Below are 70,225 nucleotides of genomic sequence, written 5' to 3'. Positions count from 1 at the left end.
AAATATATACTAATGGATTGTAAAACTCAATAGTGTGTCTACTTCTCCCAGATTTGTCAAAAGATTAAATGCAATCCCAATGAAATCCCCAGTAGATGTTTCAATGGAAATTGATAGGCTGACTCTAAAATTTATATGAAAATCAAAGAGCCAAAAGAGTAAAGACAGTATTGAAGAAAAAGAAGTTGGAAGGTTTATTTACCCAATAACCAGATATCCAAACTTATTATAAATCTATAATATCTAAAACAGCATGATATTGGATAGACAAACGGAGCAAACTCCATGAACAGACCCCTAAATTTATGGTTACTTGATTTATGATAAAGTTCTAATACCCAGGGGAAAGGATGATTTTTTTTCCCAATAAAAGGTGCCAGACAATTAATCTCTACCTCACACTATACACAAAAATCAATTCTATAAACAAAAATAAATTTTATACACAAAAATAAATTCTATACACAAAAATCAATTCTAAATGGACCATAGACTGAATACAGCTTCTTGATGATAACATAACAAAATATTTCCATGACTTGGAGTACACAAAGATTTTGTAAACAGGACATAAAATTTAAAATAACTAACCAAATGAAAAAAATTGATAAACTGGACTACACTAAAATTGAGAACTTATATTTATCAAAAGTCATCATTGAGAGAATAAAAAAGGAAACCCAGAAAATGGAAGAAGAAATACTGAGTTAGCCAAAAAGTTTGTTTGGGTTTTCCATAATGTCCATAATATCTATCGGAAACCCAAACAAACTTTTTGGCTAAACCAATATATATCTGCCAAAGGACTGGTTATAGAATATAAGATGAATCTCAGAATCATAAAAATGAATAAATCAATAAGGAAAAGAGAGACAACTCAATTTTTTAAATGGGTAAAAGACTTGAACAGGTGTTTTATAAATGGGAACTCTAAATGGCCATTAAGCTTTTGAAAAAGTGCCAAACCTCATTAGACACCAGGAAAAATGTAAATTAAAACCACAGTGAGATTTCACTATAGTCCATCAAAATAGCTAAAATGAAAACAGACAGAAAAGAGCAAGTGTGGGTAAGAATATGAGCAACAAGAACTCTTGCACACTGGTAATGAGTATACATTGATAGGCTGTTGTTGCTTAGTTGCTAAGTCATGTCTGACTCTACGACTCCATGGATTGTAGCCCACCAGGTTCCTCTGTCCACGGGAATTCCCAGGCAAGAATACTGGAGTGGTTGCCATTTCCTTCTCCAGGGGATATTCCCAACCCAAGGATTGAATCCATGTCTCCTGCTTAGCAGGTGAATTGGTTATCACTGAACCACCAGGGAAGCCCCCAGATTGATAGAAGCACTGTCGAAAACACTTTACAGTACAATATATATATATTCACCATAAGGCCTATACTAGGATGTGTGTGTGTGTGTGAGCTCAGCTGTATCCGACTCCAGTCAGAGTGCATCTCCTAAGTTCAGAGTTCCCTTTTCTGCTATTCTCATGTAGTAATAAAAAATGTGGCAGCATGCTTTCTAAGGTTTCTTGGCTCTGCTCCCCTCCCCATTCTTGTCTGAGCCTTGTCTTGTCTTTATCTTTGTTGTACCTATCCTGCCCAGTTTTGATTCTTCTCCAAGTACTTTCTTCTTAGCGTGGGCTCCTGTCCTGGCAGAGAGCCCTGATGGCTGGCCCATCTTGAGAGTTCACTAGGGCTAGAGTGCTCATTTATATCAAACCTTCCTGGAGACTGCTTGCTGCTGCTGCAGCACTCACTGCTGGATTAGGTAAAACCCCTTCCAGTTTCTGCTATAAACTGACCCACCAGCACCTATCAGTTATCTTTATGTCCCTCCTATTCTTAGGTTCATCAGAAGCTCACTGCTTCCTCTGCTTGCTTCTGCACATGTGCCAATTCTGGGTCTTGGTGCCTTGTCCTCACCCACTTATATTTTGGGTTTCGTGGGGGATATCTTGCCATCTAATTTTGTTGTAAATGTTATCCATGGGATTGTAGTTTTGCTGATTGTTATATCTGTTTTTATGTAGGGATTTAGAGTGAAACACTATGCCTTTGACACAGCTACCTTCATGGAATTCCAATGTTTTATATCTTCTTGTGGATAGTGGTTGAGTGTGTTCACTCTGTACAAAATCAGCGATCTGTGCCCTTCATAATTGTGCACTCACTGTTATGTATATTATAAATTGATAGAAACTTTACCCTTTATTAGTCAGAGTTCTTCAGAGAAACAAAACTAATATGGTGTGTAGATAGACAGTTTAGAGGGGGGATTTATCTTAAAGGATTGGCACATTCATCTTAAGGAAAGATTTATTATGGAGGCTGGCAAGTCCAAAGTCTCTGGGGGGTAAGACAGCAGGCTGCTGACCCAGGGAAGAGCTGATGTTGCAATTCAAGCAACCTTAAAATTAACCTGAAAGCCACCTTAAAATTAACCATATAGCCCCTACCCTACAGAGAACCTCAATTTGTATTTATAGATGAGACTCAGAGATGCTAAGTAACTTGCCCAACGTCATAGCGACAAAGGAGTGGATCCAGGAGCAGAACCCTGCTCCCTGAGAGCAGGGTCTATGCTCTTTCCACTACACCAGGTGAAAGGTGTTCTAATAGACTCCAGTACAATCTTCATAGCTATTCTGCAGGTCCAAGACGCCATCCTCCTTGACAGGGGCTCCAGTAGTTCTGCTTTTGCCTTCCACTCAGCAGCCAGAGTGATCACTTCAAGACAGAAATCTGATTCTGTCACAAAGAACACTTCAGTGGTGTGTCACTGTCTTAGTCCTTCCAGGCTCCCATAACAAAAGTCCCATAGGCTGGTGGCTTGAATAACAAAAATTTATTTCTCACAGTTCTGGAGGTTGGGCAGTCCAAGACCAAAGTGCTAGCAGGTTCAGTGTCTGGTGAGAGCTCCCCTCCTGGCTCACAGATGTGTTCTCACTGTGTCCTCACATGGCAGGAGGGGCAAGAGAGCTCTCTGGAGCCTCTTTCATAAAGACACTAATCCCATTCATGGGAGCTCCACCCTCATGACCTAATCACCTCTCAAAGGCCCTGCCTTCTAATACCATTGGGGTTAGGATTTCACCATATGAACTTTGAGGGGACACAAATATTCAGTCTGTAACAGTAACTAAGAATACAGGTGTAACTTTCATGATAAAGACTATATATATATATAGTTTAAATAGGTTAGAAATTTATCAGTAAGTAAGTAAAGTCACCCAGTCGTGTCTCTTTGTGCCCCATGGACTGTAGCCTACCAGGCTCCTCTGTCCATGGGATTTTCCATGCAAGAGTACTGGAGTGGGTTGCCATTTCCTTCTCCAGGGGATCTTCCTGACCCAGGGATGGAACCTGGGTCTCCAGCATTGCAGACAGATGCTTGACCATCTGAGCCACGAGGGAAGCACCAGAAATTTATCAACATGTCACATATAGTCTGAGTTTAACAGCCTGGGGCTGCAATGGATGCTTCATGATGATGGGGATCTAGTTTCTCTCTGTTTTCCTGCTTTGCCATCCTCAGCATATGGCTTCCATCTCAAGGTCTAGAATGACTCCTCCAGCCCAGCGAGAAGATTTCAGCCGATGAGAAAGAAATAGGAGGAAATGGAAGCCTGTCCTTTGCTCACAACCTGCTGATCAGAACTTGGTCACATGGACAAATCCATATGCAAGTGAGTATGGAAAGTTATCTTTTAAATGGGTAGCCAAAACTCTAGGATTTAAACACTGAAAGAATAGAGGGGGAAAAGGATATTGAAGAACAACCAATACTCTATACCACAAATGGCTCTTACAAAAGCTCTTGGCTCTTACAAAAATATGTCTCTTGGTTTTGCCTTTCCAGTCTTTAGTCTCGCCTCCCAGCAACCCCCACCCCACCTCTGCCCTCTAACCACACTAGCCTTCTTCCAATTCTTTGAGTGTTCTATTCTACCCCCAATCCCAGGGACTTTGCAGGAACTATTTGTTCTGCTGGAACACTTTTCTCCCACATCACCTAATTTTCTCACTCATTCTTCAGATATCAGCTCAAGTATCATTTCCTCAGGTAGGCCTTCCCTGATCCTATTCAATACAAGTATCTTTCTTAACCACTCTTATCCACCATGAACACTTCCTTTACCATACTTTGCTCAGTTACCATTGTATACCTATTGGATAATATTCAACTAATGGCCATCTCCTCCTCCAGACAGGAAGTCAATAAAGGCAAGGCCAGTTCAGTTCTGCTCACTGTTGTATCTCTAGCACCTAATAGAGTGCAGGGGACAAATAATTTTCTTGAAAGAATAGATGAGTGAGTGACAGTGAGTCCTTGAAACTGTCTGAATGACACTGACAGGACACTTTCAGCTATGTGGACAAGTTCTCAGATCACATGGCTTGGTCCAGAGACTTCTCAGCTCTACAGTCACTGTGGCAAGGCAGGATTATCTGGATCCTTTGGCAGGCAAAATGGTTGGATGGCACCACCGACTCAATGGGCATGAGTTTGGGTAAACTCCAGGAGTTGGTGATGGACAGCGAGGCCTGGCGTGCTGTAGTCCATGGGGTTGCAAAGAGCCGAACATGACTGAGCAACTGAACTGAACTGAACTCTGCAGGCAGAGAATGGCTTGTCTAAATTCCACATTATAAGGCTTGATTTTAGCATCCAGTGCACTACCCTCTTGCCCCTGACTGCACACACATTCTTTCAGGCATTCAGCATTTTTGTTTTGATGAGGTTGTCTTTTAAAAGAAGGCAGGTTGAATTCTGCCAGATTGCATCTCTACACAGAAGCCCCACATCTGCATCATGTGAGGGACTGGCTGCCCAGAGATCCAGAGCTCAGCATACCCAGAGGGAGAAAGCACTTGGGGACGCCCATTGGAGTTAAAATTGAGTCAACTGGAGAGTTTCTGCAAATCAAAGATTTCACTCTTCTGCATTATTCCTGGTCCAAACATAAAGATCTCTACAGACCTCAGAGTTGTAACTGGATGCTTTTGGCTACAAGTCACAGAAGACTCCTTCTCAGCTGACCTTTCTTATTACATATCACAAGGAGCCTGGAGACAGGGCAGCCCAGGGTTCTTTGTTGGAACATTCCACGGAAGACTTGAATTCTCTCCATCCCCAATTTATACAAATGGCCTGCTTTTTGCTTTTTCCTTCAACAGTGTATCATTCCAAACAATACTATAAAGAACTACCTTATGCTTTGTTTTCTTTTTAAACTGACTAGTAACCCATCTTCAAGAGATACCATACTTTATTTAACCAATCCCCTATTGATGAACATTTAATTTGTATCCAGTCTTTTGCTTTCAGATCAGATCAGTAGCTCAGTCGTGTCCGACTTTGCGACCCCATGAATCGCAGCACGCCAGGCCTCCCTGTCCATCACCAACTCCCAGAGTTCACTCAAACTCATGTCCATCGAGTCAGTGATGCCATCCAGCCATCTCATCCTCTGTCGTCCCCTTCTCCTCTTGTCCCCAGTCCCTCCCAGCATCAGAGTCTTTTCCAATGAGTCAGCTCTTCGCATGAGGTGGCCAAAGTACTGGAGTTTCAGCTTTAACATCATTCCTTCCAAAGAAATCCCAAGGCTGATCTCCTTCAGAATGGACTGGTTGGATCTCCTTGCAGCCCAAGGGACTCTCAAGAGTCTTCTCCAACACCACAGTTCAAAAGCATCAATTTTCCAGCGCTCAGCCTTCTTCCCAGTCCAACTCTCACATCCATACATGACCACAGGAAAGACCATAGCCTTGACTAGACGGAACTTTGTTGGCAAAGTAATATCTCTGCTTTTGAATATGCTATCTAGGTTGGTCATAACTTTCCTTCCAAGGAGTAAGCGTCTTTTAATTTCATGGCTGCAGTCACCATCTGCAGTGATTTTGGAGCCCAGAAAAATAAAGTCTGACACTGTTTCCACTGTTTCCCCATCTATTTCCCATGAAGTGATGGGACCGGATGCCATGATCTTCGTTTTCTGAATGTTAACAGTAATACTTATTTAACTTATATGCAGAGTACATCATCAGAAACATTGGGCTGGATGAAGCACAAGCTGGAATCAAGATTGCTGGGAGAAATATCAATAACCTTAGATATGCAGATGACACTACCCTTATGCGAAAAGTGAAGAAGAACTAAAGAGCCTTTTGATGAAAGTGAAAGAGGAGAGTGAAAAAGTGGGCTTAAAACTCAACATTCAGAAAACTGAGGCCGTGGCATCTGGTCCCATCACTTCATGGCAAATAGATGGAGAAACAATGGAAACAGTGATAGACTTTTTTGGGGGGCTCCAAAATCACTGCAGATGGTGACTGAAGTCATGAAATTAAAAGACACTTGCTCCTTGGAAGAAAAGTTATGACCAACCTACACAGCATATTAAAAAGCAGAGACATTACTTTGTTAACAAAGGTCCATCTAGTCAAAGCTATGGTTTTTCCAGTCGTCATGTATGGATGTGAGAGTTGGACTATAAAGAAATCTGAGCGCAGAAGAATTGATGCTTTTGAACTGTGGTGTTGGAGAAGACTCTTGAGAGTCCCTTGGACAGCAAGGAGATCCAACCTTGGATCCTAAAGGAAATCAGTTCTGAATATTCATTGGAAGGACTGATGCTGAAGCTGAAACTCCCAATACTTTGGCCACTTGCTGAGAGGAACTGACTCATTTAAAAGACCCTGATGCTGGGAAAGATTGAAGGCAGGAGGAGAAGGGGACAACAAAGGATGAGATGGTTGGATGGCATCACTGACTCAATGGACATGAGTTTGAGTAAGCTCCAGGAGTTGGTGATGGACAAGGAAGCCTGGCGTGCTGCAGTTCATGGGGTTGCAAAGAGTTGGACACGACTGAGTGAATGAATTGAACTGAACTGAAACAGTAATGTGATGCATAAGTTATTCCATGTGTGAGTGAGTGCATCTGAAGATAATAGTCCTAGAAAGGAAACTGCTTGGTCATAAGACATATATACCATTTGTAATTTTACAGATAGTGCAAATCTGCTTTTCATGTGGGCCATACCAATTTATACTGCCCTCCCCAAATATGAACGGTAGTGCTTTAAGTGTTTTTGATACTTCAGCTTAAACACAAAGTGGAGAAACTATGATGGATGCCTGAATGGTTTCTGCATAGAGAAACAGTCAGTGGGTTGTTTATCAACTCAGTCATTTAACAAGCCTCAATCCTCTTTTCAATAAATCATTAACCCTGTGGACTAACCCATCCCACCATTGTCTAAGGGATCCAGACTGTCCATGTGCAGGCCATGTTTCAGAACTCAGCACTAGTCCCTCTGTCACTCTATCCACAAACAACTCCTCCCTAGATGTCTTTTCTCTCCATCTCCATCTGGCCATCTCCTATCCTCCCTTAGACCCAGTTAACATGTCCTCTCTTCGGTTAAACATTAGCTGACACCCTCAGGCAGGATCAGTCACTCTTATCTGCTCCTACGGAATTCTGTTCATACCCCAATCATAGCACAAATCATCAATAATATAATTATCCAATTACCTGTCTGTCTCCCACACTCCGCTTCTCAAGGAGAGAAACCTCATCTTCATCTTTGGGCCAGTGCCTCCACACATGGTACCTGGCACATTAGTGGTTCACAGTAAAGCCTTGCTGAAATCAAATTAGGCAAAGACACAATTTAGTAGCACCAGTAGCAAATGTAACAGTCTTTTTCTTTTTTCCTTTTCTGGTGGCATTGATCAGAGGGTCAAAAATACAGACGCTTCTGAATATTTCTTTATATGTTTCTGAACTTCCCTTTTCTCCTTGAGCCTGTTCTGTTCTCTGCTATGTTCTCAGTGCCTAAAACAATACCTGGGAGACAAGAGGCACTTCATAAATAAATTTTGAATAAATAGATATCTCTGATCAGAAGAAACATCTACAGTATAACTAGAATTTTATTTATTTATTTTTTTGCCCGTTTGATGTGGCTAGAGGGGTACTTCTAACTCTTTCAAAAGCCTCAAGCTTGGTCCCTCATGTGCCAGTTCTGTGTATTTGGGTTTTATTTCACCTCAAATTAATGCATGTAAAGTGCTTAGCCAGAGAAGGCAATGGCATCCCACTCCAGTACTCTTGCCTGGAAAATCCCATGGGCAGAGGAGCCTGGTGGGCTGCAGTCTAAGGGGTCGCTAAGAGTTGGGCACGACTGAGCGACTTCCCTTTCACTTTTCACTTTCATGCATTGGAGGAGGAAATGGCAACCCACTCCAGTGTTGTTGCCTGGAGAATCCCAGGGACAGAGGAGCCTAGTGGGCTGCCGTCTATGGGGTCGCACAGAGTCGGACACGACTGAAGCGACTTAGCAGCAGCAACAGCAGCAGCAGCAAAGCGCTTAGCACTGGGTCAGGTACTTAGTGCACATGCAGTAAATGCTGCCTTTTTTTCCTTTGGCAGTGTGGTTTGTAGGATCTTAGTTCCCTGACCAGGGATTGAACCCAGGCCCTTCGCAGTGAAAGCACAGAGTCTAAATTCTGGGCCACCAGGAAATTCCCTTAATTTTATTATTATTGCCACAAGCCCAAGCATGCTCCCATCAGCTCACCACCTGTGCTAGTCTCTTCATCCCTCTCCCAGCAGATAATGTGGCCCTGATCCCTGGAAAACCTGTGAAGCAATTTACCAGCTGTGTGATGCTGGGCCAGTTTTTTAATTAAAAAACTCTCAGAGGCTCAATCTCTTCATTTGGACAACAAGAATTATATTAATATCTACCTCTCTTGATTGTTATGAAGATTAAATGAGACAATTGTGGACACTGCTTAGCTCCATGTGGGTCTCACAGTAAGCATTCAGTTACCATCATTACCATCAACATCATCTCTTCTTTTTGAGGGGCTCATTCCCACAGCCCTTCTGGTTGACCATAAATCTTTAGCTGGTTCTGGTGTTTGAAGCATCACCAGAAAGCTTGTCTTGACCATGGTGAATGAAGTTCCTGCTCTTCCCTTGATGCCCTCCTGTCTGCATTATGTGAAGATATTTATTTCACTCTCACAGAAATGTTTTGCTCTGAACCATTCCCAGGAGTTGGAAGTAGGCCACGGGAACTTCACATCACAAAATACTCAGCCACCCACTCTTCCTGATCACATCCCTGCCTGATGTCCTGTATTTGGCTGACACTTCACTCTGCCATGGAGGCCAGTTTTGATGAGTCCTATTTCCCATAGACTCACTTGTGCTTTTGCCTTGTAAATTTTCAGGGAACGTGAGGTTACCTCTAATCCAGAGACCATCATTTCACCTTCTCCTGGGGGCCTGCATCTAAAGAGGAACTGTACACTGACCTACTAAACTAGTTTTGTGCATGTTACTGTTTTATGAAGCAAAACAATGTATGGTAGAGGAATATTAGGTATTAGGAATTGTAAGGATAATTCTAGAGACTTGAAGATAACTCACATAGAAGTCAGGCAGAGGTTATCTCTGTGGAGGAGGGTGGGGGATATAATTGTGGAAGGGCCTCCAGGGAGCATTATGGAATCCTCATAAAATATTGTTTCTTAACCTAAATAGTGTGCTTATGAAAATTCATTGGATGATTAATCTTTAAACTATACATATTCATGTAATATATTTAAGTGATTGATATATTTCTTAATTTCTTAATAATATGATGTACTTTTTAATTCCTTGAAAAACAAAAAACATTTTGAAAGAGGAAGGGAGGGAGGAAGGGAGGAACAGAGTGGGGAGTAAGGCAGCAAGCTGAATCTGTTGATAGGAAAGAAGATGCCAATGTCAAATTCCCATTTTTGGCTGATATTATTCCAGGAGGATCAATTCAACAGTTACTATGTGGATCAGTTTATTAAAATTTTTGAACTATGTAGTTAATCCATGTTCAAAATCAAACATTCTAAGCTTCTTTCCTCAGACGGTCTTCCAGATCAAGACGTCTCTAATGGTTGTAGGGCACAGAATTTCTTAGGGAATCTTAACCTTAAAAGCGCTCCTGCAGCAAAGATGGGACAACTATTCATCAGGCCAGAATATGAATCAACTCTTCAGTTTCACATTAAATGACCTCTGCTTCCCATCCCCCAAATTAACTCTGTCACCTTCAGTACTTATATCTCAAAAGACACTTTTATTCACCGTTAGGTAAAATACCACTCTCTCAGCATGAGGGTTCTGAACTTGGGCTGGTCACCCCTCCTTAGGCAACCTGTTGATCCTGCACTCCCGGGAGGTCACCATATTGATGCCAAACTTAGTGCAGACACCTGATCAGCATAGCGCACTACAGCCCAGAACTCCTGGGCTTAAACGATCCTCCAGCCTCAGCCTCCAGAGTAGCTGGGACTATAGGCAAATGCCACCACACCTGGAACCAGGGGTCTTAATTTTGAATTACTTTCAATGATTTCTGCCAAAAGTCTTGCTGGAATTTGTTTCCTGAACTGGTCAAGGCTTAGACCAGTTAGAATGCTCAGAATGCTTGGTGTGACCACAACCCCCTCCTAAGACAGTTTCTTAAATATATTGGTAGATATCCATGCTGTTACCGCTTTATGACCTCATCCTCCACTCTACTCCAACCACAGCTATTAGCCCAGGATTGGGCGCCTACCTTATGATAGATTACCTGAATGTGAGCCAATGCCCTTTGCATATTTGTTAAATAGGCAAATAAATGAATGATGACCATGATGTGACCTGGCACAAGAGCGTTGCCAAGAGAACTGACCATGCCTAAATGAATCAATCAGATTCACTCTCTTGTACAGCTGAAACTGAGATGAAGAAGGTGATAATAGGTTGTGAAATTGAGTGAACACAAAAAAGAGGGGGCAAGTTGCAGAGGTTTTGAGGCCACAAAGAAGCAGAAGCCATGAGTAAGCAAAATCAATGAACAAACAAATGATATTCAGAGAAGAGACTGAAGGGGTTGACTGCTAGCAGGAAGAGTAGGAAAATCAAGGAAAGAAAGAAGCTGAGTCCCCATGATGGCAGGGAACTGAAGCACTTCTGATGTTGTGGGCATGATAACATGACCCAGTCACAATTTTACTTAAGGTCCTAAATCACCTAGTTCTTAAGTTATGTCCCAGGTTACCTAAGAATTAGCTATAACTCTTGGTTTCTTATAAAATACTGACCTTCTTGCCACATGTAGATGGTGATATTACAGTTTGTAGTATACATCTTAAAAGAAGGCAAGAAAAAGATAAAAAGAAACAAAAAACAGTCTGTGATTCATTTTGAATTAATTGTTGTGAAGGTGGAAGGTCTGGGACTAGATTCACTACACTACTAATATTTTACAGCTATAGAAGTCAAAGATAAAGAAAAAATACTGAAAGAAACCAGACGGGAAAACACCTTACTTATAGAGGAGCAAAGACAAGAATTACATCCAACTTCTCAGAAACCATGCAAGCAAGAGGAAAGTGGACTGAAATATTTAAAGTGTTGAGAGAAAAAACTACCAACCTAGAATTCTGTAGCCTGCAAAATTATTCTTCAAAAGTGGAGGAGAAACAGACTCTCTCAGACAAACAAAAAACTGAAGGAATTTGTTGCCAATAGATCTGCCTTGCAAGAAATGTTAGAAGTTCTTTAGAGAAAAGGAAATGGATCTACATAAAGAAAGGAAGAACACTGGAGAAGGAATAAGGATAAGTGAAATAAATACACTTTAGGAGCTTCCCTGGTGGTCCAGCAGCTAAGACTCTGTGCTCCCAAAGCAGGGGGCCCAGGCTTGATCAGGGAACCAGATCTCGCATGCCATCTGCAACTAAGAACTTGCCTGTCAAAACTAAAAGATCCCACATGCCGCAATGAAGATTGAAGATGCTGCGTACCACAACTAAGATATGGCTCAGTCAGACAAATGATTTCTTTTAAATATACTTTAAATATAAAGACATAACTAGGTAAAAGCAAAAGGATAGAAAAAGACATACCATGCTGGTACCTTTTAAAAGAAAGCCAGAGTGACTATAATAATATCAAAGTAGATTTCAGAGAAAAAATATAACCAACAATAAAGAGGATAATTTATAATGATAAAAAGGTCAATTCATCAAAGGAGCATAACAATCCGAAGTGTTTATGCTCCTAAAAACAGAGCTCCAAGATTCACAATGCAAAAACTGATAGAACTGCAAGGAGTAATCAACAATTATATTCAGATTTCAATATTCCTTTGTCAATAATTTATAGAATGTGCTGACAGAAAATCATAAGAACACAGAAGGCAAGAACAACACTATCAACCAACTTGACCTAATTGCCATTTATAGAACGTTCCACTTAACAAAAAACATACAGTTTTTTCAGTGGTCTGCAGTTGAGGAGAACCATCTAGGTAGGAAACAGTTGAGTGTCATTAGCTTTAAGTATCGGAGAAGGCAATGGCACCCCACTCCAGTACTCTTGCCTGGAAAATCCCATGGATGGAGGAGCCTGGTAGGCTGCAGTCCATGGGGTCACTAGGAGTCAGACACAACTGAGCAACTTCACTTTCACTTTTCACTTTCATGCACTGGAGAAGGAAATGGCAACCCACTCCAGTGTTCGTGCCTGGAGAATCCCAGGGACGGGGGAGCCTGGTGGGCTGCCATCTCTGGGGTCGCACAGAGTCGGACACGACTGAGGCGACTTAGCAGCAGCTTTAAGTATGCAATTAAAGTCCTGGCAAGAGGCAAAGAGAGTACAGAGAGTGAGAAGAGAAAAGGGCCTATGACCACAGGAAAAGTAAAGGAAGAGGAACCAGCGGAACAGCCCGAGGAGCAGCTGGGAAGTAGGAGAAGCAGAAGAGTGAACGTTATCAAGACCACACAAAGAGTGTTTCACACAGGGAATGGTCCATTGAGTCAAGTCCACATTTATTCATTCAACAACTCTGAGCACCTGCTATATAGCAGGCACTCTGCTGGGGACACAATGGATAAACTCTTCTGGAGTTTATCATCTGGAGGGAAAGACAATTGAATAAATCTCTCCAATAAATCTGTAATTACAAAAATGGTTTTGTGAGAGCATGCATCAGAGGAATGCTGTCTTCCTTGTGCGAGGAACATTTGAACCAGGTCAAGATAGAAGGGCACTAGATAAAACACCAAAAACACTGCAACAAAAGAAAAAATAGATAAATTGGATAAGTAAAACTTTCATGCTTCAAAGAATACTATCAAGAAAGGGAAAAGACCACCTGAGCAGAGGAGAAAATGTTTGCAAAATGTATGAAGGATAAAAGGGCTTCCCCAGTGGCTCAGACAGTAAAGAATATGCCTGTAATGCAGGAGACCCAGGTTCGATCCTTGGGTCAGGAAGATTCCCTGGAGAAGGGAATGGCAACCCACTCCAGTATTCTTGCCTGGAAAATCTCATAGATAGAAGAGACTGTCGAGTTACAGTCCATGGGGTTGCAAAGAGTTGGACACAACTGAGCAACTAACACACACACATAAAGGATAAAGGACTTCTTTCTAGATTTATAAAAAAAACTTCTAAAACTTAATAATAAAAGACCAATTGAAAAATGAACAGAGGATCCAAGGAAGATATAAAAATGGCTAATAAGCATGTGAAAGTTCAAAATCACCTGTATTAAAGAAATGCAATCCAAAACTATGAGATACCACTTCACACCCAAAAGGATGGCTATAATGATCATTTTAAAAATGGAAAATAACTGGGATGACCCAGAAAGATGGGATGGGGAAGGAGGTGGGAGGTGGGTTCAGGATGGGGAACACATGTACACCCGTGGCGGATTCATGTCAATGTATGGCAAAACCAATACAATATTGTAATTAGCCTCCAATTATATTTAAGAAATTTTTTAAAAATGGAAAATAACAAGTGTTGGCGAGTATATTAGTTTTCTAGAGCTGCTGTAACAAATTATCATAAACTGAGTGCGTTAGTAGCAAAAATTTATTGTCCCAAGTTTTTGTGGTGTTAACAGATAAACTGAGGCATATATAAAAATGGGTGAAGGAAAACGTGCAAAACCTTTGTATCAGGAAACACGCATGGCCCATTGGAGAAGTAAAAGATCAATGGAATGAATCTGGAGAGATCTGGGTCTGACCATGCTGGCTGGATATTTGAGTATTAATTCTAAAAGCAAAGGGGAGCCACTGAAAGATTTTAAGTAGAGGTGGATAGGACTTACATTTGAAAAGAGCATTGGTAGCAAAGGAGAGTCAGTTAGGATTAGGAGATAAAAGTTAAATTTAGCAACAAAGAAGTTAAGTAACCTTGGATAAAACGAGTTCAGGTGAATAGACAGGATGACTAACTTGGAGAACTGGAAAGGAAGTGGAGTCGGCAAAATTATACTCCACTTAGTAAAGCTTCTTCCTATTCCGGTCTCCAGGGAAACAGATCAAAAATATACTTGGCTTGAGAAACAATAAAAGACATGTTTGCATGCATATTCACTCACAGCCGGTTCACCAGCTTCTGTTTCTGTTCAAGGATTCCACACTTACCCTGACACAGAGAGAGGACCCATGGCTGCAGTTCTTCTGATGGTTCTCTTTCACCACACGCTGTCCTTCTTTCGTTGATGGGAGGGGTGGAGGGAGGAGGCTGCCACCATCCGAGATTTGGAGGCACTTTAGAAAGGCAACTGTTTCCCTTTTATCTTTACTGAGTCTCTCATCGGGACTCTGTACAACCCAGAACCCAAAGGCAGCCCAAGTAGACACAATCAAGCCCTAGTCAAGAGAAGACCGACCTAAAAACTCCCCAAGATGCCCCTGGCTACTTCAATGCTCCCAGACCGGAAAGTCCCAGTGGAAAGAGGCAGTTGTCTTAACAGATGTGGATTAAAATACTGATACCGCCAGTTTTGCTAAGTTTATAAAAACATGATCGTGTGAACACGTTGCTAAGATCCATACCATGGCCACAAACGGGACCTGGGCAAGTGGCCCTCCAGAAGGTGAAGTTTGGTTAGTGTCAGAGCAAACCACCCTCCGCGGTCACAAAGGCTCCTTAAAAGGCTGAGCCAAAGGGAGGGAACTTTATTTACGCTTGGAGGTTGGTGTGGAGCGGACAGAGCAAAGCTCTGGGGAGGCAAGGAGGGGCTTCGACACAGTGCCTCACAGCGCATGGCAAGCCCTGGTAGCTGCCCAATGAATGAAGCTGTGACCGCTCCCGACCTAACCCCATATTTAGGTCTCCGTTGACCCAGCTGCCCACTCCAGCGTTGCTCGACCGATTCGCAGAAGGGACAGCGACCTCCAGCCCACACGCCCCTTCCGCATGTTTCAAAAGGAGCGCGCCCCCTCTGGCCCGCCCCCCACTTCCGGCCTGGAAACCCGTTGGATCCCGTCAGGTCTCGCGATATTGCATCTTCTGGCCTGCGGAGCGGAGCGGGAGAGTCGCGCTCTGGAATCTGCAGGAGCTAACCCTTTAGGGTGTCGTTTGGCACGTAGGCTCTTTACCCGACCCGTTTTCTACGACCGCCGATGGGGCTATAAATGCTCACCGGCTTAAGTCCACCAGGTCCAAATGGTTTAGATTAGGAGCTGAGCGGCAGGGACTCGCCTTCCCACTCCGTACTCATGCCTGCTTGTGGCCCTGGTCGAGTTTTGCAAAAATATTAATGACTGCCTGTTCTAGGCGTTCACTGGAACGTGTTTTTTTAAGCTCATTACACAAATAGGGAAACAGGCTCAAAAATGAAGGAACCTGCTGAAGGTCACAGAAAAAGGGTGAGACCAAAATTCGAACCCAGACAAGCCTGACTCCAGCTCTAAAGCCTCTTAACCGTTACTGCGATGAAACAATTTGTGAACAGTCCTCCTACCCCTAGACTCCTATAGGAGAGTGTAGCTCAGTGAAAAGTTTTGGGTTCACGCTGACTCATGAAAATCTAGACACTTTCTTGTTGTGTGACATTGAACAATTTGCTTAACCTTTCTGAAACTCTTTGACTAATAGATGTGGATGAGACTACATGGGATTATTGTGAGTTGTCTGTATTCAGACCCTACTCCAAATAAGCTGCTTAATAGGTGGAAGCTACTGCTATTATCATGCTAAAGTTTTCAGTGTTTCAGTTCAGTGGCTCAGTCGTGTCCAACTCTTTCCGACCCCATGATTCACAGCACACCAGGCCTCCCTGTCCATCACCAACTCCCAGAGTTCACTCAGACTCACATCCATCGAGTCGGTGATGCCATCCAGCCATCTCATCCTCTGTCGTCCCCTTCTCCTCCTGCCCCCAATCCCTCCCAGCATCAGAGTCTTTTCCAATGAGTCAGCTCTTCTCAAGAGGTGGCCAAAGTACTGGAGTTTCAGCTTTAGCATCATTCCTTCCAAAGAAATCTCAGGGCTGATCTCCTTCAGAATGGACTGGTTGGATCTCCTTGCAGTCCAAGGGACTCTCAAGAGTCTTCTCCAACACCACAGTTCAAAAGCATCAATTCTTCAGCGCTCAGCTTTCTTCACAGTCCAACTCTCACATCCATACGTGACCACTGGAAAAACCATAGCCTTGACTAGACGAACCTTTGTTGGCAAAGTAATGTCTCTGCTTTTCAATATGCTATCTAGGTTGGTCATAACTTTTCTTCCAAGGAGTAAGTGTCTTTTAATTTCATGGCTGCAATCACCATCTGCAGTGATTTTGGAGCCCCAAAAAATAAAGTCTGATGCTGTTTCCACTGTTTCCCCATCTATTTGTCGTGAAATGATGGGACAAGATGCCACGATCTTCGTTTTCTGAATGTTGAGCTTTAAGCTAACTTTTTCACTCTCCCTTTCACTTTCATCAAGAGGCTTTTTAGTTCCTCTTCACTTTCTGCCATAAGGGTGGTGTCATCTGCATATCTGAAGTTATTGATATTTCTCCCAGCAATCTTGATTCCAGCTTGTGCTTCTTCCAGCCCAGTGTTTCTCATGATGTACTCCACATAGAAGTTAAATAAGCAGGGTGACAATATACAGCCTTGACGTACTCCTTTTCCTATTTGGAACCAGTCTGTTGTTCCATGTCCAGTTCTAACTGTTGCTTCCTGACCTACATATAGGTTTCTCAAGAGGCAGGTCAGGTGGTCTGGTATTCCCATCTCTTGAAGAATTTTCCACAGTTTATTGTCATCCACACAGTCAAAGGCTTTGGTTTGCTTTGGTTCCATCCCTTCATTCTTTCTGGAGTTATTTCTCCACTGGTCTCCAGTAGCATATTGGGCACCTACTGACCTGGAGAGTTCCTCTTTCAGTATCCTATCATTTTGCCTTTTCATACTGTTCATGGGGTTCTCAAGGCAAGAATACTGAAGTGGTTTGCCATTCCCTTCTCCAGTGGACCACATTCTGTCAGACCTCTCCACCATGACCCGCCCATCTTGGGTGACCCCACAGGGCATGGCTTAGTTTCATTGAGTTAGACAAGGCTGTGGTCCTAGTGTGATTAGATTAAGTAGTTTTCTGTGATTACAGTTTCAGTGTGTCTGCCCTCTGATACCCTCTTGCAACACCTACTGTCTTACTTGGGCTTCTCTTACCTTGGTTTCAATATTTAGGGGATACTTAATAAACTAAGTGAAAGAGTGAATGAATGGAGGGAGAAATGAAATATATCTGGGCCAATACCAGGAGGTCCTTGCCTCCACCTCACAAATCTTTTATCCCCTCACCTGATGTGACTACACTTCAAAAGGCTTGAAGTGGGAAATGACTGGTTATCTTGCACAGAAGGAGAGGTATATGTGCATGTGTGTGTGTGAACTTGTTATTGAAATAAGATACAGAAAAGCACACAAATCATAAGTGTACTCAAGTGTTATAAAATGATCATACTGGTGTAACCAGCCCCTTGATAAAGAAGCAAAATATTACCAGCTCCCAGAATGCCCCTCATGTTTCCTTCTAGTCACTCCTTCCCCTGCAGGTGTAACCACTATTCTGCCTTCCAACAACATAAATGTTTTTCCTGTTTTTGCATGGGTTGCAACTGGAATCCCCTGGCATGCCTCTCCCTCTCTGAGGTAGAAAAACATCTGCTGCTGCTTCTCATAAGGGTTTCCTTAGTAAAGATACATGTGTCTGGTAGCCCTTGTCTTTGCCATTATACCCCAGATCTTTCCTTCTCCACCAGGGAGGCCCTGGGAAAGTAGGGGGTGAAGATGCACTGAGCCATTAGATGGTCATGTCTAGCCTCACATGATTCCAAATAACAGTCTTCCCACTGCTCTGTTCAATGCACACATTCCCGCCTCCACTGAAACCCCTTTCTCACTCAGGGTGATGAGCTTTCAGAAACTCTGCTGTTATTTCTTGTGGTCTGGCAGTCCTGACCCACTAGGTATGTCCTTTCATGCCCAAACTACAATTGTGGGCGTGGTTTTGTTCACTTCCAAAGGATTCCTGATGTCATATAGGTTAATGGACATGGGTTAAGGATTCTGGGTGTTCCATCTCAAGGGGGCAGTGTTGCCTAACACCATGAGATAGTCCAGTCAGCCCAGTCAAGAAGCCCCATTACACAGTTACTTTCATCAAACCTGTGTCACATAGGAGGAGGGTAGGCTCAAAGAATTTTAAAGGATTTGTCCAAAACTATGTATTTTGTAAATGACAAGAATTAGACTTTGGGAATGCCATTTGATGCAGGTCTAGAAAGCTGGGTATCTCCTGAAGATCTCTATTCAATGAGACTAAAATGGACCAGTTGCATTTTTGTATTATATATTTTTCTATCTAGTACTTAAAAGAACTCCAGGAGACAGGCGTTTTTATTTCCATATGGCAGATGCAGAAACTGAGAAATTCTTTTGCCTAAAGTCACAGGGATGGTGAGACTAAGCTAAGATTCAACACCTTTGAACCCATCCATAGACGACTCCCAAAGCCTGGCTTTTTGCTGTGTCCTGAGCCACACTAAGCAGAAGGTTTTTGACAATTGCAGATATGAGTGGTACATGGATAGGGTAGGAGACTGGGGGAACATTCCAGAGAGAACAAAACATGAACCACAAAGGGGCTGATTTGATTCTCCGTTACTGTGGAGCAAATCACCTCCAATTTTAGTGGCTTAAAATAACAATTTATTATTATCTTCACAGTCCAATAGGACACTCAGCTGGGCAGTTGTCACTGGAGGTCTTTTCTGCAATTGCAGTCAGATGGAGGTTGGAGCTGGAGTCATCTGAAGACTAAATTGGGCTGGATATCCAAGAGATGGCTTTTTACAATCACATGTCTGGCATCTCATCTGAATTATTTCAGATGAGATGAAACAGATGGGGACTAGCCAGGAATTTCTCTCTCGCCACATGGCCTTTGCCTGTGCCTTGCTTAGACTTCCTCATAGCATGGTTGTCTCAGAGCAGACAGACTTCATACATGGTGACTGGCTTCCCCTAACATTCCAAAAGGCTGAGGCAGAAGCTGCAAGACTTCTTATACCCTGTCTTTGGGAGTCATGCAGTATCATTTCCAAAGCTTGTTATCCATGAAGATGAATTATGGGGCAAGCCAAGATTCAAGGACAGAAGACAATACTTAGGTGTGAATATCTAGGAAGTGTGCTTCGCTAGGGACCATCTTTAGAGATTAGTTGCAACAAGGGGCTGAGGCAGGAAGGATCAACTCAGGGGATGGCATGTAGTCCTGCTTCAGTGGAACATGGTGTGCAAGAGATAAAAAACTAGAGGTGATGGTTTGTGGCAGAGAATGGAGGGCTTCAGTGACACACTCAGGAACCGTGTGTGTGGGTACACACTGGGTTTTTAGGCTGCCCGGCATCTGAGCCTCTTTCCTATGCTGGAGTATCCTCCTTAGTGGATGTCTTAGTGAGAAGTCAGATACTCACTCCCTTGACCCCCAGCAGGAAGGTCACAGAACTATGACCTCAACAGTGTACAACAAAAGCAATGATCCCACTCAGGACTCTGAGTCTTCAGCAAGTGACCCAAGGAAACAGATGACTATTTATGAGTCATCCTAGAGGCAGCACCAGTCAGTTCTCACGGTGGTGGTGGCTATGTGAGAGCGAAGCCCAGGGGAAGCAGCCCCCTAAATCAGGCTGCTCCTGGGCAAGACCTGAATGAGGTTCTGGCTGCTTAACTTCTCTTGGTCCTTGACTATTTCCCAAGCCTGATTCTTGAGGCTTCCTGTCAGTTCTGTGAACTGCCTGATATCATTCCAGTAAATTCCACTTCTACTTAAGTGAACCAGAGTCCATTTCTACTGTTTGCAATTAAGTACCCTAATTGGTACAAAGACCCATTGAAAGCTTCAGCCAAAGGAAATGACATGATTAGAGCACTTTGTGGGAGAGAAAAATAGGAAAATCGGATAGAGATGGATCAAAGAGGTTAGTTGGGAGGCTGTCGTGACATCTGAGGTGTGTGATGAACTCTGACATTGACAGTGCCAATGAAGGGGGAGAATGGGCAGGTTTGGGGAAGTCATAGGATATGGAAAAGAAAGGAGAGGAGAAAGTCCAAGTTGACAGGAGTTTTGAGCCTTAATAATGAGAAAAAATGATGATGTTACAAAGAGAGGGAGAACTAATTTGAGAGGGAAATCATTCATTCATTCAGTTAACAAACATTAAATGCCTGCTCTATGCCAGGCACTGTTCTAGGCATTAAGAAGTCAGCAGTGAACAAAGTCCCTGTTCAGGTGATAGCTCAGTTGGTAAAGAGTTTGCCTGCAATGCAGGAGACCCCGGTTCGATTCCTGGGTCAAGAAGATCCCCTGGAGAAGGGATAGGCTACCCACTCCAGTATTCTTGGGCTTCTTTGTGGCTCCGCTGGTTAAAAAAAAAAAAAAAAACACACCTGCAATGCAGGAGAACTGGGTTTGATCCCTGGGTTGGGAAGATCCCCTGGAGAAGGGAAAGGCTACCCACTCCAGTATTCAGGCCTAGAGAATTCCATGGGCTGTATAGTCCATGGCATCGTAAAGAGTCGAACACGACTGATCGACTTTCAGTGAATAAAGTGAAATTTCATTCCTTGTATTAACAAATATATGCATGAGATCATGAAACTGCCTTCATAAAGCTTCAGTTTTTGGTGCCACAAACACACAGCAAAATATGTCTAGCTGGCATCCAGAACTTCAAGAAGGATCCTATGAAGGAAGGCTGGGCCTAAAGACAGATTGGTAGTCATTCCCGAAGACATTCATTCATTCACTTATTGAGCACCTTCTATGTACTTAGTACCATTTTTGCCATATTGTTCAACTGCTAAGTCATGTCTGACTCTTTGTGACCCCATGTTCTGCAGCATGCCAGGCTTCCCTGTCCTTCACTATCTCTTGGAGTTTGCTCAAATTCATGTCCATTGAGTCAATGATGCCATCCAACCTTTTCATCCTGTCACCCGCTTCTCCTCCTGCCCTCAATCTTGTACCCAGTATCAGGGTCTTTTCCAATGAGTTGGCTCTTCATGTCAGGTGGCCAAAGTATTGGAGCTTTAGCTTCAGCATCAGCCCTTCCAGTGAATAGTCAGGTCTGATTTCCTTTAGGATTGACTGGTCTGATCTCCTTGCTGTCCAAGGGACTCTCAAGAGTCTTCTCCAGCAGTACAATTCCAGCATCAATTCTTCAGTGCTCAGCCTTCTTTATGGTCCAACTCTCACATCTGTACATGACTACTGGAAAAACTATAGCTTTGACTATATTTTCTTGGCAAAGTGATGTCTCTGCTTTTAATACGCTGTCTAGGTAAGTGGTTGTAAGTACTTTGGCTGTTGTTCTGAGATAGGAAGAATTTTGAGCAGATCAGGTGCACTGCATGATTAATATTATGCTTTAAAAGGATCACTCTGGCTGCTATGTATAGAGTATGCTGGCAATGTGTAAGGGCAGAAGCAAGGAGATCAACTAAGAGATAACCACAGTCATTCAAGGCAAGAGACCACAGTATCTTGCACCATAATGGTAATGATGGAGGAGGTGACATGTATCCAAACTCTAGCTATAAACTGAAGGAAATCCAACAACACTCCGGATGGATTGGATGTGAGATGTCAGGGAACTAAAGGTGCCCAACGACTCCAGTGCTTTTGACAGGAAGATCAGTTGGCATTTACGGAACTGGAAGGATTGAGAATTGCATCTAAATCTTAAAAAGACAGCAAAATTGTTTCTAGCCTTCCTGTCTGCCTGCCTGTCTGAATAATGTGGCTGAAAAGCCATCATGTGGGGGCCAACCAAAGTGAAGCAAGCATGTGGGGGCAGAGTGGACACTGGGTTGGCATAAGTTACCAAGGCCAAGATAGAAGATGATATCTGCAAGGGGAGTGGAGGAAGCAGCAGCAGCAGCTAGGAATGGGTTACTTACAAAGGGATAAATCCAACAAGAAGAGAGAAGGAAGTTATGCAAATAAAAAGGGAGAAAATATCATAAATCCTGTAGTGTTGGATGGTAATTAAGGTATTGTGTGAACAAACGGTTTTCTCCACACATTGATAAATGATTGATAGATATATAGATAGATCATATGTATGTGTTTAATCAGACACAAATTTCCTACCACTCTCCATAAGAGACCCGGAAGCAGTGATACCTCAATAACAATGAGCATGCCTGGCACCCAGGTCCTGTTTTCTACATATCATTCTCCATTAAAAGAAACAAAGGTCCCTTGGAGAAATGGCTGGTTACAGCACTTGAGCAGAGAAAGTACAAGACGAACCTGGAACATCCTGTTGTGCCAGAAAGTAAGGACGTACTCAAAGAATTGTGGTGACAGAAGTCAGCCTGGCAGCTGGCCAAGTCTGGGAAATTCTAAGCATCAAAATAAATAATGAAGCAATGAGTAAAACACTCACATCTGTAATATTGTTGCATAAAGCTGTATAGCCCAAATCTAATCATGAGGAAACAACAAATAAACCCAAGTTGAGGGACATTCTACAATATAATAGGTCTGTAGTCTTCTGAGTCATCTTGGTCATAAAAGTAAAGGAAATCTTAGGAACTGTCTCAGACTGAAGGAGACTGGAAAGACATGACAACTAAATGCAATGAGTAATTCTGGACTGGATCCTTTCATCATTAGACTAACTGAGGAAAGTTCAGTAAGATCTGGCAGTTAGATAGTATTAATGTATCAATGTTAATTTCCTGATTGTGAGTATTGTACTGTATTAGGTTATTATTGTATTGTATTAGGTCATGTAAGAAAGTGAAAAGTATGTGAAAGTGTTAGTGTGTTAGGTTATGTAAGAAAGTGAAAAGTTTGTGAAAGTGTCAGTCGTGTCCGATTCTTTGTGATCCCATGGACTCTAGTCTGCCAGGTTCCTCTGTCTGTGGGATTCTCCAGGCAAGAATACTGGAGTGGGTTGCCATTCCCTTCTCCAGGGGATCTTCCCGACCCAGGGATCGAACCCAGGTCTCCCACATTGCAGGCAGATTCTTTACTGTCTGAGACACCAGGGAATATACCCTAAAGTATGTACGCTAAAATGTTAGGCATTGGTGTGCTGCAATTCATGGGGTCGCAAAGAGTCGGACACGACTGAGCGACTGAACTGAGGCAACTTATTCAGGAAGCAGTTCAGGGAAGGGGAAAGTTCTTTGTACTATTGTTGTAACTTTCTTGTTACACCAAATAAAAAGAAAAAAAGACAAGGAAAGAGTGAACGGAATCCCTGAGGCAGTGGAGAATGAGAGGAGGATGAGGCAGTGCAACATCAAGCACATGGACCAAAGGGTTAAATATGTCTAAGGGGAGGATGTTTAATGATGTATAGTGTTGCAAAGAGATCCAAGAAGATCAAGACTGGGGAAAAGGTATTAAAATTATTTTCTACATTGTTAATCATGACAGCATCTTTATACATATGTATTACAATGGAAAATAAATCAGCTATTCCATTCACAACAATACTGGATATGCATTTGGATTTGAAGACCCTTCTAACAACTTCTCAGTTCTTTAGGCCCTGAAATTCAGAGGTCAGAAGCCTGCTTTCCCTACAAAGCATTATGATTTTAAGAAGAAAATCCCAATGACATAATCATATTAGCTCTTGTCAGGAGGTCTCCCTAATTCCTAGTTTTAAAAGGGTTCTTTTACAATTTAAAATATTCTAATGATGTAATTCGATGGTCACATTTTGAACAAAAATATTCTGGAAATGAAGTTATTATCATGCCCAAGTAATACACGTGCAATAAAGGTAAATGAAAAATGTAGATAAAATGGAGACAAATTTTAAACCACCTATAATTCCATCATCCGAAAATAATTTGTTAGGATTTTGCTGCCTATTTTAGACTTTAAAATGCAAATCACATCTATAATTTTTTGTTGCAATAAAGGAGGGATACTTCCTTGTGCTATTTTGCATCTTGCACACCCACCCCCTCCTAGATGAAGAGCAGACAGTCTCAGTCCCTAAATATACTTCCAACCACTTCATTTTTAAGGGCGCAGCGAGGAATTCCATCCAGCAGATGGGCAGCGATTTATGTAATTATGTTCCTATTTGCGGACTTTTATGTTGGGCGCCGAGAGACCTCACCACAGTACTTGCCCTCGAAGCCTGAACGACTGAGATGGGAGGTTGGGTGACAGCTGGGTCCCCCGGACAAGGTTTTAAGCACACAGGGACCGAGGAGAGTCAGCGAGGCAGCGGCCGGCGGAGAGCAAAAAGCCTAAGGAGTCGGATTTGGGAGCGACGTGAGGCAGAGGGTGGGGTATACGCAAGGGCATGGGGCGCCGAATGGGTGGAACCCGAAATCCTTGGAACTGGAGCGAGACCCCAGGAGGGCGGCGGTCCAGGCGGAAAGCTGGTGCGCCGCCGCTAGGCACCAACAGAGGGCGCTGGGTCCACAGCAGTTCCAAGTGGGCGGGTACCAGCTGCGGGCCAGATGTGCGAAGCTGGACCACGGGAGACTTGAGCTCTCCCCTAGCCCCTGCAGACCCGCAGGCGAGGGGAGAGGGAAGAAGGGATGGCAGGGGGCAAATGTGGTGGCAGAGTCCCCACGTCGCTGCCCTGCAGGCTCCGGGACTGTTTTTCATTGTAGGGGTAGAAGCGTGGGAACCTCCCGCCCAGAGGGGGCGCCATGTTCCGATTCCCAGAAAAACGCGGTACCGGCTGGCTCAGCAGGACAGAACCCGGTCTATCCCGCGGGGCGTCGGGCCAGGAGAGACCCACGCGGCTGTCTGCGGCGGGAAAGAGAGCCGGTCTTGAGGGCTTTGAGCTCTTGCGTCCTTTGAGCTCTTGCGTCCTCAGACACACCACACACACACCCTGCGCTCTTTCTGCGTTCGAGGAGGAAGAAACTGAGGCAGAGAAGGACTGAGCACCGAGTAGACCTCTCCTCCCCATATTGTCTGGAGCGGAGAAGTTGCGCATAGGGCTACAGCCCGAAGCTTTAATTAAGGACCCCTGGCCGGGGACTACCCCCTGGGACCCCGCCCTCTTGACCTGCCTGAGGTCCCCACCCCGGGCCGCTTCCAGGACTCCGAAGTGATCAGCTGCTGCGCGCTCGCTGTAATTGGCGGTGCAGGCCCTGCCTGGCAGAGGACCGGCGGGCGGCGCAGGGGAGGGCGAAGGGCTTAATTGCAGGGCTTCGGGTCGCAGTCTGGACTGCAGCTCCGCTTGTGGGGGGTGGGTAGGGTATGGACACTTGGCTCGGCGAACCCCTCCCCACCCTGGAGGAAGCCAAAAGACCTTCGGGTTCGGTAGTTGGATCCTTTCCCTGGGAACGGGGGATGAGGGGCTTGAACCCCAGCGAGAGTTTGGGGGAGAAGAGTGGGAAGTCTCCGGAGATCTAGGGTATGGAGGCGGGGGGCAGATTCCAAACTCCCCATCCCAACCCCAAAAGCCCTGGTTCCCCTTGTCCGAGACTCCTCCCTAGTTCTGACCCTCTCCCCTCCCCTTTCTACCGCCCCCGTCACCCCCCTTCTCGTATCCCCAGGGCGCTCCCACCCTGGGGAAGAATGTGCCCTCCTAGCGCACCCTTGCCATGGTAACGGCACACCCCCACCCCCGCGCACCGCAGCGGCCGGGCCTGGCCCGGAGGGCGGCTAGAAAAGGGCGGGGGGCGCCTCCCAGCCCCGCGGACACACCTCAACTGCCCTGGTTGCCACAGCAACCGGGGGCGTTTGGAAGTGCGCAGCCGCGAAGTGGCAAAAGGGCGCTGCTCCGGTTCCGGCACCCCTCTAATCCATCAGAAGATGACCCTGGCTCCTAGGAAAGACTGCAACCCCCCAACTTCAAGGACGAAACCCAGCGAGGGATCATGGGGCGTCCCAGCCTCCACGCAGGACTAGGGAGCAAAGGCAGCCGGAGGGCCCCAAACAGCCTGGAACTTGAAAAGGGATCCCCTTGAGCCAGCCCGTCCCCCTCCCCCAGAGGAGCCCGAGGGGGCCGCTGGCAGCAGGAAGCCCGGGAAGGGCCCGGAGGCGCGCAGGCCCCACAGCAGAGCGGTGATTACAGGGACCTGTCCCTCCCGCCCCCGGCTCGCACTCTCATTAAGTCATTTTTTCCCCTGTTGGAAAGTCCCCGAGCCTTGAGCGCAGGGGTTGGGGCGACCGCAGGCAGCTGCCGGCAACCACATGAGAAGGGGCGGGGGGAGCGAAGGAGGGAGGCCTCAACTAGGGCCTGGCCAAGCTCCAACGTGGAAGGCCCCCTGCCGGGGGCTAGCTAGGGGCGCATTAATTCGGAGGAAGGCAAGGGAGGGCCCGGATGCCCCCGACCTTGCTTCTCATCCACCTGGCCCTCCTACAGCTGCAGAGGCCTCTGCCTTTGCCTCTCCCTTCTTCTTTTTTCTGGCCTAGGGACCTTGGGCGACTGAAAAGCAGGATGCCTAGGTTCTGATCCCCCACTCCAGTCTGGCTGCCTCTCCCTGACCCTTAATCCCACCACTGCTTGCTGATCTACCCACCCCGTTCTTTCTTAGGTCCCTCCCTTCTAACCTTTGGGACCATCCAGGCTCCATGATACTTTTTCCTCCTGCAAGGCGTTGGCCCAGTGTCCATCAAGGTGAAAGGTGTTGGGGTGGGGATGGCTTTCTCCCCATCTGAATGAACTCTAGTCCACCTTCTGTTCTCATTTCCAGATCTGAACCTTGGTCCTTTCTGAGCTGTTGGCAAGTTCTTCCTCCCATTTACCTTCACCATCCCACTTTAGTTCAGTCTATTTCCCCTATTTCCAATCAGCACATTGATTTCTGCCTCACTTTTCAGCCAGTGTGTATAAGCCCAGTGCCTCTCGGGCCCCATTTCCCACCCCTTATCACCTGCACATCTCCCTTTAGGGTCCCAACCAAGTCCCACACACTCTTTTTCAAATGTGGGGTCCAGCTTTGCTTTGAACTCTAGTCAGCTTCAGACCCAGAGAGAGGTTGCGGAGTGGGCAACACCCTATTTGTTCCTTCTCCAACTTTCCCTCTCTTTCTTTACAAGGTAAAGTTAGCATATATCAGATCACCATGAGAGTTTCCCTGGTGGCTCAGCGGTAGGTAATCTGCCTGCAATGCAGGGGACACAGGTTCGATCCCTGGGTTGGGAACATTTCCTAGAGGTGGAAATGGCGGCCCACTCCAGTATTCTTGCCTGGAAAATCCCATGGACAGAGGAGCCTGGTGGGCTATAGTCCACGGGGTCACGAAGAGTCAGACACAACTTAGTGACTAAACAACAATAGATCACCATGACTTGACTTGGTTTGACTGGGATATGCCCCCCACAACCTGGTGTTCAGTGCTCCACCCCACGGCTCAGCCCTCCCTCTAGAGGTACACCTTTTACAGTGTTATAGCTCCTACCTCATTATCCCAAACCTCATTCTATATCTCTCATCTTCAGTCTCTCCTCCCCCAGCTCTGTCCTAAAGCCTGAAAGGCAGAGGAGGCTGAAGCCACAGCTAATGATATAGTGGACGCTGCTGAGGGCTAGAGGGGTTGGGAGCGCCTCCCCAGGCCTTCATTGCCTCTCCCTTACCTCCTACCCTGAATGGGAGGGAGAAAGAAGGCAGGTAACCCAGCCCCCACAGCTCTCTCCGGAGTGAACAAGAGGAAAGGAATGAGGCAGGTGTGTCTGGCTGCTCCTGCCCACCCCTCCTCCCAGGGGACTCTCACCCGCCTGCTTGTGGGGCTGTCTTTGGGGGGATGGGGAGAGAAACCCTGTCTTTTCCAGAGGCATAAGAGCTGAGCATGTGGAAGGCCCTGCTGCTTTAGGCAAGTCTGGGAACTGCTGGGATGCAGCTGGAGGGAAGGGAGCTGAGGGCAAGTGAGCGGGGGCAGCTCACCCAGGTGGTGACCCTACGGGGGTGCATCACTAGGAGGGCTTCCTTCCTTCTCACCCCTACTCAGTGGTGGAGAGACATGAGTTAGGGCCAGGGAGGTATGGAGATGTGTGTAGGCTGCCAACTAGGAAAAGGAACAAGACTTCATCCGTGGCTGGTTCATCAAGAAGGGTGCCATTCTGGGGTAAACTGAGGCAGGCAGCAGGACTCTCAACTGTGAGCAGCAGGAGGCCTGGATGAAGTTGATGAAGAGTACTTTCCCCAAGATCCTGACCTCGCCTCCCTTTCTACTGCCTCCTCCTTGAGGGTCTATTCCAGAAAAACATCAGCTCTGAGAGCCAAGGACAGGGCAACGCTGGACCTAGGTTGCCAGCTCCACAGTGTTCTTCTGAGGGTCTAGACGGGAGGCCAACTGACCTGCCAAGGGTACCCCAAGCTGGAGATCTGGGGGCACAAGAGGCCCAGAAAGGATGTCCCCCCCTCCCCAGCCTTACTTACACACCCCGCCTCCCCTACCTGGACTCAGAGAGACCAGAATCCAGACAGTGAGTCTCCTGGCCCTCCCCCGCCACCCTTCTCCCCAGCCGCGCCTCCTAGCCCCACCTGCTCCCCGGGGCGCTGGGCTGGCTGGGTTGAGCTGGGTCTTGCCCAGGATTACTGCTCTCAGAGTGCCTCCTGTCTCTGCTGACGGGTGCTGCTGGCCAACACTCGTCCTGGCTTGTGGCAGAGGGCTCAGGCACAAGGTGGACAGCTAGAGTTCTGGCCTCCAGGGCTCCTGATCCGGCCCTTTGCCAACTTCCCCACCTCCCATCTAATCCAGGCCTTATCTCTGGTTGTCTCTCCTACCCGGCCCTCTGCTGTCAACTTGTCCCCAGTCATTCAGTTCCCCAGACAGCAATCTATGTGGGAATCAGACCATGACACTTGCCTGCCTAAGACCCTCTGAAGGTTCCCATTTCTCTTACATAAAATCCCAACTCCTTACCTTGGCCTGGAAGGACACATCATGTGCCAATTCCCCTACCCCAACCTGGGCAGCTCCTTTCCGACATCTGTCCCTTGATTTCTTCCCTCCAATCACACTGGCCTCTTTGCTGTTCCTTTTGAGATCTTTCTGACCTCAGAGCCTTTGCATTCACATGGCCTCTGCCTGGAAAGCCCTTAACCCTCAATTTGTGCATGGCTCTGGCTTCCCTGATAGCTCAGCTGGCAAAGAATCCGCCTACAATGCAGGAGACCCCAGTTAGATTCCTGGGTCGGGAAGTTCCCCTGGAGAAGGGATCGGCTACCCATTCCAGTATTCTTGGGCTTCCCTGGTAGCTCAGATAGTAAAGAATCTGCCTGCAATCTGGGAGACCTGGGTTCAATCCCTGGGTTGGGAAGATCCTCTGGAGGAGGGCATGGCAACCCACACCAGTATTCTTGTCTGGAGAACCCCCATGGACAGAGGAGCCTGGCAGGCTACATATAGCCCATGGACTCGCAAAGAGTCAGACACAACTGAAGCGACTTAGCATACATATTGTACACAAATATTTTAGCACAGCTTTCCTTATCATGAGGTCTCAGAGTGCAGTTCTCTCCGACCAGCAGGTTTACCTAAAGGGGCCCCACTCCCCACAAATCATTCTACATCCAGCACCTTGCTTTATTTTCTTCACATCACACAGCATTGCCTGAAATGTCCTTGCTTGTGCATTTTCTTATTTATTGCCCATCTTCCCCAGCCAGAATGTAAACTCCAAGAGGGTAGGTGCTGTGTCTCTTATTCACATCTGTATTCCCAGCACCTCTCATCCCCTCAGAGTGCCAGGCCACAAAGAGTGCAAAATAAATATTTGTTAAATGAACGAGGAGGGGCAGGGGCCGGTGGAGGAGAACCTCTGAGGCCTCTGCAGAAACACTTCAGCTCAGTGATGGCCATTTCTTCTTTGTATTCCTCCTCCCCCTACCCACCAGTTCCATTGGTTTCCTCCCACTCCAGGGGAAGAGGTGAAGAGATAAAGGAGCAAGCCCAGAGCATGCCTGGCTGACGCTGCCCTAAAGTGTGGGGCAACCCCCAGCCCAACGGAGCTGTCTGAGCTTGGGGCAGATATCCGGGAGGCAAAATCTGTCCTGGAGACCACAGAAGTGAGTGGGGAGGTCCAAGCAAGCCTGAACTGTCCTGTGATTGAAGTCTTGATGACCTCAGGGCTGGGAGGTTCCTATAAAATCTCGTGGTCCAGCCTCCACTCCCAGGAACCAAGGTGATGTTCGGCCAAGATCGCACGCCACAGAGGAGCAGCCTGAGGGAGGAGAGCCGTCGGCTCACTTGCAGACACTGACCCACTCAGTGATGCGGCACTCCTCACAGACCACGAAGCAGCACCAGTGGAAGCGGCAGTGACAGCGCTCACTGCGTGTCTGCCGAAGGATGTTGTGGCCGCGGCCACAGCACATGCTGCCGCAGCCATCAGGGCCCGCACTGCTCTTGTTGCACAGGCGGCCCACGGTGCCCGCCGAGTCCAGGCGCGGCTCCCGCTCGCAGAAGTCGGGCGACTTCTCGAAGTAGACCAGGTCGGCGGGGCTGGCGCGGCGCCGTGGCCCCGGAAGGCCCGGGGCGGGCGAGGGTGCCCCCGCGGGACCGGGCTCCAGCTGTCCGCTGTTGCGGTTGTGCGGGCGGATGAGCGTGGCGCGGTGGAAGCGGCTGCGCAGCAGCGCCCCCACCGCGCGGAACTCGGGCGTCACCTGCCAGCAAGTCTTGAGCTGGCAGCTGCCTGACGTGCCATGGCACTTGCACTTCCGCCGCATGTTCTCCATCACCGCCTGCAGAGGGAGGCACGGGGGAGGGTGACGCCCGCGGCCGGCCCCACTGCCCTCCTCCCCACGCAGACCTTGGCCTGGGAGAATCTCAGAGGCTTTGCAAACCAACTCCCATTGAACGGAGGCAAAGGCTGAGGCCCGAAGCCGGTGGGTGCGTGGCACAGCTTCTCAACCAGGCAATCAGGAAAAGAGTTCTGCCTACTCTTCTGCTGTTCTGTCTTCCACCTCCCACCCCGTCAGACCCCAGGGGAATTCCCTCCTTCCTGCACTCCTCCTCTCCCTCCGCCTTTCCCAGCAGCTGCAGGGGGCCCTTAGGGCTGGAGGCTCTTGCTTCCTGAGGGGGATCCCAGATCCTCAGGGAAATTCCCTCTTCTTCCAACCCTCAGGTGGGGACCAGGAGCAGGGGTGTGCTGGCCCCACTACCTCCCAGCCCAAAGCCTCTGGCCTCACTCCAGGCTGTGAGCAGAGACTGTGGGGAGTCTGAGAAAGCCTCTTTCTTCCTCTGGGCCCTGTAGCACTTTGCAAGAAGCCTAAGGGGAGGGCCAGGGGCTGGAGAGATTTCCCTTCCCCTCCTCCCCATCATACAGGCTGGGGCTTATTCTGCCCAGCACTGAGTGCCACCATTCCTCCTAGGAAACAGCATCAACAGGAGCCAAAGTCTCTACCTGAATACAGAACCAAAGGAAACACAAAGAGCCAGACCCCCAGGGCAATGAAAGTGGAGAGAGGTTCCCGGGCCTCCAAGGGAGCTAGTTACCTTAATACAACCTACCCACTTCTTGCCCAGCCCTTAGCCTGCTCTCCTGAGTCTCCTCCCAAAGAGCCCCTTCACGTTATCCTCACCAGAGACCCCAGAGGAAACTGGCCACATGTCCCTCCCCCTGCTCCACTCCAAAAACACAAAGCAATGATCTGGGGCCCTCAAACCTCGGCAATAGGGCCATAAGAGAGGGACCTCATTCCTCCAAGTCTTAAAAGGCTCTGCAGCTTGTATGTGCAGCCTGTGGTGTCAACACCACGTGGAAAGCAGCCCAGTGCCTCCCCAGGCCAACAGCTCCAGAACATCTGCTTCCCACAGGCAGCAGCCATTAATTAACCAGTTTAACAAGGAGAAGGAGGCACTGTCGGTATGGGCTGAGGTAGTAATGGACGCTTGGGAAAAGAGCTGCATGAACAGGGCAGAACTGGGTGGGAGCTGGATGTGACCTGAGGGTGGGTATGCCTCAGTTTACCTCACCTCTCAGTCATGATGGGAGAGCTGAATCAGCTCCAGTCTTTATGGAAGAAGGAGGTGAACCGGCCTGGGCTGAGAAGCCAGGAGAAAGGGGAGTGAGATGGAGAAAGTGCCAGCCAGAGTGAGGGGAAGCCAGACACAAGGCCTGAGCAGACTGGGCAGGGCCGAGAGAAGGGACAGGGGGCTGAGCAGCCAAGAAAAGATGGTGCTGAGCTACCACTAGGGTTAGGGAGGCATCTTCACGTAGACTACACTATAGAATAAAGGGTTCAGGACTCAACTGCTTGGAGATGAATCCTGCCTCTGCCACTTTCTCATTAGTTGCATCACCTTAGCCAAGCTTCTTAGTTTATTTGTGCCTGACTTTCCATATCTGAACATGAGGTGAACAATAGAACCTTCATAGGTAGGTGTAAGTGAAATACGCTAATATACAGTATACTGCTCCAGAACAATGCCTAACAGAGAAAGGACTCAATAAATTGAATGTGTGCTATTACTTTCCCTTCTTTCTTTCCTCCACATCTCCGTCCCTTTGTTTCTTCCTTTCTGTCCTCTCCCTCTCCTCCTCCCCTCCCCTTCCTCCCTCTCCTCTTCTTCATCTTCCTCCCCCTCTTCTCCTTTCTCTTCCTCCCTTTCCTTCTCCTCCCCCTTTATCCTCCTCCTCCCTCTCCTCTTCTTCTCCCCCCTTTAAAATGAATGACCTTTGAGGGAGTATGAATATTGGAGGTGGCGGGGATGCAGAGAAATGAGGATGAAAACACAACAGTACCACTGTGGCCCCAGGGAATCTCCCTTTGCAGGAATTTCTCATTCTGCACAGAAAGCCTGGGAGAGGAGGGGTGTCTATGCACAGGGAAACAGAATCATGGAACATTCACACTAGGGAGCCTTACGGATCATCCAGTTCAACCTTCTAACTTTATAGACGGGGAGACTGAGTGGCAGAGCTAGGCCTAGACTTGGAGGTCCTGACTGCAACCCAGAGCTCTCCCCTCTGCTCACAGCAGGAACTGGGAGGATCAGGCTGCTCAGCAGAGGGGAAGCTCTTCCAGGGCAGAGGCTGTTTTGCCCTCATAGCCCCAGGCCTAGTCTGGTGCCTGGCACACAGTAGCTAGCCAACACACATTTGATGACCAAATTAGGAGGGGGCAATGATAAGTTGGGGCTTCCCTGGTGGCTCAGACAGTAAAGAATCTGCCTGCAAGAGACCTGCGTTGGGAAGATCCCCTGGAGGAGGGCATAGCAACCCACTCCAGTAATCCTGCCTGGAGAATCCCCATGGACAGAGGAGCCTGGAGGGCTACAGTCCATGGGGTCGCAAAGAGTCGGACACGACTGAGAGACTAAGCACACACAACGATAAGTTGCTGAGTTAGGGATAGTGGTACGGTCTCCAAAGGAGAGATGAGCCCGGAGGAGGGGAGGGGCCCTAGGCAAAGGGGTCTGAGCCGGCCCAGCGGGGTGGGGCGCTCACCTGCCTCCCTACTCGGTTGTTGTGGAGCCTCATGCGCGCATGGATGTCTCTGTGAGGTTCCCGGGAGTCCAGAAAGTCTTTAGAGAAGCGCTCTCCAAAACCCACGTCAGGGCTGCAGCCGCCCCACTCCCAGGAGTCCTGCAGGCCGGGGCTGGCCGGGGGCAGGGCAGGGTGCTCGGGAACTCCGTGGCTCAGGCCCTTGCCGCGCTGCAGCGCTTCCAGCTGCAGGCGGTGCAACTTCCGACGGAAGGCCTCCTCGTCGCCACGCCGGGATGCGTCGCAGCCGCAGGCCCTCAGTTTGCCCAGGGCGCAGGCGTTGGATACCGCGTGCACCACGCCGGCTGCCGAGATGGCGTAGGCGAATGCACTTTCTCGGAAACCTGGGCGTAGAAATGCGGGTTTTACGGCCTTTGAAGGGCCTTTATATCCCATCCCTCTGCCCTCCCCACCCAGCTTTCTCACCGCACCGAGGGGAAGCAGAGGCCCAGTGTTGGGCGGGGGAGGGATCTGGTACAAGGACATAGACTCAGAGAGGGTCAGAAATTACGCCGCTGGAAGTTCTGCACGCGGGATGGAATGCGGGAGGTCTCCCCCACAGCCCTCCTTTTTGAACTCCTTTCCCTTCACCCTTAGCAAGCTCAGAGTTTGTGTCTACAGCTCTCCCGTTGGACAGACACCATCTAGTAAACAATTTTTTTTTTTTTTTTTTGCCATCAAAGACTTAAGTTATTATCTCATGCAATATTTGCAATTTTATGATAAGCCTGCAGAAAGAAGGCAAATTTTAACCTAAAAAAAAACCAGTGATGGAATGCTGGGCCCCAGGGGATGGTAATGGGCAGAAGGGTAAGTAAGAGGAGATGGTGTCCTCCTAAGGTTCCCAGCCCCAAGATATCCTGACTGCAGCCACCAGCTTGGGCACATCATGGAACACCCTCTGATGGCCAGGTACCAGAGGGAGGGAGAAGAACCAGCGGAATTTCCCCCTTCCCTGCCCACGTGACATCCCAGAAAGTCTGCTCAGAAAAGGGCATTGCCCAGCCACCCTGCCTGCGGTGTCTTCAGGTCAGCTGAAGAGGTTGTCTCAAGGATGCTAGGAGTGAGCCCCCTGCTGACTCGGGGTTAAGAGTAGTCATGTTGGACACTGAGAAGGAATGGTTAGCTAAGGCAGATGCCTTCATGAGATGCTCAGGGGTGCAAAGCTTCCAAGATGGGTGACTCTCAGGAGCCCAGGACTTGTCTACACTGCTCCTCCTCCTTGACATTCCCAGCTTGAGCCATCCTCTGGGTCTGTGGCAGGGGGAGTCCTACTTGCAGAGGAGGGTTGGGCTTCTGGACCTGCAAGCTACATCTCATTCTGCATCTGAGAAAGGACTGGCAAAGGGCAGGTCTCTGACCAGCCTCTGAACCAGAGAGAGTCTGAGCAGTGGGAGAAACCAAGGGCAATAACAGCTCCCACATGAGCAGGAGATTCAGCTGAGCCACAGATACCTGTGGGGAAGCCAGAACTCGGCTGGGAGCTGATGACTTAGGAGAGGCCAGAGATTCAGAAGAAAAAACTCTGGATCCTACTACCTCAGCATCAAGACTGAGAGGGCTTGGAGGCCTCACTGACCCCAGAGAGCCAACCAGGACTGGACAGAGACCCTCACCCAGTCCCACCCCTAATGCTCACCCTCTGCATCACAGGGCCCTGTCCCCTCTCCCTGCCTGGCAAAAAAAACAAAAACAAAAAACAAGATGTGTAAAAGAATATGAACTCTGGAGCCAGACTGCCTGGGTTTCAATCTTGGCTCTTCCACTTACTAGCTGGTAATAGCTATGTGACCTTGGCCAAGTGACTTGACCTCTCTGTGCCTCAATTTTCTCATCTGTAAAACATCTGTCTTATTGTTGTTCCAAGAACTGAGTTAAGAAATTTAAAATGCTTAGGATAATACCTTACTCCTAGTAAGGACTACATAAACACTTGATATTATTGAGAAGTTCCTTCCTGCTGTCTGACTTCACCCACCGCTGCTGCAGTTTCAGGCTATTGCTCTTGTTTCCCCAGCCAGGCCTGGAGCTCTGCAGCTCATGGCTCACTTGGGTCACCAGAAGCCCATAAAGCAGATGATCCCTCTTTAGCTTCTCATTCCAGCTGATGACATCTCAGGACCTTTTCTAAGAAAAAACTAGCTCTGAGGAAACAGGAAGGAATAGAGAATAGGCAGGAGCCCTCAGAAGGGGCCAGAAGAGTAGACAATGCCTTGGGAGGTGGGACCCAAGGGAAAGAAAGGCAGACTCTAGCTGAGGCGCACACCCTGTATTTATCCCTTGCCTTTTATCTGTGGGACCCTGAGCACTTATTGCTTGGGGTGGGGGAGTCATCAGCCTGCTTCTAGGACAAATGGCCATATATAGACCACCAGAGGCAGCCCAGAAAGCACCCCTCCCAACACACACACACACACACACACACACACACACACACACACACACACAGTACAAAAGAGGGGTAATGGAGCTGGGCCCAGCCCCAGCTCTACCAGCTCCCAGGCCTGGCCACTTTCTACTGAAGGACATTTGGCTCTGGAGAAGACCTGCTGCTGAGTTAGAAACCCAGATAGCACAGTTCCCAGTCCTCTGACCTTGTCTATGCATAACACCAGGCAAGAGCAAGTTGCTGGTTCCAGGAGATGTGCTGGGCCAACCCAACCACCATCTTCCAGGCTCCATTACATTCAAGGGCTTGCCTAGAGGAGTCTGGAGAAATGTAGTCCACAGCCTACAGAGAACACCCCTACCAACCCCGGGCAGCTAAAGACACCATCCCATGGCCTCTGGCACCTCTCACAGCCACGTGTAGGAGTGACCAGGCAGGGCTTATATGGTCATCCTCTGCTCCAAGCATTCAGAGAAGTCCAGCCTATTGGGTCTGCCCCCAGCTCCCATTCTGGGCCCCAGTTTCGGTCCTGGCCCCAACTGTCTGGGGCAGACGCAGGCACAGTGCCATCTGGCCAGCTGGAGGGGGAGAGGGGTGGGGCCTTGGCCAGCTGGGCTGCCCGGAGCACTGGGGGGTGGGGGCTCGTTAAGACGCACAATTAGCCGCCCTGCCTTTGATCTGGGACAGGGACTGCCAGCATCTAACTGGAGTCAGCTGCTGCTACAGGACGCAGCCAACGGCCGGGGAAGGGGCTGGGGGAGGAGGTTTGGAGGGCAGGGAAGTGTGGAGGAGAGATGACTCGGGAGCCGGTGGGAACTAGGAAGGTTTAGAGAAGCTTGGGACCTGCCCATTCAAGTCAAAGAAGGAGGAGAGGTGGAGAAGTCTGGTCTCCATTCCCTCCACACAAATAATCTGTATGCAAATAATCTGTGTGTGTTCATGTTCCCGGCCTGGGAGAGAGAGAGAAAGAGGGTTACCTATATGTGGGAACACTTAGGGGTGACACTGAATGTACAGTCACATCTTCACAATTATGGGTAGGTGTTGGTATGTGAGAGTGCGTGTGTACATGTGTGCATGTCAGTTCCATTTTTTGGATTACTTCTCCGTTGTACCAGTTCACCTCTGGGCACCGGGTAGGAGATCATGGTGGCCTTGCAGCTTAGGAGGCAGTATGCAGGGGGTTGAGTGCAATTTCTAAGAACAGCTGGCCTACACTTGAGTCCTGGCTCTGCAGCTCATGTGCAAGCTGTGTGACTAATGGCAAGTTACCCAACCTCTCTAAGCTTCATTTATAAAAGGCGGATAATGATAGAACCTACTGCATGGGATTTGTTTGAAGACCCTACAGTATAGGTAAAGTGCTTCAGAACAGTGATCAGCACACAGCAAGTACTTAATATGTTTTGGGTAATTTGTTCGATCCCTGGGTTGGAAAGGTCTCCTTCCGGAGAAGGGAATGGCAACCCACTCCATTATTCTTGCCTGGGAAACCCGATGAACAGAGGGACCTGGTGGGTTACAGTCCAAGGGGTTGCCAAAGAGTCGGACTCAACTTAGTGACTAAACAAATGAGACTAACAGGACTTTAGGTGATCCTGTTAGGATATGACTAGGATTATGGTTAGGATAATCATTAGGATATGACTGCCTGTGCCTCAGTCTCCCCATGTGAGTACCATCACATATCCCAAGCCCACGCATAAAAACAAGACTCCCTGAGGGTGAAATGTAAAAGGGAGGTGAGAGACAAACAGCCGGGGCCTTGGAGAGCAGAGGCTAGACTCTCAAATTGCTGGGTTCTCCTGGGCTGGGAGCCTGGCTTACTGCAGAGCCTCACACCCCCTCTTTCCATCCATTCTGAATGAGTCTGGGCCTTAGGGAGGGCGGTACCTAAACTGTGCCAATGCTCCAGGACCTGCTGCGTGATCTACTTTCTCCACCACATCTGTCCCTGTCCTCTCATCCCCTCTAACTCCAGTGCCCAAGTCCAGCTCTAAACAGCCCATTCCTCAAATCTCCCTCTGGTCCCTGCATCCTGAGTAAGAGATGGAGTTCTTTAATCCACATAATAAAGAGCCCCTTCTAGCCAATGTTTGTCCAGCATCTCACCCACCCAAGCACCAACCGTGTGAGTCCTCAGAACTGAAAGTGGGGGATATCAGGATCCTTGGGTCACAGCTGCCTCTGAGATGGGGGTGGTCCTCTCACAGTTTATTTAGGACTCTAGTCCCCTAGAGACCCCACTCTCCCTGCCTCCCAACTCCCAGGTTCCAGCAGCCCCACCTCCCTATGCTTGGTTGGGGAAAGCCCTACTGTGTGTCCTGCTTCCCTAGCACCCACTCCAGGTGCTCAAACACCCTTCCCTCTACCTCCTTCATGAGAACTCCATCCCTTCAGCCAACCCATCACAGGAAAAGTGTCAGGACAATTAGATGACAGTGACAGCACTCAGGTGGAAGACCTGAGAGACCACCTCCTGGTAGCAGTCTCTGAATTTTAAACGCAGCGGCATGCATGTGCATGCTAAGTCACTTCTGCCCGACTCTTTGCAACCCCATGGCCTGTAGCCCACCAGGCTCCTCTGTCCATGGGGATTCTCCAGGCAAGAATACTGGAGTAGGTTGCCATGCCCTCCTCCAGGGGATCTTCACCACCCAGGGATCAAACCCACGTCTCTTATGTCTCTTGCATTAGCAGGTGGGTTCTTTACCCACTGAGCCACCTGGGAAGCCCAAGTACACCTTTAAGAGAACTCCAACGGCAGCCAGGGTCAGAAGAGGGGTCACCATACTGATATGCCATATGGGGAAACTGGGGTCACCTGATCTCCTCATGGACAATCTATGACTTGAAAAGAAGGGAGACTGGGGGAAGAATCCAGTCCAGGGGCTCCTTACCGCCAAGACTGGCCCATGGGATTCAAATTTAGCTAGTCCTTGAGGTGATGGGCCAAGAAAATGGTCCCTCAAGAGTGTGGAGTGAGTGAGGCAGGGCAACGATGGCCCTGGGAGGTGAGCAGAGGGGTAGGGGGTGGACATTTCTTTCCAGAAGCCTTCCGAGGAGGATGGAAAGGTAGAAATGAGGTGTTGCAATGGGGGAGGTGGGGGCGGGGGGAGAGGCAGAAGCCATAGAGGTAGGCCAGTGTTCTGAGGCCAAAGGCAGGAGCCCAGCCTCCCTACAGGAGTCCAGGAGCCGCGCTGTCCCGCCCCCTCCCCGCGCTGGGTGCCGCCCCGCGCCGGCTAGCCCCGGCAAGTCTCCCCCCTCCACACCTCACCTCCCCCCCTACCCGTCCCCCCAGCTCACCTCCCGCTTATTAAACTGCAGGTGAACCCGGAGCGTCTGGCACAGTGCCAACCCCGCGGGGTTCCACCGCTCCGAAGCCTCCCCCAAGCTGCAAAGCCCCCGTGTCCTCCACCAGCCCGAACGGGCCTCCCCCCGGTCGAAGCAGTCGGGGCGCCTGGGTTCACTCGGTCTAGAGGGGGCAGGAGGATCAGAGGGAAAGAGGGGACACCGAGGCCCCGGGAAGAGGGGCGAAGAGCTAGCCTCGCCTCTCCCCTAAGAGACACGGGTGCCCGAGTCCTCAGAGAACGGAACCCGGAGCAAACTCGGGGCCCAGCGCTGGCGAGAACCGGACTTCGGGGAGCGCGGGTGACCCAGAATCCCGGAGTGGGTTCGGGCGCCCGGCAGCGGGGAGCGCCGGCCCGGCCCGGCCGGGGCAGGAGAGATGCAGGGGCCTGTCACTTCGTGTCCGTGAGCCAGGCGGCAGCGGGGGCGGCCAGGGCGGGGCGTCGGGCCGGAGTTGGGCCGGCCAATTGGCCGGGGGGTCGCGGGCATCCTCTCCGGGCAGACGGCTGGAGGGGCTCCGGGGCGGCGGGGCGGGTGGGGCGGGAGCGCGGGACCGGGTGGGTGGGGGGGTCGCCCTCTTTGAGAGGCGCGCGGCTGGGGCCGGGAGCCGTCTGCCGCGGCCCGCGGGGATTAGTTCGCGGCTGCATGCCGCCACACGCGTCGGGCTGGGCTCGGCCGGGAGAAACAGCGCCCCGGGCGCGCGGGGGAGGGAGCAGGGAGAGCGCGCGGGGGCGGGGCGGGCGACCAGGGGCTGGGCTGGGGGAAGCTGGGGTAGACCCTGGTCTGGGGGCTCCGGGGATGCGCGGAGAGGTCCTGGTGGACAGGGAATGCCCCTGACTCAGTTCTTTCTGAAATTAGGGTACATTAAAGTCTGACTCTCCCAAAAGCCCCTGGGCCCAAAGGCCACCGAGTACAGGGGTACCTGGCCTCCTCTGCTGTCACCTGAGAATCGTACAAGTCCCAAGGAATCAGGTCCCCACGCTGTCCCACCCAAGTAGTTGCACGGAGGAGAGATATACCCAGTTAGGTCCATCCAGGAGGCAAGACCCCCATCTTTTTCCAAAGACCTGGATCAAAGCTTAAAATACCAGGGCAGGAGGTGGGTATGAGTGGAACTGAGTGAGGAAAGCGCCTGCCATCTCCAGCCCAAGCCACTCTCGGGATTGTCCGGGTGGGTCACCCAAAAGTCCAGGGAGGCGGACAGATAGTAGGCTGCAGCTTCTCCCAGCCATGATGGGGAAAGGGATAGGCAGAACGGTAAGTGAAGCCTACTGGGCAGAAGACAGGCACACACCCAGTGCCTCTGATTCAGAGAGGGTTTGCAGGGCAGCAGGGATGACACAGAGGCTGGTGGTGTTCCCCGCTGGGAAAGGCTTCTGCAGAAGTATAGTTTTACCTGCTTAGGCTTCCCTCACCTACACTGTTGGGCAAAGGTTCATGTGGATTCTGGGTACTTCATCACAGGCCCTTCATCCTAAATGCTATTTACTAGTTGGGTATAGGGTAAATTGAGACAGGTGACCGATATGGGTATTTCCTGGGCCTGAGTTATGCAGTCAATCTCAGGGCAGGATAACCCAGGAGTTCAGTTCTCAGGCATGAAACCTGCCACCTGCATCCCACACAACCCAGCCTGGAGCCACATATGCCCCATTTGTCTGACTGCCCACCTCCCCCCAACCATGGACTTGCCCAGAGCAGAAAGAGGCAGGAGGAGAGCAACAAGGGCCAAGAGATGAGCATCTGGGGAGCTTGCCAGCTTGAGGGAGTGGGTTAGGGGATGGCTGGTAGATCAGTTCTGGAGTGAGGGTGCTGAATGGGGTGGGCAGGGCAAGGGTGAGGGGTAAGAGGCAGCTACCTCTGCTGAAGATGGGACTCTCATAAGGGATCTTGTTTCGAGTCTCCAGACTAGAGCAATTCCAGCGCTGATCCCGGAACTGGTGCTGGCACTCATGGATGGCAATCTGGATGCCCTGGATGGCTGAAGCAGCCACGTCAGGGTGGCGCACACACACCTCCATCTGCCGCTTGCTCAGGCCTGGCAATGTCAGGCACACCGTGTTGGCGTTGAGCACGGGCTCCTGGGGGAGGCGGAGGCCCAGGATATCGTTGGGTGCAGACCTGCAGGCAGGTGGGGTTGGGGTGGGTGAGCGTTTTGGGGGCTAGGAGGGCCCCATCTAATTATACACACTGTCCCAAAGGCCATAATCCCTCAGTTCCAACCCCTGCTTTCGAGGGTTGAGCCTATCAGTATACCCCCAAAGCACTCTCCTTTTTCTCAACCTTCTCACCATCCTCCCCTCCAAGACAGCCCACAGGGCTGCACACCCACACCGATTAACATGTGCAAATGGGCACACATCCGGTATGCCTGCACACACAGTATTTCATAAGTACATCCCCAGGCATTGATGCTCTCAAGCGAAGCGTTCTCCCAGAGACCACTCCCAACGGTATGCTTCAGACAGTCACATTCATGCAGACACACTTCTGCACACATTGAAGTGGACACACAGATGCAGGAACACTTACCCACATGCACACTTCATCAGACATAGTTATATACATACACACGGACACTCACAAGTTCACACACATGTTCATCTGAACATACATTGATCCATGAGCCCTCGTATCCACACATGTGCACACACAGACTGCTGTTTACAAGTCAGCTTGCTGGGCTCACTTGACCACAGACAGAAATACACACACACATACACATGCATATGCACCCTAAGAACCCTTCTAGCTGCCATCTCTCATTGACCCCACCTGGGCAACCCCCTTTGGGCTCCCAACCCCTGCCTCTGCCTAGGGGCAATCTCCAAGGTAAAGCTTGGCAATTTGAGCTTACTCCTGGGGTGAGGTGTGTACCGCCAGCATAGCAGGGACTCCAGGTTGGCACTTGCTGCCCCCTAAACACACACTTCCCCCTCTAGTAGCCATCACTCTTCTGGGCACTGCCCTGTCTCCCTGGCCTGCCCTTATTTTGTCACCAGTTCAATCCCCTCCTGTGAGAGTACTCTTTTCATTGGTCACAAACACTTTCCTGCGACACCGTCCCTCCCTCCTTTCAGGGTCCCCTGCCCCAGCAGGCACGCAGAGGCCCCTGTGGCTGGGGGTCCCAGCTCTCCAGGAGGGCGGGGCATAAGGTGAGGGCTCACCTGGGCACGGAGGCAGCCAGCAGCAGTAGGAAGAAGAGGAGAGCGCAGAGCGCGGGCCGCGGCTGGGGCCGAGGTCGGAGCCGCAGCCAGGGGCAAGGGTGAGTGCTGCCCATCGCGCGCAGGCCGTGATGGGCCAGGAGTTGGGGGCTCACAGCCCGGTGGGACCGGCGAGCCAGGGGCGACGGCGCATGATCCGCGGGGGGTCGGGGCGGCTGCGACACACAGCTCCGACTCGGGTCACGGCTCCCGGAGCAGACGGTGCCCGCCTCCCTGCTCCATGGGGCAGCGCCCCCGGGCACCGCCCTCGGGTGGGGGGGCGGCGGGCGGGCGGGCGCACCGGGCACCTCCTGGCACAGGGGTTCGGGGAATTTCCCGAGGCCCCCCTGCAACAACTCCTGGTGCCTCTTGAGTGTAAGGGGGGCCCGGAGGTGCTGTGGGCTAGGGAAGAGAGGCTGGGGTGCCGGGGAGCCCCCAGAGCACAGCGCAGTGAGCCTGTGCTTCCGAGGGCTTGCGAGGCGGGCGGCGGGGTGGGGGGAGTAGCGGGGGGGCGGCGCTGTCTGTGCCCGGCCCCACCGCCCAAAAGAGTGAGTGACTGTCCCGGCTCGGGGAGCTCGGGCCGCCTCCCCTTTCCTTCCCCCCCCCCCCTACTCCCCGAGTCTCAGGGCTCTACCCCACGTGACGTCACGACGACGGGGGAGGGGGGCAGAGGCGTGTACTCCTCCCGAGGCCACTGTGTCTGCTCAGCATTGGGGTGGGAGCGGCTGTGCAGACCGTGCGGGGAGGGGTGGGGAGAAGAGGTGTTGGGGTCTGCGCGATCAGGCCCAGGGCGGTGCCAGTGAGCCGGCTGGCTGGTTTGTGTGGGAAGGTGTGTGTTACTGCGAGGTGTGTGCGCCTGACTGAGCCGCAGCTGCTGGGGAGCCATCCCCCGCCCCCCACCCCCCACCGCATATACACACCTGCAGGGGCTGGCCCTCTGCTCGCCTCCCCCACCTCAGGAGGGACTTCCCAGGCTTGGCTGCTGAGGCAGGTGTGGGGTCCTGCAGAGGGGGTTGGCAGCCCCCCGATCTTGCTCTTGTTGGCTGTGTGACCTTCAACAGGTGCCTCCTGGAAACGAAGCCACCCTCTGCCTCAGTGAAATGAGGTTAATGAGACCCACCTCATCTCATCAATGAGCCAGTGAAGGTAAAAGTCCTGGGACTCCAGTGAATGCTTGTCTGGGAGCAGAGCATCCAGGGGTGGCATACCCTAAGAGGAGGGATTAGAGAGTCTTTTAATCCTAAAAGTGTGCTTTGAGGTTATCTTATTTCATCCCCTTTTATTTCATAAGAAAATACTGAGGCTCAGAAAGGGTCATGACTTACTCAAGGTCACCCAGCAAGTTAGTGGAAGAGCTGAATCAAAGCCCACTTGAGCATAGCAGCAGCAGTCCCAACAGTGAGTCCTCCTTCCCCATGTCTAGCCTGTAGATATCCCAGGTCTCACCTTGGCCCTGTCTCTTGGTCCTCTGGGAGCTCCGGAACACCAGCTTCCTGGCTCAGGGCCACGCCTCTCTGGGATTCTTTTCTGTCCTCACATCCCAGCTGAACACTAGGTTTTGCCTAGCATGTTGAGTGTACCGGACCCAGGTAAGGGCCCAAAAGCCAGAGAGTCAGGGACAGAGGCTCCAGCTTCTGTTTCTGGCTCTAACCTGCACCCTGATAGCAAAACCTATTCCCACTGTGGCCTTGACATCCCCCTCTGTAAAATGGGCACAAGCCTCTCACTCTATACATATGCATCCCTCCCAACCTCACTGCCCCCCTCTCTGAAGAGAGCCCCTGCTGGCTTAAGGATAAACGACCAAAGCCTCTGGGCTCAGAGACAAAAAGGGGCCCATTCCTGGAATTGGCCCCCCCTGGGGAATCGAACGAGAAGGGTGGGGCCTTCCCTGTCCCTAGACTGTCAGGTGGTGGTGGCGGCCTGAGCAACAGCAGGCTGACGGCATCTCCCTCCTCCTCTCCCCCATCTCTGCCGGGAGCCACCGCAGCTGTCAGGAATTAAGGGCTTGAGGCTGCTGGGGGTGGGGGTGGGGCAGTGGGGGGAGCAGTCTGGCTGGACAGCAGGGAAACAGCCGGGGGCAGAAAGCAGTCTGCGTCAGCCAGAGCCGGGTTTGACCCCAGCCGCCCCCTGCCCTCCCCACTCTCCCCTACCAGGCTGCAGGAAGAGCGACAGCTTGGGTCTAAGGTTTGGGAAGGGTATGGGGAGGGGCAGGGCAGAACCAGTCTCAACCCAGGAAGGAGGCGTGAGCCCAGAGTGGGAGAGGGCACCAGCAGGGACAAGCCAGACTGGGGAGCTATACTCCCATTGGCTGCTGGGGAAACTGAGGCCCAGAAAGGCTCGAGCAATGGGTTCATAATCCAGGCTGCAGACCTCCTTACTCCGCATCTAGCATTCACACTAGCATGTCCCACACTTGATGCATTGTATGTTTCCCCTGGGGTAAGCCGTTGTGGGAAATTCCAATTCTGGACTCTGTGAAGCTGAATCAGCCTTTCCAGAGGGAAGACCTGGGGGTCTGCAGTTCTAACCAATGTCTCAAGCGCTTTTCAAGGGGACCACATTTGGGAAATGCCACTGACTTGGTTTAGTGGCTGATTTTTTTTTTCCCTTTGGCCTTCATCAGATGAAGACTGATCTCTTTGCTCCCCTACCACTATTCATGAAATACAGAAATGTAAGGGAGAGGGAGAAGACCCTTTCTTTGAAAACTCCAGGAAGCAAACAATGCCCAAGCCTTGCTGGCACTCAAGCATGGCACTAGCCTGCTGTCATGAGGGTCCAGGAGTGCCCCATCTGAGGCGCTTCTCCCTAGCCCTGGGAAGCGAGGGCTTACGTGGGCTGGCCTTGGCATATGTGAAGATGAAACCCTGAAAGGGTGTCTGCAGCTGGAGCCCCAACCTCATAAGACCCATGCCATGGGCAAGCCCCTATCAGCAGCCCCCAAGCCCCGCCCTGGCCCTGCCCTGGGCTCTGGCCCTCAGCCTAGCCCCAGCCCCCGCAGCCGCTGCCTGAGACCACAATTACAGGGGCCACTTGGGGTGGGGGAGACCAGGGATGAAAGGCAGCGCCGGAGAATGGTTCCAGCTGTGGCGGCTCCATCGGAGGTTGCGGGGAAGGGAGGGCCAGGGAGGCACCAGGGTGAGAACAGGTGGGACCCCCATGGCCCCAGCTGAGCCCAGTCCAGGCTTAGTCCTGATGCTCTGCTGGAGAAGGCTAGCTTTGTGAAGAAGGGAGGGAAGGAGCCCCAGAGTGATGAGGCAGCTCTTTGTCCTCTTGTCCAGGCCTCAGGGACCATGGTCCCCTCAGGAAGGTAAGGAAGGGGGAAGAGCCGGCAGCTCCAGTCTCCCAGACCCCTGTGTGTTAGGTCCGGAAGGGGAGGGGAAGAGCTTCCTGAGTCCTGGGCCTTCCTCCCGCCTCCCGCCCTTCTGCCTGTTTGTTCCGGCGTTCCTGATGTGGTCACGCACACATCTGGAGTGCCTCTGTGCTCTTCCCCCATCTCCCCAGTTCCACATGTCCCCCACCACTCAGCCAGCAGGGGACCTCGATGGCTCAGACTGTGCCTGAGGCTGGGCAGCTGGGTGAGCAAGACAGGGGAGGTGGGGTGGTCATGGTGTTGGGGCATTTCTGAGTTCTGCTTCCAGCCCCCATCCCAGTCCTCAGGGCAATGATGCAGAGCCACCTCCAAGCTTAAAGAGGACCAGGATAATGGTCAAAATGGTGCCTCCCGGGCCACCACTCTCACCTTTCACAGAAGGCAGTTCCCCGACTCCTGCTGTAGTTCCCAGTCTCTCCTGGTCACAGAAGATGGACGCTAACACATGAGTGCCCGTTCAAAGTCTGCAAGCACTCTTACCATGTGCTATCAGGTACCCTCATTTCATAGTGGGGAGACTGAGGCTCAGAGAGGGGAACTGACTTGGCCCAGCTCAAGCTGGCAAACTAGGTCTTTTTACCCCCCACTGCTATCGTGCTACGCCCACTGAATTCCTTTTAACCTACTAGGGATGGTGTCAGTTTCTGCCACTGCCTCAGTTGTCCTCCCTAGCATCACAGAAGAGGAAATCCAGCATCCCACACCCCATATCACCGCCTCCTACCACTACCCGGCACCAGAACCCGGCAGTAGAGACAGAGGCAGGCATCCCAGCCCTACATCTGGGTCAGCCTAGAGGTCTCAGACAGTCTGGATCCCTAGCAGCTTGACCTAGCTGTCCGTGGGTCTCCTTACTTCCTTTCCATCCTACCCTCTCTTACTGACAACTCTCTTGAGTTCCCCAGATGTCCTGCAGGTCCTGTGAGCCGTGTTAACAGGGAAGCTGGGCTCTGTGCACCCTCTGGTGGCCTCTGAGAAAAGTGCAGGAGACTTTTTTTTTTTAAACAGTAAGTGTTGCACCCAGCCAGGGAACTCTCAGGGGAGGCAGTTGTTCAGTCGCTCAGTCTGTTCTGACTCTTTGTGACCCCATGGACTGCAGCACACCAGGCTTCCCTGTCCTTCAGCGTCTCCCGGAGCTTTCTCAAACTCATGTTCATTGAGTCAGTGATGCCACCCAACCATCTTGTCGTCCCCTTCTCCTCCTGCCTTCAGTCTTTCCCAGCATCAGGGTCTTTTCCAATGAGCAGGCTTTTCACATCAGGTGGCCTAAGTATTGGAGCTTCACCTTCAGCAGCAGTCCTTCCAATGAATAATCAGAGTTGATTTCCTTTAGAATTAATTGGTGTGATCTCCTTGCAGGCCAAATGACTGTCAAGAGTCTTCTCCAATACCACTGTTCAAAAGCATCAATTCTTTGGTGCTTAGCCTGGAGAAGGCAGAAATGTGAATGAAAACCCTATCCTGTACAGTGCTTCATTTTTCTTCCATGGGCCCACAATGCTGGCTCCATTCTCCCGCCTTGGTAAGTTAGCCAAACCCCTTAGTTCAAGAGATTCTGAGTCCGAATTCTCCATGATACTTCCCTGAAGCCCAGGTATTTGACTTGAGGGAGCCAGGAGGAAGAAGATTGGAAAAGAAAAGAAAACCTAAATGTCTTTTCCTTCTCACTGCAGCCTAATACTTCCTCTCCATACAGGCTTCACTCCGGGGTAGCGATGTGGTCTTCGAGGGCTGAACCACGTGACGTCACACAGGTGTGTGTAGGGGGTACTGTCAGGGGAGAGCTGATGCCCTGGAAGCCATGTAAAGGGTCTGTCATACCCAGGATGAGTTCCCCTTCCCTCTCTTTCACTTGAAGAAATCTTCTCTCCTCGCTGTGCCCCAGTTCCCTGTGGTTCTAGGGGGGCTACCAATGCCAGTTGTGGTGGTACATTTCCCTGGACACTAGTTTTTTTTTCTTTTCCTGCACTATGGAGCATGTGGAATCTTAGTTCCCACTGACTGGACCCATGCCCCTTACATTGGGAGCGGGGAGTCTTAACCACAAGACCGCCAGGGAAGTCTCCCACACACACACCCCACCCTGCACTGTTATTAGTTCAAGGATAGGCAAGCGGGTCAAGTTGACCTGATCCCAGCTTCCTTAGGACTCCTGATGGGAATTCCATTCTTTTTTGATCTTTTTTGGGTCAGTGGCACTAAGAGTCTAAGAATGTAGACATAAGGCTGCCATATAGAGGAAGTCTGTCTGCAGCAGGAGAAAATAAGGACAGTATGAAAAGAGAGACAGACAAGTAGAAACAATCGACCTGGGAGTCAGGGTGAGAGAGAGAGAGGTGATGTCAATCATTTGGGCCCCTGGGCTCAGCAGTGCCTAAATTCAGACTTACCTGGACTTCCCAGGTATTTTTGTTGTTGTTCAGTTGCTAAGTTATGTCCAACTCTTTGTGATCTCATGGATTGCAGCACTCAGGCCTCCCTGTCCCTCACTATCTCCTGGAATTTGCCCAAGTTCATGTCCATTAAATCAGTGATGCCATCCAACCATTTCCAGGTATGAGATCCACTAATTAATTCCCTTTGGCCTAAGTTAGTTTGAGTTGGGTATCTTCATTTGCAGTCAAGGCCTGCCCAATGCCTGCAAAGCATCAGGTCTCTATCCCCTTTCTCACAGTAACTACCATTTATTAAATACAAACCTGACATAAATTATTGCATCAAATGCTAAGTGCTTTGCACATCTCAAAGAATCTGCCCTAAAATTATTTGAGGATGTGGATAGATTATGATGGGTGTAACAAGTTGCCCTTGTCCTACTGAGAATTCCACAGACAGAGGAGCCTGGCAGGCTACAGTCCATACGGTCGCCAAGAACCCGACACGACACAAGTGACTTAGCAAATACTCAGCACATTGAGAAGAGGAATCTGTTTTCTCCCCTTGAATTTTGACTGGTTCTGTGACTTGTGTCAACCAAAAGGGAATGACAGTGATGCTGGGTACCTTCCAAGGCTGGACCCTAACAAGACACTTGCAATTTCTGCCTTCAAGTTTGGCACAGTATAATTTGAAATCCAGCTTTATGCTGAGGCCACCATGCTGTAAGGAAGCCCAAGCTGGTCACATGGAGAGGAGGCTACTGGAGAAACTCTGGGACACTGGACATACATGAGTGAAGGCTTTTGGACTGTCCATCCCAGCAGAGCCACCAGCAGAATCAGCCAAGTGGATGACTACAACCAACAGCTCTGTCACAAAGAGCAGAACCACCCAGCTGAGTCCTGACAAATTCCTGACCTAAAGGATCATGAGGAATAATTACTTTTGGGTTGTTTGTTATGCAGCAATGGATAACTAAAACAATTATATTCCCATTGCATAGGTAAAGACACTGGGACTAAGATGGCCTATATCGTAAACTTCTAAGCAACAGCACTGGTTTCCAACCCAGAGTACCTGAATCTAACGTTCATGCTTTGCTCTGCATACCTTGATGGGAGAGTCATTCTCCACTGCAGTTTTTGGACTGTGGGGACACTGGGGGCTCTGAATCCCAGCCATTTGGCTATGTCCTCTTCCATTCTCTCTGGAGAAAGATGGGGGCCTTACCCTCAATTCTGGAAAACCCAGAACCCCAAACCTTCCTCTGTCCCTTTACCCTCACCATTAGCTTTCCAAGAGGAATCAGAAAGGCAGAAACGTGGTTGGATACCAAGAGAAACCTTGGCAAAGCTTTGCTTCACCTCCCTCTAAGTTTGATTGGAAATGCCATTCTAAGTTTTTTCAGTGTTAGTGGGGGTGAAGCTAGTTTTGATGACAGCAAAATCTGATGTTACTAAGGATATTTTCATCACATTCTACCATTTATAAAGTTAACATTTGAGTTTGGGTGGCCTTATAAGTCTACCCTCAAATTTCCCAGAAACAGAAAAACAAACTCCCCACACCCTGAATTAGGACAAGGGCTGACCTGAGAACTCAGCACACCACCAGAGGCTTCTGGTCCTCTTTCCCTAGATCCCCTCAGTCTGCCCATTAAAGGGGATCCCAGTTCTCCCCCAGCTTGCAGATACAGACCCTAGATGTGTACCAGAGTGAATAAGAAGAATGCCAAAGGCGGGATCTGGCACTCTTCACCACCAGGAGAGCCCAGTTCTGGAAGACAGATGGGGACCCAGGTGATGACCCCTGAGAGGCCCGTTCTATCAAAACCATCTCCCTTTACTCACTCACTCCTTTCAGAGCCTGTCCCATGGCAGCCCCCCCGCCCCAAAAACTCTGGGCCTAGGTTTAAATATCTTTATTGATATATCCTATTGGTTTAAATATCTTTATTGATACAAAACTCACCCACCCACCCCATGGCCAGTAGTTCTGAGGAGCCCCACATCCAGAGGCCTAGAAACTGGCTCTTTGGTTTCCGTCTGGGGGCCGAGGAGAGAGGCTCTATATGGTCTCCTCATGAAGTCCCCGGGAGCCCCTGTCGGGTGGCTCCCTCAGTGCCCTGGGCCTTGATGAACCGGCATAAGTCTCAAGTCCCACCGCCTCGCAGTTTCCAGAGGCCTGGAAGATGGACTTTCTCAGGGGGAAGCCGGGCCGAGGCAGCGCCCTCTGCTGGTGCCCAGAGGTCCCGCAGGTACCGAGAGGCGGCTCCGCGCGCAGTTTCGGGTGCCACGGCGGGTCAAAGGCAAAGGCTGAGCTCCTTGCGCACGCGGCAGCGGTGGCACTGCACCACGCAGCACCAGTGAAAGCGGCACAGGCAGTTCTCCTCGAGAAGCACGCTCTCCTGGCGGTGCCCGCGGCCGCAGCACAGCAGGTCGCAGCCGCTGAGGTCCGGGGCGCTGCTGTTGCAGGCGCGGCCGCGGGTGCCCGGCGAACCCGTGCGCCGGTTGGGGGCGCAGAAGTCGGGCGAGTCGGCGGCATAGAGCAGGTCAGCGCGGCCCGGCGGCTTGAGCGTGCGGACGGCGGGCAGCAGAGCCTTGCCATCGTTGGTGCCCATGACACGCGAGGCGCCGTGGAAGCGCTCGAGCAACCGCGCGCCCACCTCGCGGAACGGGGGCAGCTTCTGCCAGCAGGTGCGCAGCGCGCACGAGCCGGACAGCCCGTGGCACTTGCATTCGGTCCGCGTGTGGCTCCGCACTGCCTGCGGGGAGCATAAGAGCAGGCGGATGGGAACAGATCCGGGAGGTGGGGCGCAGAAAGGCCCAGAGGACCGACAGAAAATAAGATAGAGGAGGGTGGTGAATGGAAGACAGCAAAGAGCAGACCAAAAAAAAAAAAAGCCAAATAAAAAAGCGAGAGCGCGCAAAGTGGGAAGGAGGAAATCACGGCCCGACACCCGGGAAAGGAGGAGGAATGATAGAGAAGTGGGAACAGTGGGGAGTGGGGGACAGTATGCAGTGTAAAGATTCCAGGATCCAAAGCCAAGGAATGGGGGAGAAAGCGGAATGGACAGCAAGGGTGAGATTCTCCCTGGAGGGAGAGGGTAAAGGTGGCAGCTGTCGCACGGATTCCTCTTGCCAGCCAGCCTTCTCATTCCTGCTCTCAGGGCCCCAGGCAGAGCAGGCTGCCTGGGCTCTGTCTCCGCCACCCCTCCCCAATCCTTTCCGACAGGTATGTGGGCCTGTCTGGACATTCCTCTCCAAGTCCCCTCTTCCTCCCACCCATGCCCAATGCCTCAGGCCATAACCCTACAAGACATAGGATATGGGGGTTCCCTGGCACATGCTAGAACTGAGGCATAGGGTGCAGGAGGGCCCCTATGAATGCCCTACTGAGAACTGAAACCCAGGAGTCCTGCCCTTTATTTACCATTTATGTCTGAAGCTGGAATGGAAAACTCACAACCCTGCTAGAGATTTATGGGGTCAGATGCCCCAGGAAGATCATTTCCGGAAGCTCAGAGTCCAGGGGCCAACCTTATCTACAGTCTTGAAGTCTATGGGCCCCCTCCTAGGCCTCTTCTCTTTCCCCTCCACCCCGCCCCAGGAACATCTGACTCATACTGCTTCTTGTCCCTAAACAGGAGCTCCTGAGGCCCTCCTCATCATAGAGGGAAGGGGAGAGGCTGCCAGGGCTCTGGGCAGGGACTGGTCTGGGATTGCCAGGCAGCCAGTTGACAAGTGCCTAGACTGTCACAGCTTTCCTGGCCTCTGCCTGACCCCTCCTACCATCAGGATCCACTCCTCGTCCTTCACTCCTTTCCAAGACCATTGTCCCTGGAGCCTCCCTCACTTCTCCCAGCTCCCCAACCTCCAGATCCCATGCCTTTACTGGGCTTCTGTCCTTTCTCTCATCCTTGGCCTTGGTCTCCCTCCTCAGGCCCTGCCCTGGCAGCCCCTAGCCACCCAAGCTTTGCCCTACTTGTCCTGTTTCAGAAGTATGTCCTCCCTACCTGAGGTCCCTAAAGGTCCTGGGTCCTCTTCCCTGAGTGTCCCCTCCCTACCCTGCCCACTAGGCCATCAGCCCCTACCCCTCCCAGGCCCCACAAGTGACTCCCTCTTCTAGGTCAGCCACCTTGCCTCCCACTGGCCCAACCACACCCCCAGCCAATCTTCCCCAGTGGCCTCCCACACATTAACAAACTCCTATACCGTGTACCCCACTCACCCCTTCCACAAACTCACTCCTCCTCATATACCACAGTCTCCACATCCTTTCAAACTCACCCACACTCCCACATTTACACACACACACACACACACACACACACGCGCGCGCGCGCGCGCGCGCGCGCGCACCCTTATACGTGCCTGTCCCCACTCACCAGCCGGCCCGCCTCGTTGTTATGAAGTTGCACCAACATACGGATGTCTCCACGTCCCCGTTTGTGCTGCGCGTCCATGAAGAGCCTCGACTTCTCGTCCCCGAAGTCCACGTCGTCGCCGCAGCCTCCCCACTCCCAGGCAGCGCTGCCGTCGGGGGATCCCGCGGGGCCGGGGGGCCCAGGGGTGCCTGGCAGGCCGGGGGGTCGGGGTGGGGCCCGGCCTCGGGGCGCCTGGCAGCCGCACTGCAGCAGCTCGCCCATGGAGCAGGCCTGCGTGACCGCATGGCTGGCGCCTGCCGCCGTTATAGCGAACACGAAGGCCGTCTCCCGGATGTCTGCGGAAGCGGAGAGGGGCGGTCAGACAGCAAGACCTGGGCTGGGTTCTGGGGCGCTGCGGTGGGCGCGAGGCAGAGTGGCGTAGGGCTGGGAGACGTGATCGGGGCCGTGTCCTTTGACCCGTGGAGGAAGTGGGGCTCCGTGGGCCTCCCCCCACCCCCACCCTCTCCTCTGACTCTCCAACGGCGAGACAACAGCCCCCTCCTGGGGTCCTCCCCACACTGACCCTGTTGCAGGATGCGCCCGAAGGCCTTGCTATGGCTGGAGCAGTTCCAGCGTCGGAAGCGGAACTGGAACTGGCATTCCCGAACCCCCAGCCGGGCGCCCCGCGCTAGCTCGGCCACCACTTCTGGCTCGGCCTGGCACAACTCAGCCTGCCGCCCTGCGAGCCGCCGGGCCTTCCTGCAGATGCTGGTAGGGTCCATGACCAAAGGGCTGCCCACGGCCCTGGGAAGTAAAGAACAGCAGACCATGGTTGTAACTCGAAGAGCTTGGGGGAGGGGCAGGAGACCAGCCCCGCCCAGCCCACAGCCGGGAGCTGTGACATGCCTCTTGCCCCACCAGCACCCCCAACTGAGACAGAGATTGTCCCACCTGGTTCTCTTACTATTCCGTGCGTGCGTGTGTGTGTGTGTGTGTGTGTGTGTGTGTGTGTGTGTGTCCCCTCTGAGCTAGATTCTAGACTGAAATTGCTATAGATCAAAGAGTTAGTATTATCCTTCTGTGTACACCTTCATTAATAAATCCTTACAGGATTTTGACTCAAGGTGAAGGCATCTGGCACCAGGTAGCCAAGGTTAAAATTCACCAGGCCTAACCCAAAAGGGAAAGGAAGAGGACCTTAACGGAAGGAAGATCAAGCAAGAGGACACTAGTTCGATCTCTGGTCCTGAAGATCCCACATGCCTCTGAGCACCTAAGCCAGTGTGCAACAATTACTGAGCCCATGTGCTGCAACTACTGAAGCTCTCACACCCTAGAACCTCTGCTCTGCAACAAGAGAAGCCACTGCGATGAGAAGCTGGGCACTCTGCAACTAGAGAATAGCCCCCACTCTCTGCAACTAGAGAAAGCCCGCACACAGTAATGAAGACCCAGCACAGCCAAAAATAAAAATAACAAATAAACTCAATTAGGAAAAAAAAGTAAGCTGTCAAAGAAAAGAAGGTACATATTATAAAGAAATATAAAGAAGAGTAGACAGTGTCAGAAAAGGATCTGGTCTTAGTGGACCACAAGCTGGTCTTGTGTTAGCTGATTAGCCCTGATGCAAGAAAGGTAGGGCAATCCCAGCAATACAGCAAGCCACGGTATGTTAGAGCGGTCAGGGAAGGGCGCCTTTGAGGAAAGTCACACCCCCTTCCTCTCTAGCCCAGATTTCTCCTTCTGTCAGATTCCACCCCTCACCCCCAACCCCAACCCCGATATCTCCCTGTTTCCCTGAGCAGGAGGAAGGCACTGGGGACTGAGTCTCTGAAGCCATGTTGTAAAGTAGATGACACTGACCCCTTCTCCTGCTCCAGGGTCTGTGACCTTTCCAGAGCAAGATGGCAGCAAGCCAAGACCCGTGCACGGGGCGGGGGGGTCTCAGGGCAGATAACATAACTGACTGGGGAGGGGATACTCCTGGGCTTGGTGGGTAAAGACCTTACCGGGAGTTTCACACACTTTCAGAAATCCCTCCATTCTCAGCCTTTGCTTCATCCGAGGCTAGCACTTCCTTTTAGTTGCTGTACATCATACCCCTGAAGGTTCACTCGGCTGGGTATTCACACCTGGAGGGGACTATTTTAATTGGAATGCTCTTATTTGAGCACTTAGCTGAGATCTCTGTCTGGTAGGAATAACTAGGTAGAGTATTTAGGCTGAGGGTAATTTGAAACCACTCAAAAGCCTTTAGCAGGGGGTGGAATAAGATTTTGGGCAGGGAGAAGCAACACCATGAGAAAGAAAACGTGGAGGAAAATGTTGGTAGATATGTACCAAAGGTCAAAGTGGCCTACTTTTCAGCTTAGCTTTAGTGCACATCCACCCCACTGTCCCCATTTGCTCCGCAAGTACGGGCTGCCCAGGCATGTTCTGGGCCCACAACAATGAGATATAATGGGCTTAAATAGCAGCAGGAGGAATTTAGGTCTTAAGGTAGAACTTCTCTCACTAAGGAGTGAGATGCTTGGAGACATGATTGCAGGAAGATGTGTAAGCTCAATCCTTGAGCTCAGTCCTCAATCCTGTAAAGTGTCCTACCACACTCCACCCCACCCCCATCACCACCCTGTCCGGTCAGTGTCATCACCCCTACCCCAGTAGTCCAGGAACCAAAGTTCTCTCCTAAGTGGAGAGACTCATAATCCAAACCTGCCTGCCTCCATGCTTAGGACTTGCCATCACTGCATTCCCACTGTACCTGGGAAGGTCCAGCCCCAACCCTTTCGCATCTCTAGAGAAGTAATAGATGGGGCAGGGGCAAGTGGGCCAAGGGTAGGAAAACCCCTGGCTGTACAAGCTGATCAGTCTTTATCTATCTATCTTTATTTCTATCAGTCTCTTCATCCCCCTTCTACTTATCCCATTTCATTACAAAAATAATTGGGGGCAACTTCCAGTATGGTTGTACAAGGTTGGTAAACAAGACTATGGAGCACCTTGAGAGTTAGGACTGTTATTTTCGTTCTCCATGGCAGATTTTTAGCTGCTTAATTTGTATTTCCCCTCCAATGTTTATTATGAAAATTTGCATATTGTGAATGATTACTATGCTTCTCCAATGAATATCATCTAATACATGTTTTTGAGTGAATGAAGGAGCCATCTAAGGAGAAGGTCCTCACTTGAACCCTGTCCACATGTGGCTTCATGACTCCTAATTAGCTTCCAGAAACATTTTCTCCCCAGCTGGATTTAGAGGCAGGGAAACAGGCCTCCACACAGCCATTCAGCTCCTCTTCTGCCACCTGCATCTTGAGAACTCAACCTGGGAGCCTGGGACTCTGCAAACCCGTCTTCCCCACTCCACCCACAAGCTGCCAAGTTCCCCAGTCTCCCCTCCCCAATCCTGCCCTTTGCTAACTCCCTACTTTCCCAAGGCTGACTGGCCTTATCTTCCCAAGGTTACTCTGTCCCATCCCGCTTCTCTCCCTCCTCCTGCTCTGGGGAAGTAGGAGAGGGTGGGGTGTGCAGGCGAGAAAGGGAAAGAACCTCTTGACCTTGTCTTTTTCCCAGAAGCTTGAGATAGGAGAGGAATCAGGAGGAGCACGACAGGCAGAGCCCCCCAGGAGGTGGGGCTGGCCCTGCACAGGGTTGAGGGGCTGCCCTGGAGTCAGCTTCTGGTCCGGGTCTGGCTCCTCAGGCTGGCTGGCTGCCTGGGAACTAGACTTGTTTACAAGCCAGTCAGGAGGAGGGATGGGCAATAGTAGCAGCTAGAATCCCAAGGGACCAGCTTGCTCCCTGCCCTCCTGTCCTCACTCCCATCTTCAAGTCACAGGAAAGGAAACTCCAGAAGGGGACTGGCAGGGAAGCGTTGGGCAAAACACCAGGCCTCACATTTGTACTCCAGTCTCTGTCCACTCTGGGTGAGCTGAGCTATGCTGAGCAAGTCAGTTCCCTCTCTGGGCATCAGGAAGATAAGGAGTTGGCAAGACAGACTCGAATAGCCTCTCTAACTTTAACACCATCTTTAACCGAATCACAAAATAACTCCCTCAATGCCCCTCTTCCTTTGCCCTCCTTCCTTCCCTTCTGCTTGCTTAGGGACTGAACTCTGCTTTGGGGGCCTCTGAGTTCGCACTGGCCTGAAATCAGCCTAGGGAAGAGGTGCCTGTCTGGAAGCATCTGTGTGTTGGGCGGGGGCTGGCGGTTGGAGCACAATGGTGGTAGGAAATATATAATATGTAGGATCTGAGATCCTAAACAAATAGCCGCTCCTGGGCATAGAAAAAACAAAGCTAGCCCTAAAAGAAATCAGTACATAGACAAGAAGGAACAAGCCTGGGTTTGGCCATTCTAGCTGGCTTGGCCTCCTGTGCCAAGATCTCCTTCCCAGGGACCTCAGTTGGTAGAATAAGTAGCCAAATGAGGTGGCATCCGGGGGCAGCCAGTTCCTATTGGCAGCATCTGTGAATCTAAGCCTTGGAGGCCTGGGTTTCTGGCCTAACTTACCTTCCCATGCCTGGCTTCAGAGGGTGGAAAATTTTCTAGTCCACTTCCACCCAGTTCACCCTTATTGTCAGGCAAGCAAGTTAGGGGACTGACCCCGGCCACTCAATGGGGGAATCCCCGTTGCAATAAATTTAGGCGAATATTTTAAAAACCAAAGGGACTGGAGGAAACAGCCCTCCCACCCCGAGGGCTTCTGATACCTCAGGGGCTTTTGCATACTGTCCTCCACATGGTCATTAGTCTGATCAGGGTTGGCTGACTCTGCATCCATCCCAGATCATACCGCTAAGTTTCCAGACTCAGAGACAACCCCGCCCCCCTCCTCACTTCTAAGTCATCCAAATCTCACACAGCATCTCTCCAAACTCGCCCCGGATCCCACCTGCTCTAAGGACCCAGTGGTGGGCCCCAGCCCTCACTGACCTCCCTCACCTGCCTCACTCATGGGGGCGGGAGTGTTGTTTGTCATCCTGGCCGGTGGCATAATTGTTTTGTTACATCTTCTCGTCTTCTCTTTCCAATTAGATATAAACTCATTCCAAAGATCTCAGGGAGAAGTATAATGTCATTAGCAGAACACAACTCGGGGCCTTGAGAATCCATCGGACTTGAGTTTGGATCTAGGCTCTGTCCTTTGCTGGTTCCACAATGTTAGCAAGCCCCTAGCCGGGGAGGTTGGCCTTTGTTACAAGCCTTTGTTGAATGGATGAGGAAACTTAACCTTCTGAACCTCAGTGTCCTCAACTGTAAAGTGGAAATAAATAATAATACCTGCCTACTTCTGAAAAGAGCCTGTCCAGACAGTGGGCTTCCACAAGTGTCTTCCCATAGGTGACTTCCCATTCACACCCTTAACCATCTCCTGGGCCTGCACAGTGCACGGCAATCAGGCAGCATGTGTGAATTCCTGAGAACATACTTTGCTCCAACTCTCCTTAGCCTGGATCTCAGTATCTCCTCCTCCCCTGCCAGTCTAATCCATGGACCAGGAGCACCCTCCAAGATCCCCCCACCCCCCTCCTCCCTTCTCCAGCCGGCGCTCCTGGGTGGATTCTTGAGGCCAAGAGGATCACAGACCTTTCTGATGCCTGCTCCTCTAAAGGGTCTCACAGCCAAATCCCCACTAGTTCCCCGCACTCATTCTGGGTACTCCTTAGTCTGACCCTCAGCTCCCAAGAGCCAGCAGAGGGAGCCCTGAGCCCTGGGGCTGTGGGTGGGGGCTGCACAGGGGTGGGGGAGGTGGGTGGTGGAGAAGGGGTAGAAAAATGTTGCCTGACGGCTGGGCTGCCGAGGAGGCTGGGCCCGGGCCTGTGCCCAGCCCGCCTGTCCTGTCCTGCTCTGTCTAACTCAGTAATTACTGTTCCCCCTCCCCCAGTCCCTACCCCCACCCCAACCACCACATCAAAGTCAGTAATGCCCCAGCTCCATTAACCCCTACCTCCCCACCGCCCACCAGCCACCCCATTCCCTGGCTCCACACCCGCCCCCCTCCCCCGGCCCAACTGGGTTCTTTCTGCCCAGTCCCAGGTGCTGCCCTTCCCACCTCCTCACACTTCTCCCCTTGCAGGGGCTTTCCCTGCCCTGAATGACTTCCCCACACAAGATGGCTTGCTGCTGGTCAGAGGCCTGGACACAACGACCATCCACTGGATATCCTGCAGAGAGTCTGTCCTGTGCCATCTGCTCTCTCATACCGAGGTGGGGAAGCACTGTGAGACGGGGGGAGCAGAAGGGGCCTGTGCAGGGGCCTGTACCCCTTTCCTGACCCCTACCCCTACTGCACACCAGGACACAGCACTCAGAGGGAGGTGGACTCCTGGTCCCCAGCCCTCAGCTACTTGCATTCTGGGTGGCCTTGGGCAAGTCACCTCCTGTCCCTGAACTTTGCTAGACTTCTGTCACTGAGAGTGAGAAGATTGGCCCAGATGATCTGTAAGGTCCTTTCTAGATCTAATTTCTGGATTAAGCAGAGGGCTCTAAGCTAGAGGAAACAGCCAAAGAGACCAGGTGGAAAGTGGGTGAAGTACTTGCCCAGCGACCTTTCCCTCCCTGTGCTCCTCCTCAAGCTGTCTGGGGAAAGCACCCAGGGCCTCGCCCCACCCTGCCCCTGGCAGGAAGGAGGGTGCAGGCTAGAGGGCGCTCTCCCCACTCCCAGGGGACAGGCTTCTGTGTTCATGAACACCTCCTGCTCTGACTGGCTGGGTGCCCTACCGCCAGCCTGACTGCAGCCCGGCTGCCCGCACCCCCCAACCCCACCCCACCCCCCACCGCCTCATCCCCTCCACCGCTGCATTTCTTCATCAAAGTACACATTCTGGAATCCCCCTGGCTGGGCCCTGATGATCAAGCCTCCCGCTGACTTCCCCCGCCAATTCCCGCTCCCACCCAACTCCTGGCTTCCGATGAGAACAGGGCAGGAGGGGACTGCACCCCCCGGGAAATGTCACGGTGCCAGGACTCTGGTGGGCTCAGGGCATGCTCTGGCCTGGACCAAGCCAGCCTCCTTTTGCCCCTGCCCTTTTCTGCTCACAGCCCCATTGTCTCCTTCCAGGGGAAGCTGCCAAGGCGAGGGGTGGGGAGGGCTGGGAGGGGAGGCCTGGATGGCCACCCTACCCCCACCATCCACCCCATCTTAAGCTTGTGGGAGCCAGCAACAAGACTGACCATGAAGGGTCAGGGGCCCCAGAGAACGAGAGGATGGGAAGGGGTGATGGGAGTCACAACTGGAAAGCCTGGGTGTCAGGAAGAAGCCTGGGTCCTTTCCCTGCCTCCCCGAGGGGCCAGAGCTGACCAGTGCCTGGCTCCTGTTCTCATAGGGAAGATGAGATGGGGGAAGGGAGCGAGACCAAGTGGTGCTTTTCCGAGTGGGACAACAGGAGGGTTAGTTTCTTTCACAGAAAATATCAAATGGAAAGAGGAAAGGAGAAGAAGGGAGATTGATTTGGCTATTCTGTGAGAGTGAGCTATTTTCTACATCCACTGATTGAAGGTATAAATAAAGATGGGCCAGATATTGAGAAGAACTTCCTGGGGGAGGATGAGAAGGGGCAGAGAGCAGGATGGGAGGGCTGGGAGCTGATGACCAGGACAGAATCTGTCAGGGCCAGAGCATAAGCTGGATAGCCTGGAGGCAGTAAGCTGGACAAGATGACCTCAAGAGAGCCTGGCCAATGTCCTGGAATCTGGGATTCTGTGATTCACAAAGATATGGTTACAGATGAGAGAGAGACAGACAGAGGTCAGAGGCAGAGTTTAGAAAGCGTTGGAGAAGAGGGGCGGTGGGAAAGAAGGGGGGAAGAGGGAAGAAATTGGAATGGGAAACTTCTGGTGGACCTCGAGCCAGGTCCGTGAGCCTAAGGCCTGGGCCACTGCCCCTCCAGAGCCCTCCTTTCCTAACCAGGACAGTCCGGTCACTCAGAGTTCCTGGGGAACTATGTCTTCCCAGCCTGGCTGCTGCTAGAATGGCAGCATGGACTGCAATGAGCTGCTGTGAGGCCAGCTGCTTTCCTGTTCACTGCTGGAGCTCTGGCCTGGTCAGTGTTCTCTGAGAAGCAGGAAGAAAAGATCCAGCCAACCAGTTCTAGACATCAGGGAGCAGCCTGGACATTTCTTGCCTGAAGAAGCTCTTGCTTCAGGTGAAGCCTCAGGGGTGGGGACAACCTCTCCAAAGTATCTGAGTGAGCCAGTTGCTAGACACCTTATCACTCCAACTCCTCACTCTTCACCCGGCTTGCCCTGCAGCTGTGGCCATGAAGGCCTCTGTGTTCTTCCACACCTGCCCTCCTCCCCTCCTCCCCCACTCCCTCCTTTCCAGCTTCAGGGTCAGTCTCCAAGGGATGAGGTCTCTCTTCCTCTGGCATGGCTCCCATCCAGCAGCCCCTCCCAAACAAAGGAGCCACCATGAACATAAATCCCAGCAGAATGCCATACAGCTCTCCCCAGCACCTTTAGTCTCCAGGGCCCTAAAGACAAAGGCTCCGCCTCCCAGGAGCAGGGAAAGAGGACCCAAGAGGAGAGGGCAGTCAGTGAAATGCCTAACTGGTATAATGTCCAATGCATGGACTGCAGTGAAAGCATAGAGAAGGCAAGGGAGGGAAGACAGAGGGGCAGCGTCATGGAGGAAGTGGTATTTTTAAGCGGAAGGATGATAAAATTGGGACAAATAATAGGGGGTGGAGTGGGGTGGGGAAGGAAGGCAACAGCCCTCAGGGAGAAACCTCTGTCTCCATACTTTGAGAAAGGGCAAAGTTAGGACAGGTGTGTATGGGGAATAAGAGATAGAGATCCCTTTGCAAAATTTTGCTAGAAACCCTAGATTTTAATTTAAATTGATCCCCCTTTCACCCTTGGGGATTCTGGCCAGAACCTGGGGTGTGGAGGAAAGGACTTACATTTAGGAGCACCTCCCCAACGTCAGATTATGTTGTAGGTCATCCCACCCAATCCTCCTATCAACCCTTCCAGGTAGGAGGACTGACTCCCTATCTTACAGTTGAGACATCAGGGAGCAGGGAGAAGTGACTTGCCCAAGGTCATAGGCTTGACAATGGGGGGAGATTAGATTGCAGTTCTCTTTATTTCAAAGCTGCTACTGCATTATTCTAAGTCAGGATCCAAGGACTCATGTTGCCTGGCCGAGACTTAGGTCGCCCTGGCTTGGCCCCCTCACTGACACCCTGAGGGACTTCTCTCCTACATCATGGAAGTGGGATCGTGGCCAGCAGCTCCCTGTGTGGGCATCCAGCTATCTTCCTAGAAAAGAGGGAACTGCCTGCCCCACCCCTTCTTCCAAATCCCCGGGTTGGAGAGGAGTGGAGGGTAGAGAATCCAGCCAATGATATGGCGGTATGCAAATAGACAAGGTTTTGACTTGTTAGGATTGGCTAATGCACCAGCGGTATCGTCCAAGTCCCTCCTCTCTAAACACAACTATTCCGGGCGGGTCCTCGCTGCTCCCAAGACTGAGAAGGGGAAAAAAAAAAAAAGTCTACGGGATCCGGATCGCTGAGCGGTCCCGGCCGGGCACCCACCTCCCCAGCCTCTATCCATCCCGCAAGACTCCAAGTTCCCGCAACCTCAGCTGCCTATGTGTCTGCTCTAGCTAGGGCAGTCTGGGAACTCGACCCCAACCTTTGGCTGGCCAGGCCTTGTTCCCTTCCACCAGGACCCTCCACGATTCCCAGCAGCACATTTTTTCATCCATGACCTCTACATCTGGAAGGGCCAGGAGCTTGGGTCCTTTTCCTGCCTTTCCTCCTCTTTGCTCGGGGAGGAGAAAGTAGAGAAAGCGAAGGTTCTGACTCAGTTTCCCCCTTTACGCTCCCTTTCCCGCCCCTACCACCCATTCTGAAGGAGCCCAGAGAGAAGCTGGTGGGTTTGTGAGCAAAGTGGGGCGAGAAGAGGCAGCTACTTGACTCTCCCTGCCAGTGGTTTCCCACCTTGTTCTTCTCTTTCCCCCAAATTCAGCCTCTCTCCCCTAAATCCAAAGCCGTCTTAACACACTCTTTTATTCATTTGTGTCTCAGACTACAGATCTTGCCCCCGTCTCCCCGTATCTCTTTCCTACCCATCCGCTGATTCCTCGGTGACCTGGGTTGAGCGCGTAACCTGCGGTTGGGGTGGGACACAGGAGGAGGAAATACAGTAGAATGTAGGGAGGGGGGCAGGGGGTGTGTGGGCACGTCTAAGTGGCAGTACAGAAATGCCCCTAGAGGAGGTCGGCAGGAGCGGCACGCACCTCCCCCTCGCGTCTCCAGCTGCGGAGGGGCTGGGCTCCGCGCACAGGTAGAGCCAGGAGGCGGCGGGAGCGCGATCCGGAGCCCCACCTTCGGCCCCGAGGTCCCCACGTCCGAGCTCCAGGGGCCCCGCGGGGGCAGCCAGACGCAGCACTCACCACCACAGTCCGCCGACGTGCGCCGGACTCAGGAGCAGCAGCAGGAGCAGCCCCAGGCGGGAGGGCGCGGGCGGCTGCATCGTGACAGCTTTAGGGCCGGCGGGTGCGGGCAGGGCGCGGGGCTGAGGGGCCAGCCGCTGCGCGCGGGGGCCCGGGCTTCAGGGCGAGCGCGGCGGCGGCCGGGAGGCGATGGCTCCGGCGGCGGCGGCGGCGGCGGGGGGGCCCATCCTGGGCGAGGAGGGCGCGGCGGAGGCGGAGAGCGGACAGGGCAGCCAGAGCCTGTGTCTCCTGCCGAGCTCGCTCGGGAGAAGAAATCAGAGCCGGGGGCGGGGGTGGGAGGGGAGCGGGGCTGGGGCGGGGGCGAGGGGCAGGGGGGCCGTGGGGGTGGCAGTTGCGACAGTCAGGCGGCGGGACTCTCGGGAGGGAGCCGAGCGCCCCGGGGCGGCGGGCGCGGAGCTCGGCGGAGGGCGGGGCCCGAACACGCTCGTGGCTGGGGGACCCGCCTGCCTCGCCCCCTCACCTCGCCTCTCTCAAGGCCTGGGAGCCCCCCGCCGCCGCTCGGAGTCGGGGGCAAGGAGGGGCGGGGAAGCAGGGTGGAGAAGGGTAAGCGGGGGGAAGGAAGAGGAGCGAAGGAATGGGGGACGGGCTGGAAGGGAGACGTTTGACAGGTTTGTTGACTGTAAAGAGAGAAAACTTCCCAGGAATGAGGGAGTTTGGGTTGGGGGGCGGTGCGGAGTGGGATGCTGGAGCGGGGGCCGGGAGATACAGTCTGCCCCCGGCGCTGGGTGCTCCGGGGAGGGGTGTAGAACTCGATGGCCCGATGGGCAGACTCCAGAGGGGGTCACCTCTGACCGGACCCCGCCTCTGAGCCGCAAGCCCCCCTTTTCAGCCTTTTCTTGAACACGGGAGGAAGCAATGGGCCTCCACTCTGCTCCCCAGCCCCCGCCTCATCAGGCCTGCACTCAGGGGAGGAGGTGCGGGAGGGCAGATTAGACAGCCAGAGAGAAGAACCTCTTTATGGCCTGCGATCAAGCGCTCGCACGTGCAAGCGAGCGACAGAGTGGAGGTTGCAGAGCGAAGGGTCAGGACTCACTGCAGCCGGGCCTCGTGAGTCCGAGGGTCCCTGCCTCATCGCTGTTCCCCCAACTTGGCCGGGCCGGAGCGGGTGGGAGGGCAGCTGCAGGTGAGATGGCATTTTATCTGATTCTCTAATGCCACAAAAATGTCTTTGATGCCCCTGGCCCCCTCCCCACGAGGGGAGATCAAAGGCCCCCGTGGGGAGAAAGGACAGCTCCATTCATCACACCAAGCAGGCTGGCAGGGAGCTGTAGTCCCTGCTCCCCGCTCCCGCCCCGTGTGCCCCGGGGGTGCAGAGGGACAGGTGGTGCAGGACATTCCATGGCAAGGGCCAGTCTCCCTTCCACCTCTATCCAGAACAGCCATCAAGTTGTACTGGTGCTCCTGGCTGGAGATAACGATGGAGGACCTCAAGCCCATGTGGCAGAAACTTCAGGCGTCTAGAGGAAGCTCCTGGTCTTTTGGAGTATGTGTGTGGGGGGGAGGAGAGTGGGGAGCACCTGAACTTGGGGAGTAGGGCCACTGCCAAGAGAGATAAGAGAGAGAAACACCCTGGTGAGCAGAGAGAAGCCAAGATTCTGAGTGTAGGGACAAGCGGATCAAGATGGGCTGGGGGTGTAAGAAAAGACCACAGATGCAGGTCCCAGGGGAGGAGGCAGATCTGGGAAAGGAAGGATGAGCAAGTGGAGAAGAGAAAAGAAATGGAGAAACATTGGCCTAGGCACACGGGGAAGCCCCTGGCTTTGCTGGGACCCCCACCCTAGGGCCGTGGTGTCCAAGTTGAATCAGTCTAACCCCTTGTCCTGGGCACTGAGAGTTCTGGTGAGGGTGCTGGAGTGCTCTCGAGACGGGGGCTAGGGGCTGAGAGAGGTAGGGGGCGTGGCCCAAGAGCAGCCCCTCCCATTTTAGCCTTTAATAGCAACCAGATGCCAGGCACAGCCTCTGCACCTTTTAATTTTGCACCCAGTTGCTGTTTCTGTAGGGCAGTGCCAACTCTGGACCCTGCACACTGAACAATGCAGCCAAGGTTGGGCCCACACTCAGGCCAGATGGTGCTGAACAGGCGGCTGGAGGGCCCTGGCTGGGGGCGGGGCCGGGGTTGGGGGGGGTCCCTAGAGGCTGCAGGTGGCCAATGACCAATCCCCTGGGAACTATTGCCTGGGTTCCGAACCCTCTGCCCTCCCACCCCCACCCTGCTACTGTTATTGCAGATTATGAAATGCTCTCCTGATCCTGCATTCTTCTCCGAGGCAAGAATTTTAATGTATTTGTCTTTGTCATCAGGGGACCAGGGCTCTGGGACCGCCCTGCTTCTGCCTGAGGAGGGAGCGCCCCAAATCTGGTCCCTGCTCCCTCCAGACCCCAGTCTCTCTTCACTACCACCCCCTCATGCCCTAGCCCTGCCCTTCACCTCCCCCTCCTAAGACATGGTCTCTCTGTGGGGTGGATAAAAATGATGTTATTGAAACAACAGAATTGGGAGCAGTGGCAGGGAGCAGGGATCAGCTCAGGAAACTGGGGCGTTTGCCAAGAAGCCTTCTCCCCCGCAGGCGGCCTTTCTGCCCCCACCCCCCACCTTTCCTAAAAACACACACAGAACACCCCACCCTCCTGCAGTACTCTCTCTGGCCAGACCTTGTAGAATATTTGGCCACCCCTGGATTTCCCAAGTCCTCATCCTTCCCCCAACTCAAGCACCCCAGAATCCCATTCCAGAAACAGCTGGCCCACTAGTGCCTGTGGAAGCACTGGGGCAGGGAGGGGTGGGCTGCAGTCTGTGATGGGCAGGTCTCCTGAAGCCTCAGTTCTCAAGGCCTCTGTTCCAAGGGCAACCTTGCCTCTGCCCACTGCTTTCTGCTTCTCTGCACCCCCATCTAGGAGTTGGCTGGCATCTGGGCAGAGCGAGAGCCATAACTTCACTCCTGAAGCCCTCAAACCTTCACAGAGATGAGTTCAGATGTTCCTGAGGCTTCAAGCCATCACTATCACCTTGGAAGACCCTCCACGGAGAAGGGCTGGGAAACTAGGAGATGGAAACAGAGGCACACAAAGACAGATCAAGATGCACGCACATACATATGCACTCACACACACCCACAGCTGGGCATAGGTTTCCAGACAGCCCCGCAGAAATCACAGGACACCTCGCCTCTCCTAGATGACGCTGGGTAACTTTCATCCACAGGTAGGGCTGGCCACATAGGTGGGCTGGCTCAGACTGAGACACATGCTGGCTTTCCTGGAGATCACGCAAACACACGTGCACACACACATGTACACACACGTGCACACACACACCACCTCTGTAGCATGGATGGAGTGCCACTCTGATCTCTTTCTCTCTGTCCTCCAGGCCCCCTCCACCTCTTCCCCCATCCCTCCACCTTAGGTCGTCTAAAAGAGAGGCGGGGAAGGAGAAACAGGGTAGTCTGGCTATGGGGTTGGAGAGGAAGGAGGGGCAGAAGTGGGGACTGTGGAGGGGGAGAGAGGCAGCTGGGGATAGATAACATCAGATTTGCTGCAGGGGAAAGCGGAGCCCTCTGTCGGATTCTCTCTCTCTCTCACTGTCTTTCTGTGCATCTTTTCACGTCTTTCCCATCTCCATAATTCGGTCTCTGTTTGTGTCTGTCTCTAAATCATTTTCTCTGTTTCTTTGTTTCTCAGAACGACTGAAACTGCAGGAGCCCAGGAATTTGGGCCTGACTCTTCCCCTCCCAGTCACCTCTCTCTCCCTCTCGGTCCCTCCCCACCATCCTCCCTTCCTCCTTCCCCAGCAATGAGACCTGACTCTCATTCCTTTAGGGTGGTGATGGGACTTGAGAATTCCTCAGGGCCCTGGATCTCTGGGTCCCAGGAGAAGAGAGAGAGAGGAAAGGCCAGGCCTCTAGAGAGATGGAGAGAAGGAAAAAGATAGAAGAAAGGAAGAACCGCTGTCCTCTACTTTCTGAATCCCAGATGCTAGTCCAACTTTTTCAAGCCCACCTGAAGTCATGAGAATGTGCCTTTCCAGCCCAGAGTGGGAACTCAAATGCCTGGTTCCCAGCTTTAGTCAATCTAGGTCAAGTTTCTCCTGAGATTGACTCTGGGCCTTTGTCCAAGGGAACCCCCACCCCAGGCCCTGGTTCCCCATAGAACCCACCTGCTTTATATCTTCCACATCTCTCAACCCTATCCATGCTCCAGCCTTCGCATCACTCCATCAGTCAAAGGGAGAAAGAACTCAGTGGGATGGGAGGGTGAGACAGGGGGAGGGGGGAGCAGAGGCTGAGAGGGAGGGATTGCTGCTCGCCCACCAGGACTGGGCTGGTGGGAAGCCAGGGAACATTTGTTTCCACTTAGCTCAGCCCCAGTGGCCCCAAGGAGGAGTGGTTGGGCCCAGGAGCCTCCCCAGGCATCCCCGTCCAGGCCTGGCTCCAGCATTAGAGGCCATGGGGTAGGCAGAAGATCCCTGGCATGGCCTCTGGGGTTCTGGAGACAAGTCCCCATCCTCTTCTCACACTATCACTCCTTCCCAGGTCACACCGCCTATCCTCACTGCTTCAGCCCTCACCTCTCAGGAAATCAGATCTTCTCCACCCAGGTCTTCAGACCCAGACTCCCTCCTAACCACGTTGGTGTCTGCTGGCTCTCTCTCCCTGGACAACAGTCAGAAATTTTTCTATAGAACACATACTATGTGCCAGTTGTTGTTGTTATTTAGTTTCTCAGTTGTGTCCAACTCTTTATGACCCCATGGACTGTAGCCCACCAGGCTCCTCTGTCCATGGGATTTCCCAGTCAAGAATACCAGAGTGGGTTGCCATTTCCTTCTCCACCGATGTGCCAGGCACCCAGCTAAATAGTGGAAAGACAATGGTGAGGAAAAACAAACATAATCCTCACTTTCATGGAGCTGATGCTTTTTAATCATATCATCTCACAAACAAGTGGAAAAATCACAACTCTGACCTGCGCTTCAGAGAAGAGAGACCACTGTGAGAGGCTCAGGCAGCAGGGTTGATCAAGTCAGGGAAGGTGGAGAAGGCCTCTCAGAGGGGGGAACCCCCCAAGTGAGATACAAAAATAAGTCAGAATTAACTGGGAGCTACAAGGGAGGGAAGAGCATTTCTGGCCAGGCGAACAGCTGTGTAAAAGCCCTGCAGGGATATGAAGAAGGCACCAGGGTGGGGGGAGGAGCATCCACTCAAGGTTGGCTTGAGGTTGACAAGAGAGTAGAAAGCAACCTGGTGGGAAAGAGGCTGGAGGGACTGGAGCGGGGGCTGATCAGACCAAGCAAAACTTTACAGGAATGGAAGGGAATTTTTTTCTTACTTTGAAAGCAATGGGAATTCTTTTAAATACATTTGAAGAAGGGAGCGTAAAAGATAGGGGGGAGCTGCTAGATTAAAAGAGAACTAACAGACATAAATTTTAAAAACCAGCAAAGTATTTTGGGAACTCTAACATTTCAGGATGCATGCTTGGATGACAAAGAAGCATCTGTGGATGCTTACCATAAAAGTCAGGTTAGTAGTTTCTCTGGGGGTGAGGGAAGGTGGCACATGGAGTGGGATGGCAGCCAAGTTCTGCCTCCTTTCATGGCAGCTGGTTTCAAGAGTGTTTCATTTGTACATTGGTTCTATACTCTTTTCTGTATCATCTTAATAAAAAAAATTTTTAAGCAATGGGAAGCAGTGGAGATTTCACTGGGACAGTGGGTGACACTATCAGCTCTCCATTTTGAAAAGAGGAGATTGCAGAGGAGCCAGAGTGCATGCAAGAAGATCGGTTAGGAGATTCCGCAGTGGCCCTGAGTGGTCCAGGAAAGCCTTTGCAGCTTCCACCTGCGTGGACCACACAGAGATAAGGAAAGAAGCCGACAGTGCTAACTGCTGTGGGGGAAGTGGAGTCAATGGACTTGGGGAGAGGTTGGAAATGGGATGAGGAAGAGGGAGGGGGCAAGGGTGGTGCCTCTGAGATTTTTAACTGGCCCCACAACAGAATGAATGGTGGGATGTCCACTCAGGCGATGCATGCTGGAAGAGGACCAGCATTTGGCGAACTTGAGTGGGAGAGTTTGAGACATGAATTAAAGATGCTTTGAAAACATTCAGAAGGAACTGTCAAAGAGGCAATTGGATATATGGGTCTGGAGCTCAGAGGGGAGGCCTGAGTCATCCTGAGGTAGGGTGTAATTAAGCTGAGCCCAGAGGAGAGTGCGGAGTGAGAGCAGCCTGCATGAAGTCATGTTTCATGGCTGGATGAAGGGGAAGAGGCTGCAAAGGAGACTGAGGAGGGGCCACAGAGGCAGGAGGGGGAAAAAAGCATCACGCTTTCCCAGAAGCCAAGGTGGCTCAGTGATAAGGAATCTGCCTGCCAGTGCAGGAGACACTGGTTGGATCCCTGGGTCAGAAAGATCCCATGAAGAAGGAAATGGCAACCCACTCCAGTATTCTTGCTTGGGAAATCCCAAGGACAGAGGAGCCTGACGGGCTATGCCCCTTGATGTATCCACAGAACACGCTTAGGAAAACCACTGAATCAGTTAGATCTCAGGCTACTTTTGCCAGAGCACAAGGATAACCCCATCATTTTATTGCTGTGACACTTCCATGAGCATACCTCTTACAAAACCAAGTCCATGCTTCTTAGCGTGGCATTCAGGCCACACTACAATTGGGCTCTCTTGGGGTCTCCCCAACCTCATCTGCCTGTTAGTCTCCACCAGAGCTCTAGACTCACAAAGGTTCTTGGTCAGGCCCCCACCCCTGGCCCCCACCTCCTCCCCTCCATGCTCTGCTCACCCACCTCTTGTCCCAGCTGACCCAGCTCAGCCCCAACATCTGCCAAGACCCCATCCTGTAGTTGGAGACAATCTTTCCAATTCCCAATCCCTCAGTGCACTTAG

At 51.4% G+C, this 70,225-nt stretch overlaps 2 protein-coding genes and 1 long non-coding RNA gene across 4 annotated transcripts; 1 reads left to right on the top strand and 2 right to left on the bottom strand.

Annotated features, from left to right (window-relative positions):
• Positions 1-29,927: 29,927 nt before the first annotated feature.
• On the bottom strand, positions 29,928-43,286 carry WNT10A (Wnt family member 10A). The gene is made up of 4 exons (XM_019976975.2): positions 42,697-43,286; positions 41,388-41,650; positions 33,757-34,136; positions 29,928-31,048 (listed from the first exon to the last, which is right to left on the bottom strand). The coding sequence occupies exons 1-4, from the start codon at positions 42,807-42,809 to the stop codon at positions 30,551-30,553; spliced, it is 1,254 nt and encodes a 417-aa protein (XP_019832534.1). The 5' UTR covers positions 42,810-43,286; the 3' UTR covers positions 29,928-30,550.
• On the top strand, positions 42,615-50,383 carry LOC139177378 (uncharacterized). 2 transcript variants are annotated; one of them, XR_011561830.1, is made up of 5 exons: positions 42,615-42,794; positions 43,794-43,878; positions 47,468-47,630; positions 47,805-47,862; positions 48,940-50,383. It is a non-coding gene; the product is annotated as an uncharacterized lncRNA (long non-coding RNA). The 2 variants fall into 2 exon arrangements; XR_011561829.1 differs by having other exon boundaries at positions 47,805-50,383.
• Positions 50,384-50,393: 10 nt separating this feature from the next.
• Positions 50,394-63,581, bottom strand: WNT6 (Wnt family member 6). Its single transcript, XM_019976966.2, has 4 exons — positions 63,262-63,581; positions 53,437-53,657; positions 52,875-53,209; positions 50,394-51,251 (listed from the first exon to the last, which is right to left on the bottom strand). The coding sequence occupies exons 1-4, from the start codon at positions 63,339-63,341 to the stop codon at positions 50,790-50,792; spliced, it is 1,098 nt and encodes a 365-aa protein (XP_019832525.2). The 5' UTR covers positions 63,342-63,581; the 3' UTR covers positions 50,394-50,789.
• Positions 63,582-70,225: the final 6,644 nt, after the last annotated feature.

This window comes from Bos indicus, chromosome 2 (assembly GCF_029378745.1).
Source record: "Bos indicus isolate NIAB-ARS_2022 breed Sahiwal x Tharparkar chromosome 2, NIAB-ARS_B.indTharparkar_mat_pri_1.0, whole genome shotgun sequence".
NCBI lineage: Eukaryota > Metazoa > Chordata > Mammalia > Artiodactyla > Bovidae > Bos > Bos indicus.
Note: the sequence above shows the minus strand (reverse complement) of the source record. Positions and strands in the feature narration are given on the sequence as shown.

Coding starts and splice junctions, on each gene's coding strand:
- WNT10A (XM_019976975.2), bottom strand. CDS start 42,809: ATGGGCAGCACTCACCCTTGCCCCTGGCTGCGGCTCCGACCTCGGCCC. Junction 34,137..41,387: donor GAGTCCCATCTTCAGCAGAG/GTAGCTGCCTCT, acceptor TTCTACGCCCAG/GTTTCCGAGAAAGTGCATTC. Junction 31,049..33,756: donor ACAACCGAGTAGGGAGGCAG/GTGAGCGCCCCA, acceptor CTCCCTCTGCAG/GCGGTGATGGAGAACATGCG.
- WNT6 (XM_019976966.2), bottom strand. CDS start 63,341: ATGCAGCCGCCCGCGCCCTCCCGCCTGGGGCTGCTCCTGCTGCTGCTC. Junction 53,658..63,261: donor CACGTCGGCGGACTGTGGTG/GTGAGTGCTGCG, acceptor TTTACTTCCCAG/GGCCGTGGGCAGCCCTTTGG. Junction 53,210..53,436: donor CGGGCGCATCCTGCAACAGG/GTCAGTGTGGGG, acceptor CCGCTTCCGCAG/ACATCCGGGAGACGGCCTTC.